We start from the raw sequence: 64,736 nt of genomic DNA on the forward strand, positions 1-64,736 counted from the left end.
ATGTGTTGTGGGGAGGAGAGGGCTCAGTACTCCTCACGGAAACCTGATTTCAATTTAAAGCCAATTGACTTGCCCTCCTTCCAAATATCTAGAATTTAGTCTAGCGGATAGAGGCTCTAGCTGTATCAATTTGCACCTTGGCCCCCAAATGGTTCTCTCCTATTGACCAGAAGTCGAGGACTTGTGCTGTTTTTGCCTGCCCACCTTACCCTCCTACTTCTGGAAATAAAGCCACTCTTTTCTCCATTACACATATTTCAGGCGCCACTGCCCTCACCTCCCCCAGCACAGGGAGGTACCTGTCCTCAGTCTGGCCAATGAGAATAAACCTCTCACCCTTGACACCAATGGTTGGCACAGGGTTGGGCACATGATTGAAACACAGGTAATCAGTATCTGTTTTAGTCATTGTTATGGAAGCCAGAGGAGAGAGGCTCTGCCTTCCTTTTGGATAATAAGCCTTGTTCTGAAGCTCCTTTTCAGCCATCTCCACCAGTGTTGAGGGGTATAGGAAACCACACCATCTGGAGGAAATAAAGCCAATGAGCAAAGAAACAGCTGTGAGATGTAAAGGTAAAGGTGAACCTTAAAGTCAAAATTTGAGCCCCTGAATCTACCTCTTCCCAGGAGCCAGTCAATCTCCTATTCTGCTTATCCTCCTTTGAAGTGGATTTCTGCTACTTGTCATGGAAAGAAAATCCTGACTGTTGTAACAGGGTTGTACCAAGGCTTGTACCAGGCCTCCGTGGAAATAGTCCGATTTTCTCATGCTCGGCCTATCATGTTTCCCCCTGGCTGGAACCCTGATTATTATAAAACTAATTACGGGCAGTGTATGGGGGCCAAAATCACTCAGGGATTGTCTCACCAGTGATGATAACAGTTTACATTTGGGTTTGGTTTGGGGCGGGGGCTTTTGTTTAGGCTTGCAAAATGCAAGCCCATTCTGACTCCAAGGTCTTACTGAAGCCTTTCAGACTCAATTTTCAGGAGTCACCCTCTGAACATTTGATCTGCAGTAACCGGTTCCAAATAGAAAAAGGAGTACATCAAGGCTGTATATTGTCACCCTGCTTATTTAACTTATATGCAGAGTACATCATGAGGAATGCTGGGCTGGAAGAAGCACAAGCTGGAATCAAGATTGCTGGGAGATATATCAATAACCTCAGATATGCAGATGACACCACCCTTATGGCAGAAAGTGAAGAGGAACTCAAAAGCCTCTTGATGAAAGTGAAAGAGGAGAGTGAAAAGGCTGGCTTGAAGCTCAACATTCAGAAAACAAAGATCATGGCATCTGGTCCCATCACTTCATGGGAAATAGATAGTAAACAGTGGAAACAGTGTCAGACTTTATTTTTTGGGCTCCAAAATCACTGCAGATGCTGATTGCAGCCATGAAATTAAAAGACGCTTACTCTTTGGAAGGAAAGTTATGACCAACCTAGATAGTATATTAAAAAGCAGAGACATTACTTTGCCAACCAAGGTCTGTCTAGTCAAGGCTATGGTTTTTCCCGTGGTCATGTATGGATGTGAGAGTTGGACTGTGAAGAAAGCTGATCAACGAAGAATTGATGCTTTTGAACTGTGGTGTTGGAGAAGACTCTTGAGAGTCCCTTGGACTGCAAGGAGATCCAACCAGTCCATTCTAAAGGAGATCAATGCTGGGTGTTCACTGGAAGGACTGATGCTAAAGCTGAAACTGCAATACTTTGGCCACCTCATGCGACGAGTTGACTCACTGGAAAAGACTCTGATGCTGGGAGGGATTGGGGGTGGGAGGAGAAGGGGACGACAGAGAATGAGATGGCTGGATGGCATCACTGACTTGATGGACGTGAATTTGAGTGACCTCCGGGCGTTGGTGATGGACAGGGAAGCCTGGTGTGCTGTGATTCATGGGGTTGCGGAGAGTTGGACACGACTGAGCGACTGAACTGAACTGAACTGAACCTCTGTTTCCTTCTGCACAAAGTATTTAAATTGTCTCTCCTCTCATAGGTAAGCCTGACAGCCTGGGTTTCTCTCCCTGCTGTGTGATGGTGTGAGGGTTTGGACGGTGATTCTTTGTTTTTGTTGCTGTCAAGTTATACCTTCTTAAAGGTTGCCTCTTGTCCTTTGAAGCAGATTTTTTTTTAAGTGGCTATGTGTCTTATGCCCTATATGTATAAAGAGCCTTTTATTATTGATGAAGATATATTATTCCAGGAGACTCTCCAGCTTATCCAGGTCAAGAGCTAGGCACCTTTCTCCAGACCGTGTTCAGCCTCTAGTCCCACAGTGATGTGAATACAAAGCAGTGTTCATTGCAATTGTTCAGCACACAGGCCTAAACCCAGGCATGGTGTATGGCATGCAAAAAGAGGACCACTTTCTGGAATGGATGCATGTACATGTATGGATTAGTCCCTTTGCGTTCACCTGAAATTATCACAACATTGTTAGTCAGCTATACCACAATAGAAAATTTAAAAAGTCCTTTTTTTTTTTTAAAAAAAAGAGGTCCACTTTCTGCTTTAGCTTCTGGGACGCTAGTTAACCCAGAGAAGGAAGACCAGGGAGAGAAACTTGACTAGTACCTCTACATTCTATCCCTTTATTTCTCTGAAGATTGATGATGATTATACTTTGTTGAGGATCTGCTAATGTGCCAGGTACTTTAAGTAAGTGCTTGGCATGTTATCTCAAAAAAAAAAAAACACAAAACCTCAGAATTGTTGTATGGGGTAGAGAGTATTATTCTCATTTTATAAGTTAACAAAGTCAGAGATGTTGAGAGAATACCTGAAAGAAATGAAAGGGCTATTCTGAAGCTAGAGGTGGCCCTGGAGTCTTGAGGGTTGGCAGGTGGCCGGCACACAGGTGGGAGCTGCTGGGTGGTCTGCAGGCCCCCAGAAGATACAACACAGAGATCCTGGACAGGCTCCAGGATGGTGGACCCAGTGTGACCCCCCCAACCTCCAGCTCCCACCCACAAAACCAGACACATCCCCCAGTGGGGTGGCAGGTGTGTGACTGTATCATCTTCCTGAAACATTTGCTGACTTAATGTTAGATTTTGTCATTTTGTTGATTACATTTGTTAATATAATCTTGTGTGAATGGGTCTTATAAGATGTGGACCTGAGGTAAACCATCATTTGGTTTATTGTAATAGTTTTCCCCACGCATTACACATACTAAGCAAAGCAAAATGTTTATAAAATTATTAATCTGAGACCCTCGGGCCAGTAAGCAGAGGTTATAGTTCTTTCTTGGTCCCGCTGGTGAGTTAAATTCCTGAGTAGCTCTGAGTTATCAGTGTGTCAGTAAAACGTGGGTCAGGCAAAATGAGAAACATGTTTGCAGTATTGACTCTCAGATGCTAAAGCCAAAGCCCTTTTAAATTGTTTTGCCAAAGGTAGCAAAGCCAGCAAGTAGGATTAGGCATGGGAGGGCCAGGGATCACCCCTGATCTTTATTTTTCAGATTTGAGAGTCTTGTAGCCTTTACAGAATCCATTCCCCATTCTTTCTACCCACAGAATTCACATCAGAATTGTGCAAACGGAAATATCCAAGAAAACAACTATAGTCCCAGGTTACCCGGTTGGTAGCTGGTACAGTGGGGCCAGAGCCCACGCGCAAGCATTTCCTAGGTAAGTGTATTCTTGTGAACTAGTGATGCTGATTCTTCAATGTGAGAGAAGGCGAGGCTGCTGCATTTCCCTTCATAAGCATTTGCCTTACCTGATCAGACTCTGATGTGTCTAGAAATGAGGCCAGTGAAACAACCAGAGTGCAAGGCAGTGTGACACATGTTCTTCAAAATCCTTCTCGTCTTTCCCTGTGGAGCAGCAGTGGTTACCCTTTCTCTTCGTTTTAGCCCCTGGATGTGTCTTGGACATGTTTATGGCTCTCTTTTTCGTAAGGGACACACTTGGGCAAGGATTTGAACAGATGTCTGCCCCTGGGGGCTTTCATAGCTTTTCTGGCTGTCCTTTGTCTATTTCTCTCTTTCATCTTTCATTCTACTTTTAATTCTCACTGGCATGTGGAAGACTATGCACATTAGAGAAAGAAGCCATCTCTGGGCAGGTATAGCCTGAGCTGGGCTGCGTGGCTTGGGTGAGATGGACTGGATTTCAGCCCCCAACTTCCCCTTCAGTGGGTGCTTTTGTGCAGTGAACACCCTGTGCAACTGGATGTAGTGGCTCTACTGAATCTTGCTGTTTTACATCTTTGTGAGCTCCAGAGCAAGGCAAGGTGTAAAATGAATGAATGAGTGAGACGTACATGAGTAGGCTGGTTCCCCACTGCTAGGCTGAGAGGAGCAGATGCTCATAGAAGAGTGTCGTGTACATCTGGTGGAGGGAAGAATGAGCAATTATGGAGGAGGCTGCTTGGAAAATGCAGATTCTCTGAGCAGGGTCAGCGCCCAGAGTGAGGGTGAGCCTGGCCTCGACAGGCATTCAGACTGGAATTTGAGAAACCTGGATGTGATGATTTTGGAGCAGGGGCAGTGATGTGATTCGATGCCAAACAACAGCTGAAATATACAGCAAGAGCTGTCACTACCTGAGCAGAGCCAGTGCCTTAGGAAAGGCAGGAGGGAGAGGAGAGGCTAGGAGGATGATAATCATGGAATATTTACCGAGGTCTGGGGGAATCAATTCTACCTGTGCTAACTTTATTACAATTGCTTCCCTCCTCTGTTGGATAAACGTTTGCTGAGTTTCTCCTATGTGCCAGGCATTTTGATATAGAGCTCATAATGGAGAATACACACATGCAAAGCAACAATGGCTGTCAATCTAATATTAACAGGGGCTATTAGACAATAGTGAGTTCATAACAGGGAAAGGAGATGGATGACACTCTGTTTAAGTAATTATGTGCATAAGAGTGTTTTTTTCTAAGATATGGAACACAGGTACCACAAACTGAGAGGAACAATACAAAAGAAGTAAGTTTGCTGAATGTAAGAATAGGAGTTCAGCAGGTTGCATTTGAGGTGGGACCCACAAGAAATGGGCTGTGGACAGATATGTTCCAGGAAGCCGAGCCCCAGGAAGACAGGCCTTTCTGCCTACTTTGTCCAGCTCTGCAGCCCTCTGGCACATATCAGGTGCTCCATGAGTATCTGTGGGATGGGTGTATCACTCAGACGGGGGTATCCCTAGGGAAGACCTTCCCATTGCCCTACTTGCATCTTTATTTATTTATTTATGTCTGCACTGGGGCTTCCCTTATGACTCAGTTGGTAAAGAATCCATCTGCAATGGAGGAGACCTGGGTTTGATCCCTGGGTTGGGAAGATTCCCCTAGAGGAGGGCATGGCAACCCACTCCAGCATTCTTGCCTGGAGAATTCCCATGGACGGAGGAGCCTGGCGGGCTACAGTCCCTGAGGTCACAAAGAGTCGGACACGACTGAGCACAACACAGCATATGTCTGCTCTGGGTCTTCCTTGCTGCGTGGGCTTTCTCTAGTTGTGGCAGCAGAGGCTGCTGTCTGTTGCCATGCACAGGCCTCTCACTGCAGCGGCTTCTCTTGTTGCAGCTTGCGGGCTTTAGGGCGCAGGCTTCAGTGGTTGCAGCTCATGGGCTTAGTTGCTCCACAGCGCGTGGGATCTTCCTAAACTGGGGATCAAACCCGTGTCCCTTGTGTTAGCAAGCAGGTTCTTCATCACTGGACTACCAGGGAAGTCTCCCTACACCCATCTTGATGCTGCCCTCACTCTGCGACTCTCACCCTCAAATAGAGTCCACTTCACAGTGCGTTAACTGACTGCCTGTCACATAGGAGGTGCTCAGTAAGTAGTTCTTAATGATGAGTAGATATGATAATGCATTATTAAATCTAATAGATACTGTATTCATAAAAAATAGACATTATATATAGATTAACAGATAATATGCCAAAGATTTCAAGGGGAATTAGGTTAAAATAATGACATTGTCCACCAGACAGCAGAAACTTAGCTTCTTCATTCCTGCTTCCTCTTTCCCTTTCCTCATGAGCCCCCTAAACTCTCCCATTAACTGAGGTGTTCCTCTTTGGCTCCCAGCTTGCACCCCTCAGCGAGCATAACAAAAGCCTGGTCATCACCCAGCAGAGGTCTTCAGGGCTTCTTCTGTGGACCAGTTCAACCTGCCACAAATGGAGCTGGGGCCCAGATGTGTCTGGGCAGGAAATATAGACGCAGAGCCAAGGGGAGCGGAGGTGGATGCAGAGGGAGAGGGAGAGAGGGAGCTGAGTCGAGACCTTGTGATAACCCTGAAGGTACGGAGGGAGAAAGAGGAGCCTTATGTGTACCTGGGTTCCATCAGCTCACCTTCCCAGCCTCATGCACTGTGTGTGTTGGGCCCATCACTGCAGTGTTAGATAGCAGCATAGTATCAGGAGCAAAATAGGCAATAAATAGTTTTTGAATGAGGAAAATTCCTGCACTTCCCATCAAAATGGACCCCTTGCTCTAGTAATTCCAGAGTAAGTTCAGTTTCCAGACCATATCATGTTCTTTTTTTATCTGTTTTCATCCATCCACCTGTTTATTCACTCAACAGGTCCAATGCCAAAGCCATTCCCACATTTAAGTGTTTTGTTATGGCAGCAGTCCACTTCCAGGTACCAAGAATATGTGGGTATACTTTAAATTTCCTGCATACCCCACCAGACTGAAAGCCCCTTGAGCACAGTGAACTGAGTTCACCTCTGTCTTGCCCTGAAGGCCCCACCCTGACTGGAACCTGGCCTTGTCTGAGACACAACAATTATAGGCCTGCGTCAGTTCTTCAGGCATTGCCTTTATCCTGGTATCATGATACGGTTGCAGACAGCTTAACAGCCAAATGGGCGGCTAGAGAAGAAGTAATCCTCCAAAGAGGTGAAGATCAGAAACAAAGGGGAAAACAATGGCTCTCTGTAAACCCTGCTGGGAATTTAAAAGGCTACAGGAAATTGGTCCAGTGATCGATTACAGAACCAACTTCAGGATTCTCATCTAGACGGAGAATTTTTTAAATATTAATTTTTGTTGAAGTATGCTGCTGCTGCTAAGTTGCTTCAGTCGTGTCCGACTCTGTGTGACCCCATAGACGGCAGCCCACCAGGCTCCCCTGTCCCTGGGATTCTCCAGGCAAGAACACTGGAGTGGGTTGCCATTTCCTTCTCCAGTTGTTGAAGTATAGCTGCTATATAATATATAAATTACAGGTGTATACTATAGTGAGTCACAATTTTAAAGGTTATACACCATTTATAGTTATTATAAAATATTGCCTATATCCCCCATGCTGTACAATATATCCATATAGCTTAGTTTATACCTGATAGTTTGTACTTCTTAATCCCTCATCCCTATATTGCCTCCCTCTCACTGATAACCACATGAGTCTGCTTTTTTTAAGAAAAATTATGTTCATTAGTTTTTGTATTTTTTAGATTACACATATAAGTGATACCATACAGTATTTGTCTTTCCCTGTCTGATTTTTGCACTTGGGAACTGAACTGAACTGAACTGAACATGTATTGGGCTCAACTTTATAAGTCATTTAAAACTTCTGCATTTTAGTCATTTTATAGTCTCTATACTCCTAAATAGTCTGTTAAGCAATTTTTTGGTGAGGTAACTGCTTTTATACACTCATGGACTTTTTTATGAATGGAAGGAACTCTTGATTCTAAGAGTTTACAAATTTTCCCTGTCAGTGTATTTCTACCCTTCCTCTCTATTTAACCTTTAATAAAGAATGATCAATCCTGGGAAGGACTGATGCTAAAGCTGAAACTCCAATACTTTGGCCACCTCATGTGACGGACTGACTCACTGGAAGTGACTCTGATGCTGGGAGGGATTGGGGGCAGGAGGAGAGGGGGACGACAGAGAATGGGATGGCTGGATGGCATCACCAACTTGATGGACATGAGTTTGAGTGAACTCCGGGATTTGGTGATGGACAGGGAGGCCTGGCGTGCTGTGATTCATGGGGTCGCAAAGAGTCGGACACGACTGAGCGACTGAACTGAACTGAACTGATAATGCCCTCAAAGTCCATCTGTGTTGTTTCAAATGGCAAAATTTCATTCTTTTTATAGCTGAGTAGTGGTGTTCCCTTGTACATGTACCACATCCTATTTATCTGTTCATCTGCTGGTGAACACTTAGGTTGCTTCTGTACCTTGGCTATTGTAAACAATGCTGTTATGAACACTGGGGCACATGTATCTTTTCAAATTAGTACTTTCATTTCTTTTGGATATATACCCAGGGATGGAATTGATGGGTCCTTGGTAGGTCTATTTTTAGTTTTTTGATAAACCTTCTTAATGTTCTTCACAGTGGCCATACCAATTTACGTTCCCACCAACTGTGTAGGAGGGTTCCCTTTACTAGGTAGAGACTTTTAAAGGACTAACTTTACTTTTGGCAGCTGCCCCCTGAGTATAATTCAGGGCTCCACTGGGAGACATTCCTCTGCCTCTCCGTTCTCATAGTTTCTCTCTGCTTACCTCACCCATCTCCTCCAAAGACGTCACAGTTATAAAGCCATTCCTGACCTGTAAGGTTGTCTGGCTCTTGGAAAATATAATATCTCTGGGAGCAGTATATACTAGGCCCTATCAGAGTCAGAGGGAATTCACCTACCAAGTCCTTTGCTAGGGCAGGTTTGCAGAAGAAGAGGAAACCACTGTGAGGATGTTCAGAGCAAGAGTAGGAAAGATGCTAGCTGGAAGGGACACCAGGGGAGTCCCTTCCAGGAATTTGGGAGAAGACAGCCAGGAATTTGGGGATTTCAGAAAAGCCAATATTCTGTTTTTGTGAATGTGGCAGAGTCTGGCTGAGTGCTGCCACCTGCTCTGGGGCTTCTTGGCAATAACTTTGCCTGTTGCTCAGTTTACGGTTAGTAAAAACGTGGCTGTTTCACCCATCCAGCAAGGACTGTGGCTAGGTCAGGCAGCACCAGGGGCCACGGACACTCAGACAGACCCAGATGAAAGGACCAAACATCTGTCACTCCAGAGATCCAGGTCAAGCTCGAAGCTGCCCTCGCCCTAGGCCACTGGACCGATTTGGGAAGTGCGCAGGCTTTGTGGTGGGACAAAGCTGAGACAAACCCAGCCCTGCTTCTCACTAGTTGTGTGGGGCTGGTGCTTATTGCCCTCTCTGAACCCTGGCTTTCCCCCCTTGCAAAGTGAGGATCAGCGTATTGTAACCTGCCTGAAATAGGGTCTGGGAGGCAGTAGATGCTCCAAGACAGCTGTGCTCCTCCCCTCCCCAATCAACTTTGTCTTCTTGCATTTCATTAGTCTGATCCCTGTTGTTTTCTTAGACCATCCCTGACTGTGAAGCAATCACTGAAAACCCAGAAGGAGGGGTAAAATGTGTAATGAGGAATTTCTAGGGACATAAAAGTGATATCATTTCTGTATGCTCATGTAGCTATCAATCAGCTTTAGTGACAACCGGGCTTGCATAGCTGAATGGACACCACCAGCTTTCTGCTGCTTCTCCAGACTGAATTTTATTTTTATTAAGAGCAGAACAATGAGTCTGATTTTTCTGCTTGGATACTAAAGAAGACAAATTAGCCAAAGGGAAATTCTGCTGAAACTGTATTTCATACTTGGGATCCTGGGCCCTCAGATGGAGCCTTCGGTGTGACCTTGAGAAGCTGCAGACATGCTCACAGCTGGATTCCAGTCTTCTGTTTGTCACAGCTGGGTCAGCAGTGTGGGAGCCTCAAGGCCGTGCTGGAGCCTGGTCAGCAGGGCAGCCAAGCAGCACATGTAAAATGAGAGTGACCCTGGTCCTTGGTAAGAGACAGAGCTGCTTGAGCTGCTTGGGGACGCACTGCCACAACATGTTGTGAGAACTGTCACCCACACTGGCCCAGTTTAAATCAACAAGCAGGCACTGAGAGCCTACTGTGTGCTGGGCATTGTTGGATGGGGAGGGCATGGGCTACACAGTCTAGACCAAGGCTGCTTCACTTTCTGGTGTCTTAGATAATCGGGGAAGGTATGGCCCTCTTCCTGGAATAATGTTTTTAAAATGTGTAAAACGGGGACTTCCCTGGTGGTCCAGTGGCTAAGACTCCCTGCTCTCAATGCAGGGGGCCCAGATTTGATCCCTGGTCAGGGAAGTGGATTCCATGTGCCCCAATTAAGACCTAGCACGTCAAGTAAATTAATTAAAAAAACAAAGGGGAAGACATTAAAAATGTGTTAAATGAAATAAGATAAATCAATTTGACCAAAACATATGCAATCTCAGGCACGCACAGAGGAATGTCCTGTTGCTAATACAGATGGGTGAGCCAATCATAATGGTGGGTGTCTGGGAACTTGTAGAGGGGATGTTATAGACTTCCAAGGACAGAGATGGGGAAGAGCATTCCGTGGGGTGGGAATGGCATGAGCAAAGGCTTGGCAACAAAGGTATGCAGGCATATTGAAAGTGAAAAGTGAAAGTGAAAGTTGCTCCATGGTGTCCGACTCTTTGTGACTCCGTGGACTATACAGCCCGTGGAATTCTCCAGGCCAGAATACTGGAGTAGGTAGCTGTTTCCTTCTCCAGGGGCCCTTCCCAACCCAGGATCGAACCCAGGCCTCCCGCATTGCTGATGGATTCTTTACCAGCGGAGCTACAAGGGAAGCTCATGCAGGAGCGTTAAGGAAACAAAATTATCAGGTGGGGAGGGTAGCGCTGATGGGAAGCACTGACCCCTTGTAACTGGGTCCTCTCTCTGAGTCTTAGCCTGTAACAGTGTTGGGCAAAGTTTGCAGTGAATTACCCGTCCTTCTCTTAGGCCATTAATAATGGGGAAGTGAGCCTTTGGCATCTATCCTGTAGCAACAATCTGCTAAGGAAGTTCAGAAAATGAGACAGAGGTGAGGCAGGCAAGGAAGAGCTGGGAAGAGAGTGCTAGGCAGCGTCTCCATTTCGCCCCAGAAGGATCTCTGTGCAGGGTTAGAGGTAGCCCTGTAGCAGCAGCTGAAGGTCCCCCAGATGACGCTCATTCACAAGCTAGCCACTGTCACTCTGTTGAAACAAGTTTCTGGCAGAACTGTCAGAAGGAAAAGGTTCAATTCAACGTTAATTCCATGAGCATATCAGCCCTATGTTATTTTAGGTTCTAAGGGAGACTGGAGTCTGTCCACAGATGAGGCTTGTGTCTAATTTGGAGACTTCCTAGAATCCAGGCGAGCCCAGAATGACCACAGGCCTGCTGAGAAGGAAGGCCAGCCAGGGCTTATGCAGCTGCCTCGGGGAAAGTATTTCCCAAATGCAGGGCTGAGGACCCAAGTGTGGTTTAGACCCAAAGGCCTGGCCAGCAAGGGAGGGTGATCTTGAGTTCTGCCATTAGATACGCCTCAGAGACCAGACTGAGGGACTGTAGCAGCTCATGTTGTATAACACTTGGGCAGCACCAGGCACGGGTTTCCATTGTTAAAGCCAAACCACAGTCAGGTGTGCAAGAAAGATCTCCCGTTTCAGGTAAGGAAACAGGCTTAGAGAATCAGGCCACTTGCACAAGAGAACACAGCTGGAAACTGGTAGAGCCAGGCAGGGCCTGGGGTTTCTCTGCCAGACTCTTCCTCTGGACATTAGATATGAGTACTGGCAAGTAAAACAGAAGAAACCAGAACACAAAACAGTGTCACTGAGGCCAGCTGCTGCTAGTGGTCAGTTTGTGCAGTGAGGCAAGCCAGACTCCAGTGGGCTCGGCTGCGTCCAGGACCGGGGACTAGAAAAAAGGGGAAGGATAGGAAGGGTTAAGGATAAGAAAGAGAGAGGGCAGGGGAGAGAGGTCAATAAAGTCTCTTTTTCCTTACCTGGTCGGGGCACTCTGGCCAGTTGTCTGCATCAGGAAGAGACCAGGGACAAAAGGGTCCCAGTTGCGGCTGCTGGGTCTGGTCCATTGGCAGGCAAGCTGGCCCCTGAGAACCCCGAGTGGTCAGGATATCAGTCACAGTGAGGATGAGTCCCCGCCAGAATTGCCATTTGTTGCAGGAAGGGGGACCCTTCCAGGGCCTGAAACCAGGCTCTTGTGTAACACTTGGAAATGAATTGTCCGAGGAGACACATGTGCTGACAAAGCAAGAGATTTTATTGGGAAAGGGCACCCGGGCAGAGAGTAGCAGGGATCCCAGGAGAATAGCTCTGTCACATGGCTTGCAGTCTCGGGTTTTATGGTGATGGGATTAGTTTCCGGGTTTTCTTTAGCCAATCGTTCTGACTCAGAGTCCTTCCTGGTGGTGCACGCCTTGTTCAACCAAGATGGATGCCAGAGAGAAGGATTCTGGGAGGTGGTCAGACATGTGGTGTCTCCTTTTGACCTTTCCTGAACTCTTCGGGTTGGTGGAGGCTTATTAGTTCTGTGTTCCTTACCAGGACGTCCTGTCATAAAACAGCTCATGCAAATGGTTACTATGGTGCCTGGCCAGGGTGGGCAGTTTCAATCAGTGTGCTTCCCCTAACATCCACCCTGGGCTCTGAGAGTGGGCACCCGTGGCTGGATGCTCCCTGTGGTGAGCATGGGGAGCGCACGTGGATGCCTCAGTGCTGCTGGGGGGAAGCATCTCTAGTTTTCAGATCATTCCAGACACCAGCAAAGGACTTCAGGACCACGTAGGGAACTGAGGCTGTGCAAGTTCTCTTACATCATAGAAGTTGTTCATGGGTACAGGAGAAAGATCATGCATAGGTGCTTGAATCAGGTGGGTGTCATATCCAGTAAATCATTTAACTGCAAAGAGCCTGTTCTCTCATCCATGAAATGAGGATGGTAATTCTAACTTCCCCTCTTGGCTCTGAGGATTAAGTGAGATGATATTCCTAAAGAAGCTCAAGAGAGGTCTTGACAAACTCTATGTGCTCAATAGATATTTTCCTCCCTTTTCTCCTTCAGAAGAAGTTTTGGAGACTGTGTAGATTTTTACAGCTTTATGTAAATTTATGTGAGGTGACATTCAATGAAATCGCTCATCTGTATGATCCCTTTAATTCTACCTACAGCTTCAGTAAAATTGAGTTTTAAATCATACATTTAACTTAATGGTACAACTTAGATGTCAGGGGGAAAAAAAACCACTCTGTATTAAGAAGAAAAGACCTTAGCACTAAAAATAACTATTTGAGGGGCGAAAGAGCTTTTGTTCAATGGACTCTTATCCATAAAAAAAGAAAAGGCCAAATTTTAATCCAAAGATTTAGATTCAAATCAGGTTTTGAAAGAATAAATGGCCTCAGTGTGGGGGGTCTCCCATTTCATATTAAAATTCCTTTGTCTTATTTCCACTATTTCTCATGTATCTTATTTTTCTCAGTTGGTCTTATTTTACTGTATGTATATATTAAAGGCCAAGTGTAATGATTAATATTACAAAGCAGAACCGTCGGACCATTCTGAAAAAATTATTTTGGACTTTTAAGTATTAAGAAAAATGATGTCCATCTATATCTTTTAACTATTTTTTTCCCCAAACTAACAGATTTAATGCATTAAAATACTTACTGTAAAAAAAAAATTAGAAGTACAGAAGACTATATAGAAGAAAGTAGAAACTATCCCTAATCTCACTATCTTGACAGTAAGATTGAGAAGCAAATTTTATTGATTTAAAAAAGCATTTTGTACTTTGAGGATATTAACCTTATATGGGTAATATTGTAATTTCATAATTTGTTCTTTATCACTTAAGCTTTTATTTTTTCAATTAATAAATTTTTTTTTACTCAGTAAAACTTGAAACAGTATAAAATTATATCAAAGATACAATAAACAGATGAATATCAGAAAAAATAAAACTATTCCAATATAATACTGATGGTGGTAGTAGTTTAGTCGTTAAGTCATGTCTGACTCTTGTGACCTCATGGACTGTAACTCACTAGGTTTCTCTGTCAATGGGATTTCCCAGGCAAGAATATTGAAATGGGTTGCCATTTGCTTCACCACACTCAACCTTTTAAGTGTACATTTCTTTTTAGCAAGAAGATTTAAATTTTATATTGAAAATCTACCAATACTTCCTATTCTGAATTTTTTAGTGTTATAAAAGTCTCTTCATCTCTTCTGTAAGGCAATTATCCTTCAATAAAAAATAAATTTAAAAAAGTCTCTTCATCTCCAAGTTATGAAAAATTTTATAATTTTTCTGCTATTTTATGGTTTGTTTTTAATATGAACTGTTGATGATGTTTCTGGATTTTATTTTTATATAAAAAAATGAGATTTTGATCCATGAATACTTTTCCCAAATGGCTAGCCAGTGTTTTTTACCACCATTTATTGAATAATCCATCTTCTGTCTATTGATTTGAAAAATATTACTTTATAATATACTTATTCCCATATATATTTGGAACTGTATGCCAGTTTTATAGTCTTTATGTCCATGATCAAGTCCATCTAATCTTATTGCTTTAACAACTGGGACTTTAAAAATACCTGGTTAAGTCAGTTTTGTGTATTCTCTCTCTCTCTCTATATATATATATATGATATCTATATGTATATGTATGCATATATATAGGCTTCCCTGATGGCTCCGACGGTAAAGTGTCTGCCTGCAATTAGGGAGACCTGGGTTCGATCCCTGGGTCGGGAAGATCCCCTGGAGAAGGAAATGATAACCCACTCCAGTACTCTTGCTTGTAAAATCCCATGGACAGAGGAGCCTGGTATGTTACAGTCCATGGGATTGCAAAGAGTCAGACATGACTGAGCTACTTCACATGGTCATGTGTGTATATATATCAGTTCAGTTCAGTTCAGTCGCTCAGTCGTGTCCGACTCTCCGCGACCCCATGAATCACAGCACGCCAGGCCTCCCTGTCCATCACCAAATCACTCAAACTCATGTCCACAGAGTCGGTGATGCCATCCAGCCATCTCATTCTCCGAAGTCCCCTTCTCCTCCCGCCCCCAACCTTTCCCAGCATCAGAGTCTTTTCCAGTGAGTCAACTCTTCGCATGAGGTGGCCAAAGTATTGCAGTTTCAGCTTTAGCATCAGTCCCTCCAATGAACATCCAGGATTGATCTCCTTTAGAATGGACTGGTTGGATCTCCTTGCAGTATAAGGGACTCTCAAGAGTCTTCTCCAGCACCACAGTTCAAAAGCATCGATTCTTCGGCGATCAGCTTTCTTCACAGTCCAACTCTCACATCCATACATGACCATGGGAAAAACCATTGCCTTGACTAGACGGACCTTGGTTGGCAAAGTAATGTCTCTGCTTTTTAATATACTATCAAGGTTGGTCATAACTTTCCTTCCAAGGAGTAAGCGTCTTTTAATTTCCTGGCTGCAATCACCATCTGCAGTGATTTTGGAGCCCCAAAAAATAAAATAAATGTCTTTTATAAACAAAGAACTTTACAAAACAAGGCTTTTAAAAAAATAAAAACTGTTGCCTATAGGAGGGAAGAAAGGAAGAGCAGGAGGGAGGGAAAGAAGAAGAGGAAGGGAGGAGAGAGAAGAAAAAGAGTAAGAAAGGGAAGGATTCTTTTTCTGTGATTAAGGCAATGAGTGTGGAAAGCACTGCTTTTAGCTAGTCTATATCAGAATTACTAACTAAAACTGACTTAAAGCAAAATGAAAACAAGGGAAGGAAGACAAATGTCCTTTAAGTTGCAATATAATGTTGAGGAATTGGCACAATTCTTCCCTGAAGAAAATTGTCCCTTCTGAAAATAAAGGAGCTAAAGTTCTATGTAAGAGTGTAGAAGGAAACAAAGGATTATACCACAAAAGAGAGTCATTTGGGAGGTCAAGCCTCTTCGCAGGAGCCAGATGCTCTGGACCACTGGCAATTCCATTAATTTTTGACCAGCCCTGAAGTGTTTGGACGGAAATGTCATTCTGCAGACAAGTGGCTGTGTAGAGCCTTGCTGCACTGTGGGGCACACATCTAGAGTCTCACCTCCAGTGAATGCCATGGAGACCCAAGCTTGCCCAAGCTCCTGGAGGCTAATTGTGTGTGGCCAGGAGCCCAGGGGTGTGGGAGCAAGCCAAGAGTGGACAGGGGCCCACAGTTCTGTTAGCACAGCCAAACAGAACTGAACTCCATGTTTGAATAATTTGCTCAGCAAGCAACCTCACAACTCATTCCCTGAACACTGTTTTATCTTCTGAAATAATGAACGGTAATCTTTCCTCTCTGGCTTATTTACTTCTAACTCAAAAATGTCAAAACTGAATGCATTTCATAAGCAACAAGTCCCTGCTGTGTAGGACAGGGAACTATATTCAAAATCCTGTGACAATTCATAACGGAAAAGAATATATATATAAAAGTCTCTTTCTGGTAAAGTAGAAATTAACACAACATTGTAAACCAACTACATTTCCAAAAAATAACCCCTCCAAACAATGCATTTCCCCTCTGTGTGAAATGGAGACTTCTTGGGGTAAGTTGGACACAGTTAAGACTCTGATTAGGAACATGGGCATGATTCTCTGACAGTTTGTTATTAAGGGGAAGATATACTTTGAAGGTGGAGAAGGCAATGGCATCCCACTCCAGTACTCTTGCCTGGAAACTCCCATGGACAAAGGAGCCTGGTAGGCTGCAGGCCATGGGGTCGCGAAGAGTCGGACATGACTGAGCGACTTCACTTTCACGCATTGGAGAAGGAAGTGGCAACCCACTCCAGTGTTCTTGCCTGGAGAATCCCAGGGACGGTGGAGCCTGGTGGGCTGCCGTCTATGGGGTCGCACAGAGTCGGACACGACTGAAGTGACTTAGCAGCAGTAGCGTACTTAGAGGGAAAGTCTTTTTGATGTGGAATCAGAAGATCTGGATTGAGATTCAACTTTACTATTTAATAGTTGTGACTGTGGACAACTCATGAATTGAGTCTGTTTCCTCATCAACAAAAAGGCATTACAGAGTCTGCTCTACCTGCTTCCCATGGCCAGAGTGAAAGCATTCACTTAGCAAATTTATGTTGAGTGCCAACTGTGTGCCAGGTACAGTGGTTAGACACTGGGGCTACCACAGCTAAATAAGACAGACAGGGTGTAGGTCCTTATGGAGCTTATAGTCTGGAGGAAAGTCGTATTAAACAGGTGCTGTGATGTGCTCAGTCATATCCTACTTTTTGCGACCCCATAGACTGTAGCCCACCAGGCTCCTCTGTCCATGAAAATGTTTAGGCAAGAATACTGGAGTGGGTTGCCATTTCTTACTCCAGGGGATCTTCCTGACCCAGGGATTGAACCCACGTCTCTTGAGTCTTCTGCACTTACCACTGTGCCCCCTGGGAAGTCCCATGTTAAGTGGGTAGCCAGAGGTAAAAGAGGAGAGTAATTACTGTGGGGAGCACAGAGTATGCTAAAGTGTGGAGTTTCACAGAACTGAAGAAACATGAATGGTGAAAAATTCTGTTAACAGTTTTCTATGAGCTAGGATAAGAAAGGACTAACTTTCTAAGTTATGTATTTATATATTATTTAAGTATTTTACTTTTATACTTATAAAAATAGACATTAAAATTAAAATTGGAAAAAAGAACAGTATTTAAATATTCTCAAGAGTATCAAAATACTTGGTTTTGGGTGTGAGTTTTCATGCTGCAATTTATTTTTTGCTCCATGACTTGAGGAAGATAAAGGATGAAGTATTTCAACAGAAATCAGGAGTAGGCAGCCCCTTAGCTTAAGATCTGCCAGCAACAGCAAATGTAAGGGTACCCCATGGACTGAAGGAAGTGTTTTCTGAAGACCTCACAGCATCCTTCCATAATAGTCCTACATCAAGACTGGCAAGGTCTGACACAACAGGAGTGACCATGAGTGAAATGAAATCAGCAGAAGGGATGGCAATGATGATAGGGGCTGCTGCTGCTGCTAAGTCACTTCAGTCATGGCCGACTCCATAGACGGCAGCCCACCAGGCTCCCCCGTCCCTGGGATTCTCCAGGCAAGAACACTGGAGTGGGTTGCCATTTCCTTCTCCAATGCATGAAAGTGAAAAGTGAAAGTGAAGTCGCTCAGTCATGTCGGACCCTCAGCGGCCCCATGGACTGCTGCCTTCCAGTCTCCTCCATCCATGGGATTTTCCAGGCAAGAGTACTGGAGTGGGGTGCCATTGCCTTCTCCTATGATAGGGGCAGCGGGCAGCAGACCACAAATCCAATGGCCATTTTTCATAGAGAACTTGTGGGGACTCTGAGGGCTGGACTTGGAGCCTTCTTCCCTGTTCATTAAGTGTCTTCTTCATTAGTAGCAAAGTTCCACAAGGTCAGCGTGCTCAATGCAGAACTCCTCACACCCTGTATTCCTGGTCGGCGCACGCTGCTCTGTGGTCAGCCTTTGTCAGAAGCGTGGAGCTCACGAGCCAAAGCTCTTTGTTTTAAAATGAGAAAGCCGGGGCTTTCCCCCTCCTTTATTTTCTTTTTCTGGCTCTGAATAGGTCTGTGCGTCCACAGCAGATGGCTTTCTGACGAGGCTCAAATTCATCTCGTCTTTGGGGAAAAAAAAAACTACAGCAAGAAGGACTGCTATTCCAATCTGATAAGATTTTCTATTTTCAGCTAGAAAAATGAGTGTCTGTAAGTAGAAAAGGAAAAAAATTAATAGGAGTGTGAAAGGAACAAAAGCAGTCAGTACTTAACCCGAGACATGGATTTAGGGAGTTCTCAGTTGTGTAGCTCCTTTCCACAGCCACACGGTTCTCACTGGTAGCTTGGAAGCCACTTGGAAGATAGTTTCAAATAGGAAATATATGCCCAAAGGTGGGTGTGCATCAGCTTCAGGACAGTGGGTACATCTGAGGAAGGCTGGAAGGGACCAGAGCCAGAAAGAGTTTAAAAAGGGGCTTCTACTTTCTGTAAGTTTTTTCCCTTAAGATATTTTTTCCTTCAAAAAATAAATGTGTTCTTTCCTCACTCCTTCTCCCCACTAGTAACCACTAGTTCTCTATTTATCTGTGGTTCTGCTTCTTTTTTGTTATAATCACTAGTTTGTTGTATTTTTTAGATTTCAGATATAAGTGATATGATACAGTACTTGTCTTTGTCTGACTTAATGCCCTCCAAGTCCATGTATGTTGCTGCAAATGACAAAATTTTGTTCTTTTTAATGGGTAAGTAGTATTATAGTATGTGTGTGTATCACATATATATACTACATATACCTGTATATGTGTAAATACCACATATATAGATAGATACACACCATATTTTCTCTATCCATTTATCTGCTGATGGACACTTAGGTTGCTTCCATGTCTTGGCTGTTGTAAGTGAAGTTGTAGTGCTGCTGTGAACACTGAGGTGCAGGTATCTATTTGAATTGGTGCTTTTTTTTTTTTTATATATACCCAGATTGGAATTGCAGGGTCATGTGGTAGTTCTGAGATTTTTGAGAAGTCTCTGTACTGTTTTCCATAGTGACTGCACCTATTTACATCCCCACTTGCCAGCATTTGTTATTTGTGTTCCCTTTGATGATTGTCATTCAGACGGGGCTCAGGAGACATAAGAGACGGAGATTCAATCCCTGGGTCAGGCAGATCCCCTGAGGGAGTGCATGGCAAACCACTCCAGTGGGTCAGGGAAGTCTAGTGGGCTACAGTCTATAGGGTCTCAAAGAGTTGGGTACAACTGAAGCAGCTTAGCACACACACATTCTTACGGGTGTGAGGTAATATCCCTTTGTGGTTTTAATTTGCATTTTTCTGATGATTAACAACGTTGAGCACCTTTTCATGTGCATGTTGGCAATCTGTATGTTTTCTCTGGAAAAATGTCTACTCTAGTTTTCTGCCCTGCCCTGCCCTAAAAAATAGGAGTAGGGGATTAAGAGGTATAAACTATTATGTATAAAACAAATAAGCTACAAGGTTACATTGTACAACACAGGGAATATAGCCAATATATTATAATAACTATAAATTGAGTATAACCTTTAAAAATTGTGAATCACTATGTTGTATACCTGAAGCTTATATAATGTTGTACATCAACTATACCTCAATGAAACAAAACAAAAACATACCAAAAAAAGTGATGTTCACTCTAAAACAAAGAATAAAAATAAATGTGGATTCTGGGCGCCTGAGCATCATTCGTTGTTAAGAACAAGGTCTATGGAGCTTTCCTGGTGGCTCAGTAGTAAAGAATCTGCCTGCTAATGCAGGAGACACAGGTTATATCCCTGGTCCAGGATGATCCCACATGCCTAGGAACACCTAAGCCCTATGCCACACTACTGAGCCTATGCTCTGGAGCCCAGGAACCACAACATTGTGCTCACATGCAGCAGTTACTGCAGCTCTTACACCTAGAGGCTGTACTTGGCAACAAGAGAAGCCACTGCAATGAGAAGCCCAAGCACCGCAACTAGAGAGTAGCCCCGATTTGGCACAACTAGAGAAAAGCCCATGCAGCAACTAAGACCTGTCACAGCCAAAAATAAATAAAATTTTATATATATATATAAAGAACAAGATCTATGGAACCTGCTGGGATTAGGATACCAGCTCTTCCACTTTAAAGTGATGTCAACTTAGCTAGTTACCTAACTGCTCTGTGTCTCAGTTTTCTCTTTAAAATGAGAACAGTAATAGCAAATATCTTGTGGGGTGTGGTGAAGATTAAATGAGTTCATTTACTCATTCAGCAAGTATTTATTGAGGCCCCACTACCTACCAAGTAGTGTTCTAGGTACTGAGATACATAGGAATGATCAAAGCCCACAGAAACCAGAGTCCTCAGGGAGCATATATTCTGGAGAGAGAGATTTAAGAAGCTAGATAAAGAAAAATAAAGGATATTAGATAGGGATGAATACTAAGCAGGAGAGACTTGGAAAAGTCAGGGGATTTTCCTCTTAGAAAAAGTGGCCAGAGAAAACCTTGCTGAAGGGGACATTTGAACAAAGTTCAAACGAGCAGATTACTGTAAAATCCCTAGAGGAGTACCTGATAATGTTAATAAATGTCAGCTTTTAAAGAAATCTGTATTTGAAATATACCCTATTTTGATGTTAATAATAAGACATTTAAATGGCCAAGAATAAGGATACATGGCCATATTGAAATGACTGGAATAAATAGCAAAACCTTCATAACATTTAAGAATCATTGATCAAGGAATGCTTAGTTGTATCTAGAAGCCTTGTCACTAGGTGATACTGACCCACAGAGGGAAAAAAGACAGCCAAGAAACAAAAGATTCAAAAGTAATTTATGTTTTAAAAAGGAAGACATAATAAGACTTCAGTCATCTTCTTTGAAACTTGAGAACAGAAAACTACTGCATGTGTATAGAACTGGAAATGGACAACTATTCAGTATCACAGAGGAAAAATGTTGATGCTCGAAGAATTCGATTATAACCTGTTAAAGAGGGAAAGAAGGGTAGAAAAAACTAATGGGAGAGAAAAAATCAGGACATTGAAACTGGTACATAGAATGAATGATAGAAATCGACAAGCTGACACCTACCCAAAAATAGACAGAGAAGGGAAAGAGGAAATGGCAGAAACACTATCAAAAAGATCAAGAAAAAGGCGGAGAATTTCATGGAGCCTAATCCCCATCTTAGATGTTATCATTAAAAACTAAAATTAGTGCTGTCTTTCTGTGACTTCAGATATTAAGTGGTGCCCAGTATTGGTGGCACTTTCTTTACTGGAAGAATAAATGGAATTAAGAGCACAGGGGGCCCCCACCCATGAGAAAGCAATCAGGCTTGTTCAGAATTAGGCTTTAAATGTGGTAGAATATTCTTAGATTCCACCTGTGTCTGGAACTAGAGAGGGTGAGCCCAGGTACCCGAAGACCTCTTTCTTTCCTCCCCCAAACGACTCAAATGAATAAGCTCACTCAAATAGACAGTGAAAAATGTAGCAGCCTGAGCATTTTCCTCTGCAAATTTTTGGTAGACAGATTATATTTATATACAGAACTCATCGAGTTTTTAAGCAAGCTCTCTTTTAACTGAGGGTACACCAACAAAATCATAGGCAGATTTAGTCATGCAATTGCCTAAGAGATTCTGAGACAGACTAATAAGACTAAAGCACAGATATTCATCCCCCAACAAGTAGACAAACAGAAAGAATATCACAGCATGAGCTGCAGAGGTAACAAGGCTGAGAAGAAAAGGACCAGAATCCTGATGAAGCTTCCTATACAGAAGAGCCAAAATGGAAATTCAGGCTAAATGCAAAACGCAAAACGTTATTGGAAGGGAGCCCTGTAATAGTGTTTCAGAAGTACATTCTGATCCCGGTTGCATGAGTTCAGAGCAAGAAGCTGATTCCCCGAGGCCCAGAGGAGCTATGTGTGGGAAACAGCAGCCAAATAGAAGGAAAATCAAACAGAACTGAGGACCACTCTTCAAGGAGAAGCGATGTAAGAGAAAGTGGAGCATCCAGAGAGGGTGGCTCATGGCGACAGAGCAGAGAGCACTTCCATGAGCCTCTGCTAGAATGTAAATCACATGTGAGGAAGTCCATGCAAAGCTTCTTCACATTGCTCATATTCCTAGGTCCAGCAGGTCCTCATGTAGTGTTTCATTTTAAGGAAATGAATAATGTAGGCAAAAATGTACCTGTAAGGTAAGGTTAGGTAAATTATGGTACATCTACATACAGGAGTTATTATGCAATCATTAAAAATACTTATTTTTAAAAGTATTTTAAACAGAATATGGGCACTCCTAGTTAAAGGTGACAAACTGAACATCTACACCCTTGGAAAACCCTATAAAGTTACATTAAAAGTCTCAAAAAGGCAAAAGCCCAGAAAGGTGAGGAATAGGAGACAACAGCACATTGGAGATATTGGCAAAATTTTTGAAGCTTGAAAGCAAACAGAAGAGCAGTGACTGACTTGATGCACCAAAAAGATGACCACTAGGTGCCCAGGGGTCAGGGGGCCATGGCAGCACTAGAAGCAAGCCAGTCTATTCCTTAGAAAGTGAGGCAGGTGGCAGCAGGTACCAACGCAGCTAAAAGTGTGGGGCTGATTGAAAGATTATAAAAACTATCTAGACCCTAAATTACCTTTTCCCAGTCATGGGTATATCCCTCCTCTTTATCCCAAGCCCCGAGGGTCCCTCCTGGGAGGTGCTGAGTGTGCCCACCAAAGATGATGGCTCACCAGGTACAGTCAAGGATGGGAGAGGCTTTGAGTTTTTGCTTTTCACTTTTGTCTATTTTGGGGCTTCCCAGGTGGCACAGTGGTAAAGAATCCACCTGCTAATGCAGGAGACAAGAGATGCAGGTTCAATCCCTGGGTTGGGAAGATCCCCTGGAGGAGGGCATGGCAACCCACTCCAGTATTCTTGCCTGGAGAATCCCATGGACAGAGAAGCCTGGTGGTCTACAGTACATGGGGTCACAAAGAGTTAGACACAATTGAGCAATGGAGCATATACATACACATTTCTCTATTTTACAAATTATCTACAATAAATATTCATTACTTGTAATCAGAAAATATATTTTAAAATTATAAAAGTAATATGAAAATGTTAGTCATCTCCAACTCTTTGTGACCTCATGGACTGTACCTCTCCAGGATCCTCTGTCCATGGGACTTTCCAGGCAAGAATACTGGAGTGGGTAGCCATTCCCTTCTCCAGGGGATCTTCTTGACTCAGGGATTGAACCTGGGTCTCCTGCTTTGCAGGCAGATTCTTTTACAATCTGAGCCACCAGGGAAGCTTAAAAGTAATATATTCCTATAGTAAAATAGAATTTTAAGAGTGCTGAAGGGAGCAAAGTTAAAAGTCCCCTCTTGCCCATGCTGTGTAGGGTCACCCAAGATGGACAGATCATGGTGAAGAGTTCTGACAAAATGTGGTCCACTGGAGAAGGGAATGGCAAACCACTTCAGTATTGTTGCCTTGAGAACCCCATGAGCGGTATGAAAAGGCAAAAAGATAGGACACTAAAAGATGAACTCCCCAGGTTGGAAGTCCAGTATGCTACTGGAGAGCAGTGGAAAGATAACTCCAGAAAGAATGAAGAGATGGAAACAAAACAAAACAATACCCAGTTGTGGATGTGACTGGTGATGGAAGTAAAGTCCGATGCTATGAAGAACAATATTGCATAGGAACCTGGAATGTTAGGTCCATGAATCAAGGCAAATTGAAAGCGGTCAAACAGCAGATGGCAAGAGTGAACATCGACATTTTAGGAATCAGAGTACTAAAATGGACTGGAATGGGTGAATTTAACTCAGAGGACCATTATATCTACTACTGTGGGCAAGAATCCCTTAGAAGAAATGGAGTAGCCCTCATAGTCAGCGAAAGAGTCTGAAATGCAGTACTTGAATGCAATCTCAAAAACAACAGAATGATCTCTGTTCATTTCCCATGCAAACCATTCAGTATCACAGTAATCCAAGTCTATGCTCCAACCAGTAATGCGGAAGAAGCTGAACGGTTCTTTGAAGCCCTATAAGACCTTCTAGAACTAACACCCAAAAAAGATGTCCTTTTCATTACAGGGGACTGGAATGAAAAAGTAGGAAGTCAAGAGATACATGGAGTAACAGGCAAATTTGGCCTTGGAGTACAAAGTGAAGCAGGGCAAAGGCTCACAGAGTTTTGCCAAGAGAACGCACAGGTCATAGAAAACACCCTCTTCCAACAACACAAGAGAAGACTCTACACATGGACATCACCAGATGGTCAATACTGAAATCAGAGTGGTTATATTCTTTGCAGCCAAAGATGTAGAAGTTCTATACAGTGAGCAAAAACAAGACCAGGAGCTGGCTGTGGCTCAGATCATGAACTCCTTATTGCCAAATTCAGACTTAAATTGAAGAAAGTAGGGCAAACCACTAGACTATTCAGGTATGACCTAAAGCAAATCCCTTACGATTGTACAGTGGAACTGACAAATAGTTTCAAGGGATTAGGTCTGATAAACACAGTGCCTGAAGAACTATGGACAGAGGTTCGTGACATTGTACAGGAGGCAGTGATCAAGACCATCCCCAAGAAAAATGCAAAAAGGCAAAATGACTGTCTGAAGAGGCCTTACAAATAGCTGAGAAAAAAAGAGAAGTGAAAGGCAAAGGAGAAAAATAAAAATATATCCATTTGAATGCAGAGTTCCATAGAATAGCAAGGAGAGAATAAAAAGCTTTCCTCAGTGATCAATGCAAAGAAATAGAGGAAAATAATAGAATGGGAAAGACTAGAGATCTCTTCAAGAAAATTAGAGATACCAAGGGAACATTTCATGCAAAGATGGGCACAATAAAGGACAGAAATGGTATGGACCTAATAGAAGCAGAAGATACTAAGAAGAGGTGGTAAGAATACACAGAAGAACTACACAAAAAAGATCTTCATGGCCAAGATAACCACGATGGTGTGATCACTCACCTAGAGCCAGACATCCTGGAATGTGAAGTCAAGTGGGCTTTAGGAAGCATCACTTTGAACAAAGCTAGTGGAGGTGATGGAATTCCAGTTGAGCTGTTTCAAATCCTGAAAGATGATGCTGTGAAAGTGCTGCACTCCATGTGCCAGCAAATTTGGAAAACTCAGCAGTGGCCACAGGACTTTGAAAAAGGTCATTTCATTCCAATCCCAAAGAAAGGCAATGCCAAAAATGCTCAGACTACCGCACAATTGCATTCATCTCATTTGCTAACAAAGTAATGCTCAAAATTCTCCAATCCAGGCTTCAACAGTACATGTACCATGAACTTCCAGATGTTCAAGGTGGATTGGGAAAAGGCAGAGGAACCAGAGATCAAATTGCCAACATTTGTTCGATCATCGAAAAAGCAAGAGAATTTCAGAAAAACATCTACTTCTGCTTTATTGACTTTGCCAAAGCCTTTGACTGTGTGGATCACAAGAAACTGGAAAATTCTTTAAGAGATGGGACTACCAGGCCACCTGACTTGCCTCCTGAGAAATCTGTATGCAGGTCAGGAAGCAACAGTTGTAACTGGACATGGAATAACAGACTGGTTCCAGATCGGGAAAGGAGTACATCAAGGCTGTATAGAGTCAACCTGCTTATTTAACTTATATGCAGAGTACATCATGCAAAATGCCAGGCTGGATGAAGCACAAGCTGGAATCTTGATTGCTGGGGATATTGCTGGGAGAAATATCAATAACCTCAGATATGCAGATGACACCACCCTTATGGCAGAAAGTGAAGAAGAACTAAAGAGGCTCTTGATGAAAGTGAAAGAGGAGAGTGAAAAAGTTGGCTTAAAGCTCAACTTTCAGAAAACTGAGATCATGGCATCCGGTCCCATCACTTCATGGGAAATAGATGGGGAAACATGGAAACAGTGGCTGACTTTATTTTGGGGCTCCAAAATCACTGCAGATGGTGACTGCAGCCATGAAATTAAAAGACGCTTACTCCTTAGAAGGGAAAATTATGACCAACCTAGACAGCATATTAAAAAGCAGAGACGTTACTTTGCCAACAAAGGTCCGTCTAGTCAAGGCTATGGTTTTTCCAGTGGTCATATATGGATGTGAGAGTTGGACTATAAAGAAAGATGAGCACCAAAGAATTGATGCTTTTGAACTGTGGTGTTGGAGAAGACTCTTGAGACTTGGACTGCAAGGAGATCCAACCAGTCCATCCTAAAGGAGATCAGTCCTGGGTGTTCATTGGAAGGACTGATGCTGAAACTGAAACTCCAATACTGTGGCCACCTGGTGTGAAGAATTGACTCAATGAAAAAACTCTGATGCTCGGAAAGATTGAAGGTGGGAGGAGAAGGGGTTGACAGAGGATGAGATGGTAGGTTGGCATCACTGACTCAATAGACATGAGTTTGGACAAGCTCTGGGAGTCAGTAATGGACAGGAAAGCCTGGCATGCTGCAGTCCATGGAGTCACAAAGAGTCGGACATGACTGAGCAACTGAACTGAACTGCCCATGCCTTCTTCCACAGAGATAATCTCATTTTATAGCTGCTTTAAATATATGCACAGAAAAAAAATGTTTAAAAAAAATTAAATGGAAGCAAGGCAGAAAACAAGACGGGATGAAGACCAGCAGATTTCAGTTTTATAAAATCAGAAAAGGGGCAGAGATTAAGACTTCTTAGAGATTCTAAGAAGAGGCTCCAGAGCAAGGAAGGGGTATGGGTGTGGGGGTGGGGGTGAAGGAGACAGGAAATGAATTCTGTCTTGTCTTCAAAGATGTTGGCGGAGGTAAGGGGGCCCTCATTTTTCCATCATTAAAGAAACAACCGTTGCTACAAAAATAAAATTAAAGAAATGATGAATTGCTCATCTCTTCCCTGTGGTTCATACATTTGTCCATAAGATTCTGACTTCCTTGGGTTTTTAATGAAAACTCTTTCTGCAGAACCATTTTTGTTGCTGTTAACAATTTTTTTACACAAGTGGCTAAATGTTATAGCAAAAGAGAGAGGGAAAGAGAAAAAAAGGAGAGAGAAGATCCTAAAGCAGAGACTGTTTACAAACTGCAGTGTGTGGTGAAAAGATTGCTCTCTGGCTCTACTTGTAGTAATTAGATTTGGGGATTGCACCCAGCCCTCCTTCTGCCGCCAGAGTAAAATCACAGTTCTTCTTGCCTTATGCAAATACACAGATTTGGTTTCATCTGTCACTGCTGGCTATCTTGCCAAGGTGAATAATCTAGATTAAATTAAGAATTCCCAAGGTCTTTGTACACTTAAGAAAATACACCACCTATGAAGAGGAGGTGTGGAATGCCTTCTATATGGGCTAGCCAGGCTATCTCTTAAATCAAATTAGTGAGTTCAAAATGCTTTAATATGCCAAGGGGTTTCCCTGCGACTTTTGTACTTGAATCACGACATTTGTTAAAAGGAACGATGGAATGGACATAGAATAAATTCCTATTATACATGGAGCTGTACTTTAGATCATTTTTCTTATAATGTTCCTAAGAAATGTTTTTAATATACTCAAGAGCCTTGAGAGATTATAGAAGATAGGGAACGCAAGGTTAACCTGAAATATCACAGATGGCTTTGCTCTTGAATGTAGATCAAAGCCAGGGGAATTTGGGGGCCTGTTAAGCATATTTGTGTTTTACCAGAAGGCAGCAAATCCACTCAGAAAATCCACCACAGACCGTCACTAGATTGCTCCACGGTTTGTTTGGAGGGCTTTGCCTTAGAATTTCTGAGGCACAGAGGCTTATTTCCACCAGACACGTTGAACTTTAAAGTTCTTTTCTTTAGAATTTGTTGCACATTCTCATGTTTCTGGAGATTCCACAGGCTCCCACATGAACGTGTAGGGAGTGAGCTAGAGCCTTCTGTGGGGAACTTGCAGGGTGCGGTAGGCACAGCCCTTCACTGGTTTCTCTGGGCCTGAAGAGTACTCGCAGGCTCACACTTTATTTTGAGAGGAAGGTTGCAATGCCCAGTTCACCCTTCTTTGTCTGTGACTTGCTTGCTCTCTCCCACCTCAACCTTTTTTGCTTCCTTTTACTGAAGTCTGGTGAATTTCCTCTCCGCCTCTCTTGGCAGTACCTAAGAGAAGGTCACTTTTTGTAAAATAATCTAAATCTAGAACAAACTAAGAGACTCTTTGGTCTAATAAGATGTGAAGGAATCCGAATGAGGTTAAATTTAGCAATGAGATAGGTCTGCTGGTCTTTTAAACATTCCGTTCTGAGGCCAGACTGCTGCAAGTGTCTCTACCCTTCCTTCTCGCGGTTTCATGATCCGAAGCTCTTTACTTTCTTCCTCCCCCTTCCAGTCACAGGATTATAATGTACGAAGTGACCAGTAACTGGGGTAGAGCCTGCGTGGGGATTGGAGACAAAGGGACTGAAAATGGCTAAGGGAGTTGGAGAAGGGAACTGAGAGAGGGGAGGGATAAGAGAGTGTTGTCAGGGAATGAGGGGGTGCTTATGGCTGAGGGATGATGATCTTGTGGTACCCACCAGGAATCTGGGACTAGAGCCCCACCCTCATGCACCAAAAAAGAAGGGTCAAGATCTTAAGATACAGATGAGCCACTGTGAGTGCCCCAGTGACCACAGTGTGAGGACCGTATCTGTTGGAGAGGAGTACAGGCCTGACTGAATACCCCCAGGATTCCATGTGTGCGCTCACAAAGTTAAAATTAGGCCTTTTGTTTATTTGGTTTTTTGGACTGTATGCCCTCTTCCTTCCTTCTGTGATAAAGGGTATAAAGATGGTGTAACACAAGTAATATAAGTTATTAGGAGCAAAATCAGAAAATACAGATAAGTGGGAAAAAATTGTAACATATTCTGAAATCTCAGCATCCTGTCAGGTCCACAGTTTCAGACTCTGATATAGAGACAACTGGGCTTCACTGGTATCTCAGAGATAAAGAGTCTGCCTGTAATGCAGGAGACGTGGATTTGATCCCTGACAGATCCTCTGGAGAAGGAAATGGCAACCTACTCTAGTATTCTTGCCTGGTAAATCCAATGGATAGAGGAACCTGGTGGGCTGTAGTCCATGGGGTCACAAGAGTCAGACATGACTTAGCGACTAAACCACCACCATAGAAACAACTAGATATTTTCCCATGAAAATGGGTACAAAATCAGCCAAGAGCACAGCAGATTCATACTAGAGCTGGCAGAGAGTTCCAGGGGGGATGTCACCAGGGAAAAATTGAGCTGAGGTTTCCTAATGTGTTTGACCACATTGAGGGGGGTTTCACAGTTTTGACAGAATCTAGGAAGAACTGGTACTAGGTAAAAAGCAAATCAAAGCAAATAAAATATGAGGCAACTTTTAAATCTAGAGGAAAAAAGTGTCACACGGAAAGGAACTGTAGCCATCGTATGCTATGTGTTTCAGCTATGAGCTGTATTTAGACTTTATAATATAAATACCATGTATTATTATTTTTTAAGATTTATCTTATTTTTGGCTGTGGTGGGTCTTTATTGCAATACATGGGCTTCTCACTGTGGTGGCTTCTCTTGTTGCGGAGCATGGGCTCTGTGCATGCAGGCTCAGTAACTGTGGATCGCAGGCTTTAGAGCTTGGGCTCAGTAGTTGTGAGCAACAGTCTTAGATGCTCCCCGGGATGTGGGATCATCCTGGACCAGGGATCAAACCTATGTCCCTTGCATTGCAAGGTGGATTCTTAACCACTGGACCACCAGGGAAACCCTATGTATTATTTTTTAAGTGTCTATTTTATAATAATTATAGATACACAAGAAGCTACAAAGACAGTGCAGAGTTACCACTGATCATTCACCTGGTTTTCCCGGATGGTTATATATATGTAACTCCAATATCAAACAGGAAATTGACATTGGTGCAATGTGTATGTATTAACTGCATGCCATTTTATCACATGTAGATTCATGTGACCACCCCTGCAATCAAGATATAGAATCATTCCATCATCCGAAATTTCCCTTAAGTTGCTCCTTTATAGTCCGCTGTGTACCCCACTCCCTCCATCCCTAACATTATCCTGGCAACCAGGAAGCTATTCTATCTCTGTAATTTTATCATTTGAATGATATTGTATAAACAGAATTACACAATATATAACTCTGTAAGATTTGCTTTTTTCACTCAGCGTAATACCCATCTAGTTGTTGCATGTATCAAGCTGCTGCTGCTAAGTCACTTCAGCTGTGTCTAACCCTATGGTCAGCAGCCCTCCAGGCTCCTCTGTCCACAGGATTCTCCAGGCAAGAATACTGGAGTGGGTTGTCATTTCCTTCTCTGCATGTATCAAGAGTTTGTTGCTTTTTATTGTTGAGTAATATTCCAACTAAATGTATTTTTGATAATGAATTTTCTTTTTTAACTTTTTATGAGAATGTAAGGATGATAAATATGACCTTCATCAGGCAAAGTGCTCCAGAGATTAAAAAATTATAGAAATTAGATAATGTGTTTGAAATGAACTGTTCTCAGTAGATGTTGTTCTTAAAAGTGTTCAACAGCATGGAACGACGACAGAAGCAAGGAGATGTGACACGGAACACAGGTTTTCTGGTAGCAGCACTAAAAATGAGTAACCCAAGGAGGGAACCCCGGAGAAGGCGATGGCAGCCCACTCCAGTACTCTTGCCTGGAAAAGCCCATGGACGGAGGAGCCTGGTGGGCTGCAGTCCGTGGGGTCGCTAAGAGTCGGACACGACTGAGCGACTTCACTTTCACTTTTCACTTTCACACATTGGAGAAGGAAATGGCAACCCACTCCAGTGTTCTTGCCTGGAGAATCCCAGGGACGGGGGAGCCTGGTGGGCTGCCGTCTATGGGGCCGCACAGAGTCGGACACGACTGAAGCGACTTAGCAGCAGCATGTTATATTGGGGTATAGCTGATTAACAATGTTGTGATTCAAGTGAACGGTGAAGGAACTCAGCCATATATATACAGGTATACATTCTCCCCCAAACTCCCCTTCCATCCTGGCTGCCATATAACAGTGAGAGAGTTCCATGTGCCATACAGTAGGTCTTTGTTGGTTATCCATTTTAAATATAGCAGCATATACATGTCCATTTCAAACTTCCAAACTATCTCTTTGCCCTAGCAACCATAAATTCATTCTTAAGTGTGTCTCTATCTATTTTTTAAGTAAGTTCATTTGTATAATTTCTTCTTAGAGTCCACATATTAGGGTTGTCATACGATATTTCTCATTCTCTGACTTCACTCAGTATGACAGTCTCTAGGTTCATCCATTCCAACTAAATATTGTTTTAAACAAAAATTGTGATGTAATACCTGGCCATCCAGGACCAGTAATGATAATAGCTAGCAATTATTGAGTCCTGAAAATTTGCCAGACACTGTGCTCAGTGCTTCATCTGCATTATCTCATTTAATCCCTACAGTAGCAACAACAGCAGTGACTTTTGTTATCTCATCTTATAGACAGGAAACTGAGGATCAGAGAGGTCAGGTAGCTTTCTCAGAGTTAAACAGCTAATAAGCTTAGTCTGGCCCAGAGTCCAAGCTCTTCTCATGAACATATACTAAGGAAAGAGTACAGCATTTTATTCCTAGGCCTCAAAAGGAGAAAAGCCAAAGGCTGTAACTGCTGTATTATCTCCCTGCAGGAGACGTGCTAGCTGGCCCGGCCCTCCTCTAAGTAAAGGCTGGAAAGCACAGACTCTCAAAGCTTAGAAACTCAACTTTCGGTATTAAGCCACTAAAATTAGATTTACCTTTACAACAGAAGTAGACTGACTTATAGATGGCCTCTTAGCTTTATAACTTCACCAAAGACTCCAGGATCCTTCACTAAATGGAGGCCATTAAGAAAGTGTAAGTGGCAATATGAAGATTTAATATGTACGTAAATATAAAAATCAAACTCAGAGCCAATTTTGAGACAAATGCCTTTAGGCCCTAAATAAGCCTGAGTGGTTTTTTTAACAAAATCTTATAAAATGCTTATCATGATAAATGAGCAACCAACTGTTCTGACTATATAGGGTTAAATTATAATAATTTACTAACTTGCCAAAACCAGAGGAAGAATAAGCATGTTTCTAATAGAAGTTCCCAAAGAAAAGGCATCTTAGACTGGAGATGAACTGAAGGGGCACCATTTAACCCTCTCTGCCTCCTAGAACTCTTCCTGGGAGAAGCATGACTGCTCAGGTCCCCAGATGACCTGGGCACTTGCTTTGCTGATTCAATCAGCAGCTCCTGCGGTCTCCCACCAGCCCTTTCTGCAGACAGATTGATGATGACTGACATAAGCATCAGCAAGAAGTTCCAGGCAGAAGGATGGCTGTCCTTCTTGGGAACAACTCTATCCTGACAAAATTTCAGCATTCTTGTACTGCGTTCTCTGGATGCTGGTGATGAAAACCTTGCTCTAACAATGAAAATAAGGATAACACATCCCTGAAATGCTTGCATCTCAGGAACTTTACGTGTGTCATTTCCTTTAGCCTTTATGAAAATTCTGAGTTAGGCAATACGATCATTCTCATTTTATGAGTGGGAAAACGAAGTTGGAGACATGAGATGCCCATGGTCGCTCAGCTGACCTCAGTGATGCTGAGGTGAACCAAACAGGCTGATTTTCTTATATGAACCTCGGGGTCACCAGATAGCTGATGGTGATCCTCGGTGTTTTCTGACATTGTTAAAGACTCAGTCAAACATTACATACTTTCAACGCCACCTATGAAAGGTTGCCAAAGAAGGAGAGCTTGAATCTGATTAAGCCTCTAGGTGTGATGACCAAATTGTATGAAATAAAAAGAATAGAGTAACATGTTAAAGGAATGAGGGGATGTAATCAACAAAATATAGTTCGTGGGAAACTCCAAAGAATAAAAAATCCAATTTCTCCAACAGAAAAATTGTAAGAAAAAGAAAAATGGCTTGGAGGGAGATTCTATAAATTACAAGAAACTTAGGAGACATATTAAGCAGTAGGAATATATGAGCCTCATTTGGATATCCATTCCAACAAATAAGCCATTAAACAACAAGACTGTTCATTGGACAGTTGGGGAAATGTGAGAACTGACAGGGTATATGGCTCTCTTAAGGAGTTGTTAATTTTGTGGGGAGTGTGATTGATGGAACGGAAATTATTTTAAGAAAGAAGTCTATAGAGGCACACATTGTAATTGATGTGATGACTGGGATTCACGTCACAGTAATCTGTGAAACTAATTTACTTTATAACTGTCAGTTTGTACCTGTTAAATCCTCTTCACCTATTTTGCCCTCCTCCCACTTCTATCCCCAGTGGCAACCCCCAGCTTGTTCTGTGTATCTGTGAGTCCTTTTCTGCCTTGTTGTGTTTGTGCTTTTGTTTTTCTCATCCTACATGTAAGTGAAATCATAAGGTATTTGCCTTCCTCCTGACTTCTTTCGCTTAGCATAACACCCTGTAGGGCTGGTCTTGTTGTCATCAGTTCAGTTCAGTCGCTCAGTCGTGTCCGACTCTTTGCGACCCCCTGAACCGCAGCACGCCAGGCCTCCCTGTCCATCACCAACTGCCGGAGTTCACCCAAACCCATGTCCATTGAGTCAGTGATGCCATCCAACCATCTCATGCTCTGTCGTCCCCTTCTCCTCTTGCCCTCAATCTTTCCCAGCATCAGGGTCTTTTCCAATGATAAGATTTCTTTCTTTTTTTTTATAGCTGAATAATATTCTCATCTATGGATGAGTTACATCACATCTTTATCCAGGCATCGATGGACACTTAGTTTGCTTCCATTTCCTGGCTGTTGTAAATAATGCTGCAATGAACATTGGGGTGCATATATCTTTTCAAACTATTAAGTGTTTTCATTTTCTTTGGATAAATACCCAGAAGTAGAATTTCTGGGTTGTATGATAGTTCTATTTTTAATTTTTTGAGGAAATTCTATACTGTTTTCCGTAGTGGTTGTACCCATTTACATTCCCACCAACAGTACAAAAGCTGACAGATGTGAAATGTAATGTATGGCATACAGAATGTAGTCAATAATATTGTAATAACTTTGTATGGTGACAGATGGTAACTAGACTCATAGTGGTGATTATTTTGTAATGTATAAGAATATCAAATCACTATGTTGAATATCTGAAACTATTATAATATTATAAGTCAACTACACTTCAATAAAAATAAATAAGAGCAATATATGTATCACTTTATAAGAAAACCCACACCGCCCCCCCTCCCCCCAAATAATCTTGAGAGCTGAAGAGTGGGAGTCTAGGACAAACAAGAGGCCATGAGTCAATTGTTGTTGAAGCTTGGTGATGGACACATAGGGCTTTGTTGCACTATTTTCTCTCCTTGTATACATGATTGAAATTTTTTCATAACAAAAGTTAAAAAAAAGAACTCTCAGAAAGAGTAGCCATAAATGAAGGAAGAAGAAAAAAACAGGGGAAGTATAATATCCCAGCCAAGAGATGCTTCAGGAAGGAGAGAGTGTTGGGTGGGGCAAGATGCAACTGATGGGTCAGGAAGTTGAGCACTGAGGGTGATGCCAGGTCTCCTGTCACATCAGGCTGAGCTCCATACTACCCAGTACAGGGTTCTGAGGCAGGGGTTTCCTTAGTCTCCTCACTTGCTGACCTCATCCCTATTTACCCAGAACACTTAGAGATCCTCCTGCAAGTAGTACTCTCAGAATCCTTGAGGCAACTGTGTAGGTGACACTGTCTACCTCTCCAGTGTATGCCATGCCAGGGTTCATTTTTTTGTTTGCTTGTTTTATTTTGTTTCTCTTTCATTAAAATTATACTTTTCTTCCACTCCACCTCTCAGTAAATGATTGTTTTACTAAATAAAGGAGACTATTTAAGCAACTATCTCTTTACTCTTATCAGTGTATTTCTTTTCTAATTTCTTTTGGCCGTAACACGCCACATGCAGGACTTCCGTTCCCTAGCCAGGGATCGAATCTGTATCTCCTGCATTGTAAGCACAGACTTTTAACCACTGGACTGCCAGGGAAGTCCTCCAGGGGTCAGTTTTAAAAGATCTGTTGACAGGATGGTCAAGGGGGACTTAGTGAAGCCACCATGAGCATGCAATTTAGTTTCCAGAGTTAAGCCTGAAGGTTACTGACTTGTTAATTATAATCTTATAAAGAAGCTCGTATTTGTTTCAAGATTACCTCAATCATGTTTTAGGACTTGATAGTGATCTTATTCTGAGAAGGAAGAAAATTTGCCGGAGAAGATATTAGCTGCTGGGGCCACATTTTTCAATTCTATTATATAGCCCCCCCTCTCTCTGGCCATCTTTGTTGCCCCACCCAATATCCCTCTTTCTCCCTCTGTTAACTGTCTACTGTAGGCACTGAATGTGGTGTCTGGAAGTTTCTGGTTTTCAGCCCACCCCCACCCTGGTTCCTTAAAAAAAATTTTTTTTAAATTTTATATTAGAGTATAGTTGATTAGTTTCAGGTGTACAGCAAAGTGATTATTACACATATACAAATATTCAATTCTTTTTCAGATTCTTTATCCATATTGGTTATTACAGAATATTGAGTAGACTTCCTTGTGCTATACAATAGGTCCTTGTTGATTATCTTTTTTATATCTTTGTTTTGTTGTTCACTCGCTCAGTTGTGTCCAGTCCTCTGTGACTCCATGGATGGAAGCACGCCAGGCTTCCCTGTCCTTTCACTATTTCATTTAGCTCAAACTCATGTCCATTGAGTCAATGATGCCATCCAACCATCTTATTCTCTGTCACCCCCTTCTTCTCCTACTCTCCATCTTTCCCAGCATCAGGGTCTTTTCCAGTGAGTCGGCTCTTCACATCAGGTGGCTAAAGTATTGGAGCTTCAGTAGTAGTATATATCTGTTAATCCCAAACTCCTAATTTATCTGTCCCCCCACCTTTCCCCTTTGGTAGCCATGAATTTGTTTTCGAAGTCTGAGAGTCTGTTTATGTTTTGTAAATAATTTCATTTGTATCACTTGCATAGGTTCTACATCTAAGTGATATCATATAATGTTTGTCTTTGCCTGTCTGTCTTACTTCACTTAGTATACTAATCTCTAGGTCCATCCAAGTTGCTGATGGCATTATTTAATTCTTTTTTTATGGCTGAGATAAGAAAGCCTTCCTCAGCAATCAATGCAAAGAAATAGAGGAAAACAGTAGAATGGGAAAGATTAGAGATCTCTTCAAGAAAATTAGAGATACCAAGGGAACATTTCATGCAAAGAGAAGCTCAATAAAGGACAGAAATGGTAGGGACCTAACAGAAGCAGAAGATATTAAGAAGAGGTGGCAGGAATACACAGAAGAACTGCACAAAAAAGATCTTCATGACCCAGATAATCACGAGGATGTGATCACTCACCTAGAGCCAGACATCCTGGAATGTGAAGTCAAGCGGGCCTTAGGAAGCATCACTACGAACAAAGCTAGTGGAGGTGATGGAATTCCAGCTGAGCTATTTCAAATCCTGAAAGATGATGCTGTGAAAGTGCGGCACTCAAATATGTCAGCAAATTTGGAAAACTCAGCAGTGGCCACAGGAAAAGATCAGTTTTCATTCCAATCCCAAAGAAAGGCAATGCCACAGAATGCTCAAACTACCGCACAATTGCACTCATCTCACACACTAGTAAAGTCATGCTCAAAATTCTCCAAGCCAGGCTTCAGCAATACGTGAACCGTGAACTTCCAGATGTTCAAGCTGGTTTTAGAAAAGGCAGAGGAACCAGAGATCAAATTACCAACATCCGCTGGATCATCGAAAAAGCAAGAGAGTTCCAGAAAAACATCTATTTCTGCTTTATTGACTATGCCAAAGCCTTTGACTGTGTGTATCACAATAAACTGTGGAACATTCTGAAAGAGATGGGAATCCCAGACCACCTGACCTGCCTCTTGAGAAACCTGTATGCAGGTCAGGAAGGAACAGTTAGAACTGGACATGGAACAACAGACTGGTTCCAAATAGGAAAAGGAGTACATCAAGGCTCTATATTGTCACCCTGCTTATTTAACTTCTATGCAGAGTATATCATGAGAAACGCTGGGCTGGAGGAAGTACAAGCTGGAATCAAGACTGCTGGGAGAAATACCAATAACCTCAGATTTGCAGATGACACCACCCTTATGGCATAAAGTGAAGAAAAACTAAAGAGCCTCTTGATGAAAGTGAAAGAGGAGAGTGAAAAAGTTGGCTTGAAGCTCAACGTTCAGAAAACTAAGATCATGGCATCCAGTCCCATCACTTCATGGGAAATAGATGGGGAAACATAGAAACAGTGGCTGACTTTATTTTGGGGGGCTCCAAAATCACTACAGATGGTGACTGCAGCCATGAAATTAAAAGACAGTTACTCCTTGGAAGGAAAGTTATGACCAACCTAGACAGCATATTAAAAAGCAGAGACATTTCTTTGTCAACCAAGGTCCGTCTAGTCAAGGCTATGCTGTTTCCAGTGGTTATGTATGGATGTGAGAGTTGGACTATAAAGAAAGCTGAGCTCCAAAGAATTGATGCTTTTGAACTGTGGTGTTGGAGAAGACTCTTGAGAGTCCCTTGGACTGCGAGGAGATCCAGCCAGTCCATCCTGAAGGAAATCAGTCCTGGGTGTTCATTGGGAGGACTGATGAAGCTGAAACTCCAATACTTTGGCCACATGATGAGAAGAGCTGACTCATCTGAAAAGACCCTGATGCTGGGAAAGATTGAGGACAGGAGGAGAAGGAGATGACAGAGGATGAGATGGTTGGATGCCATCACCAACTCAATAGACATGGGTTTGAGTGGACTCTCAGGAGTTGGTGATGGACAGGGAGGCCTGGCATGCTGCGGTTCATGGGGTCACAAAGAGTCAGACTCAACAGCAACTGAACTGAATCTTCCATTGTACATATGTACTACATCTTTATTTATTCCTTTGTCAGTGGACACTTAGGTTGCTTCCATGTCTTAGCTATTGTAAATAATGCTGCACTGAACATTGGGGTACATGTATCTCTTTGAATTATGGTTTTCATGGGGTATATGTCCAGTAGTGGGATTACTAGGTCATATGGGTAGTTTTGGGTATTTCCCTGGTAGCTCAGCTGGTAAAGAATCCACCTGCAATGCAGGAGACCCTGGTTCAATTCCTGAGTCAGGAAGATCCATTGGAGAAGGGATAGGCTACCCACTCCAGTATTCTTGGGCTTCCCTGGTGACTCAACTATTAAAGAATCCACCTGCAATGTGGGAGATCTGGGTTCAAACTGGGAAGATTCCCCTGGAGAAGGGAACGGCTACCCCCTCCAGTGTTCTGGCCTGGAGAATTCCATGGATTGTAGAGTCCATGGGATCACAAAGAGTCAGACACGACTGAATGACTTTCACTTTCATGGTAGTTTTATTTCTAGTTTCTTAAGGAAACTCCATGTAGTTCTTCATAGTGGTTGTACCAGTTCGTAGTCCCACCAATCATGTAGAAGGGTTCCCTTTTCTCTGCACCCTTGCCAGTATTTATTTTTCGTAAACTTTCTGATGATGGACATTCTGACTGGTATGAGATGATACCTCATTGTAGTTTTGATTTTCATTTCTCTAGCAATTAGATGTAGAGAATCTTTTCATGTGCTTTTTAGCCATCTGTATGTCTTCTTTGGAGAAATGTCTGTTTTTGATTGGGCTGCTTGGTTTTTTTGATATTGAGCTGCATGAGATGTTTGTGTATTTTGGAGATTAAACCCTCGCTGGTCACATCATAGCAAATATTTTCTCCCATTCTATCAGTTGTCTTTTTGTTTATGGTTTCCTTTGCTGTGCAAAAGATTTCAAGTTTACTTAGGTCCCATTTGTTCATTTTTGTTTTTATTTCATTACTCTATTAGGTGAATTGAAAAAGATATTGCTTCAGTGTAAGAGTGTTCTGCCCATATTTTCCTCTAATAGTTTTATAGTATCTGGTCTTACATTTAGGTCTTTAATCCATATTGAGTTTGTTTTTGTGTATGGTATTAGAAAATGTTCTATTATCTTTTTTTTTTTTTACATGTAGCTGTCCAGTTTTCTCAGCACCACTTATTGAAGAGACTGTCTTTTCTCCATTTTATATTCTTGCCTCCTTCGTTGTAGATTAATTGACCATTAATTAATAGTTTTGGGCTTCCCAGCTGGCTCAGTGGTAAAGAATTTGCCTGCTAATGCAGGAGATATGGGTTCAATCCCTGGGTTGGGAAGATCCCCTGAAGAAGGAAATGGCAACCCACTCCAGTATTCTTGCCTGGAGAAGCCCATAGAAAAAGGAGCCTGGTAGGCTATAGTCCATGGGGTTGCAAAGAGTCAGACGTGACTGAGCAGCTAACACTGCCCCTTGTTAGAGCCCGGTTTTCTGGGTTTCCTGGCCATTCTGTGATCTCTCTCTCTGATCTCTTCAGTCATGGCCTGCTTTTGAGATGAAGACCTGATTAATTCGTCCCTGGATACTGAGCACTTGCGTGTGTTGTTCTCACCTACCTTAGTTATTCATTTTGCTGCTTAATGCTTATCATCTTTCCCAGTCCTTCTGATTTGATCCATTCCTTTGCATTCCTTGTGGCAACCTGGCTCCCTTTCAGGCTGGCCTCTGCTCTTCTATTCCTGCAGGACACTCTGGGAACAGTGGCATCACTTGGATGGATGGTGGCCCCACCTGCCTCTCCTCTGTCTGTGTGTGAGTCCACAATAATGTTTGCAAAATCCCTGGAGGCCAGTTTTGAGTCATTTGTGATGCACAGAGAAGATGTGTATCCACTGTTTTCAGACCTTACATTGACTGCCTCATGGTATAAGAACAATTCAGAGGACCTCCATCATGCCTTGCTAACCTCTGTGGAGGTAATAAAGGGCCAACTGAGTCACATTCTCTAGAGCCACCAAGAACAGGTGAGATGAATCTTGGCCTCAGGTTTGGCTCATTTCTGTAACCATCTGCTGCTAATCGCTTTCTTCCCTGTGGGGCTCCCATGGGAGCAACTGTCCAGCTGTGCCTTTTTACAAAGACTATTGTAGAGTCTCCTGGGAATGATCACACCCCTGCCCTCCCCCATATGGTACTCCCCTTACACACCCACATACACAAACCCACATAATCAGGACTTGTATGCAGGTTGTAATCACTTAATTAAAAAAAGAAACTTAGCAGGACTCAAGAGCTTTCTTCTGGTTGTTTTACATTTTCATCTTGTAAGCTTTGTTTCTGTGTTGATAGGTTGACTATTCAAGCTATATTAGGATGCTGGTCTTGTATTTTGCATAATTATCTTTTCTTCATACACACTTGTGTTTTGTGTTAATTCTGACTTTAAGTGTCTCCATTTCCAATGCTGTTATTTCTCTTGTGTGATTAAATTGTTTGTGCTTTTCTGTTTGTGCAGGATCTAGAATATATAGGAAGTTACACCAACAACTCAGCTCTCAAGAAATTGATTTCTGTAGTTAGCTTCTTTCAAGTGGAAGACACAGAGACTCACTCAAGTTGCCTCAAGAAAACTGGTGTTGGGAGTTAAGATACACATAGAATAGGACATTCTCTTTCTCCTGCAGAGCACCTCTGTCTCATTTCATCCATTTGCTTCTGTTTCCTCCTTCTTCTAACCTGCTTTCCTAGAGATTCTGCTGCTTCGTCATTTCAGATGGCTCATGATACATCACGGCCTCATGCACTACAGCGCAACCTCGTGAGCTTTTTGTTTCAGATAGCACCTCTCATTTACTTCCCTCAAAGGGTTGGATGGGCTAAGCTCAGCTTACCTTTTTATCATGGTTGTTGGCCAACCTGTGGTCTGGTTGCCCTTGGATCAGGGGCTCTGCCTATCAGTATCATGCAGTGTGTGTGACTGGGGAGAGACCATGATCAAACCGGCAAAGCATGACCCCCGAAGAAGTCATAGGCTGTGGCTGATGGACAATTTTCCTTTAAAGGAGATTGTTGGGGGGCTGTAATGATGAATATGGCTAGGATATTGCTTAACTAACAATCTCTTCAATTATTGACTCAGAGAATCAGAAAGTTAAAATAGTTATTTTAAGTTCTATTCATGAAAATTCATGTTTCCTACTCAATAGAAATCCTCTCAGCCATTAAATGAGTGTTTACATTTTTTCCCCAAACAAAACAGGCCTAAATATCTTGGTTTCATATCCACCACAGATGATTAGTAGGAAATCTAAGAGGGCAAAGAAAGACTAATGCAGACAGATACTAATAGCACCGAGAGTCAATAACCAAGAGGCTGACAGCATGGCAGAAAATCTATGAAAAGCAGACACAAGAACTCAAATAGCATGGTAGTCTGGGACTACTTGAAATGTAGGTTAAAAACAGCCGTATGTACTTGAACAGTCCCGAGGGCATAACTGTCTTAGAGCCTGGCTAACTGCAGCTAATGTTCACATTGGTGAACCTAGAGTATATAAGGAAAGGCTAAAGGCTAAATTATGTTTAGAATATCTAGCTTAAGAAGGCAAGACATTATGTAACACACTTAAGAAAAATTTCCACGCACATTTAAAAATGGGTGTTTAAATTAGTAAGCCCTCAGCTATTCGAAGCAAGCCATTTCCCAAGCGTTGTCGCATACCCACAATTGCAAACATGTGCCTTTTTAATACTGGCTCTCAGGAATAAGGATGGTAAAGTGCTCTTATTTCTTAAAGCTGCCCAGAAAAGACTATCCTATTATCTCTCAAAACCAAGATATGTAACAGGAGGCAGTGAGGTATGGCAGTTAAGAGCAAGTGCTTTGTAGTTCACTTAGTCTGGGTTTGAATTCTGGGAGCTCGACACAGTCTCTTGACAGACCTGAGCCTCCATTTCCACATCAAGAAAAATGGACACAACAATACATCTCTCAAAGAATCGTGAGAGTTTAATGTTTAATGTCCATAGACATTTTTACCTTCTTTGGAATTTTTGTGTAGTCTTCTTAATAGATAAAACAATGAAATTCATTTGCTTTTATCTGGTTCTCAATTATTTTTTCCCTATAGGATCAGCTCAGTTCAGTTCAGTTCAGTCACCCAGTCGTGTCCGACTCTCCGCAACCCCATGAATCACAGCACACCAGGCCTCCCTGTCCATCACCAACTCCCGGAGTTCACTCAAACTCATGTCCATCGAGTCGGTGATGCCATCCAGCCTTCTCATTCTCTGTCATCCCCTTCTCTTCCTGCCCCCAGTCCCTCCCAGCATCAGAGTCTTTTCCTGTGGCTCTTAATAGAAAAGGACTACAATAAACCTCAGCTCAAATCTGTTTATAAGATTAGATGAGGAATCACATATTTTTTCTAGGGGTTGGGACAGAGATGGGAAGCTCTAAAAGAGACAGGGGAGGGAAAAGCCAGCTTCAATGTCTAAGTGGAAGCACGAAGACACAGTTTGTTAGTTTGTTTGGAAAAGGGAGGGAAGGAAGGAAAGCTGGGGGGTGGTTTGAAGGTGAGAAGGGACACAGGAGAGCAGACGAGAGATGCAGAAGACAGTTCTTAAAGACCTCAGAAATATTCCTAGGGTTACTGCCTTGGCTAAATTGTGATTTTTTAAATGGTCTCAAAAGAATAATTAGAGAATTTTAGTCAATATAACTTTCCTTTTTGTCCCTACTCCTGTCCTCTTTAGTAGGTGACTTGATGCAGAGTTCAAAAACTCACCATGGAAGATTAAGTTGACTGTGATGTCTTTAGAATCCTTACAATCTTGAGTTAGAAAGTGCCTCCAACATATGGTTTGCCTGCCTGCCCAGGAATTCAATCACCTTGGTCATTTTCTTCAAATAACCATTATTACATTCCTTTTAAAAATAAACAACTTTTGGCTTCTCAGAATCCCTGATAGATGAGAGAGAGAAATTTAACTGTCAGTTGCAGGGTGAAGACATCAAATTTATAAACAGAAAATTGAAAAAGAGAGGGCATATTCACCTCATGCTCTTCCACAGACCTGGTGTAACAATGTGCATTGAACAAACTTCAAAACAATACATGTACTAACATCCCCTTTCACTGTCTTCTTGACTCATCCAACTAAAATTAAGAATTCCACCTCTGAACCATCCTATAAAGTTGACAATCTTCAGTCACAGACTGGACATATGGGTCCATCTCATCATAGTAGTCTTCTTTTTTTTTTAGGGATTCTTCCACTGTTTTCTTAAGGCAGTTTAACATTTTTCTGATGTTACTGGGAATTTGGGTTTGCTTGTTTTTGATAAAGGTGGCTTTTGGCACCAGTAGATTGCTATTGTTGTTTTATCGCCAATTTCTCAAAAGTCACAATAAAAAGATCCCAACCATATTCATCTACAGAGATAATAGAACAGAATTTTTGCAAATAGGTACTGCAAAGCCACACATTCTTTTGTATGCACCTGATTAAACAGTAGATGAGTCCTTCTGTCTGGGAATTAGCCAGTGAAAACCAGCCTCTCTTAGAAATAAAAAGACTGAGGATGGCAAAGAGGTTTCAAATGGTGTGCCAAGCCAAATCAGGTAATTGTCAGTGCATTTTGCTGAGTGCTTTGTTGAGAAGGGTTTTAAAGCTGGATCCCTGCTCATCAAGAAAGAGTTCTATGATGAATTAGTGATGTCTGCCTTAGGTACAAGTTAGGAAGGTTATTGCATGTTCGCTGATTATTTACCACTTTGGTAAATCTTTGACATTAGAAATTTAGTTGTCATTTTGGCCACTTAGCAACTTTCGTGAAGAATCTATGATGTATAGTTGTTTGCAGGTTTTATTGGAGGATAAAGTTTATATATATTTGAGCAAAAATTACTATTCCATTTATATTTTAACTCCATAGCAATTATTCTAAAACCTTGTGGCTTAAAATGGCAATTTCATTATACTTCTGTGTTCTGTAGTTCAGAAATTTGGAAAGGACACAAGAACACCTGTCTCTGTCATACAAAGTCTGTCTCCTTATTTGAAAGGACTGGAAGACTGAAGGCAACTCAATGGCTGAAAGCAGAAACCACCTCACTCACATGTCTGGTGGTTAATCCTGGCTTTCAGCTGAGATCTCAGTTCCTCAACTGGGCTGCTGGCCAGGATATTTACATATGTGGCTGCTTGTGCTTCCTCACAGCATGGTGGATAGGTTTCAAGTGAACCGAGAGGAAGCTATATTCCTTTTATGACCTAACCTCAGGAGTTACGTAATTTAATTTGTGCCATAGCCATAAACTCTCCCAGATTCAGCTAGAGGGAGCATAGACCCCACCTTTCAATGGGAGGAATGCCAAAATCACATTATAAGAGGAGCATATTGGATAGAGTATGTAGGATGCAGTCATTTATGGAGAATACAATCTGCTGTAGTCACCAGTTAGGTAAATAAGCTAGCCATTTTATCTCAATATGCTTTGCAGTTTTTGTTCTCTTCTCTCAATAAATTACTTGTTTTGAGTAATAAAAACATTATTTATTTGTGGAAAAAGGTTAACAGCAAGAGATCAAACATTAAGGACAGTTTAAAAAATTGTAAATCATGGTATAAAAACCTGTGCATTAAACCAATGATAAGGAAATAAAATTTAGAAGAAAGTCATTTGCCTTGATATACACTGTAATCTTTGCGAATACTAGGTTTGTTAATGATCTTTGGATGTTACCCTAGATAATATCATACTGTTGACAGACCACAGATATCTATCTAATTCAGGATTCTCATTCTTAGCACTACTGACATTTTAGGCTGGATCACTCCTTGTTGTGTGTGTGTGTAGGGGTGCTGTCCTGTGCACTGCAGGATGTTTAGCAGCATCTCTGGCCTCTGCCTCTTCCCTTCCAGTTATCAAAACCTAAAATGTCTCCAAAAATTGCCACATGTCTCCTGGGAGGCAAAACTGTCCTCCGCTGAGAACCATTGCAGCAGATTTGGAAAACTCAGCAGTGGCCACAGGACTGGAAGAGGTCAGTCTTCATTCCAATCCCAAAGAAAGGCAATGCCAAAGAATGCTCAAACTACCGCACAATTGCACTCATCTCACACGCTAGTAAAGTCATGCTCAAAATTCTCCAAGCCAGGCTTCAGCAGTATGTAAACCGTGAACTTCCAGATGTTCAAGCAGGTTTTAGAAAAGGCAGAGGCACCAGAGATCAAATTGCCAACATCCGCTGGATCATGGAGAAAGCAAGAGAGTTTCAGAAAAACATCTATTTCTGCTTCATTGACTATGCCAAAGCCTTTGACTGTGTGGATCACAATAAACTGTGGAACATTCTGAAAGAGATGGGAATCCCAGACCACCTGACCTGCCTCTTGAGAAACCTGTATGCAGGTCAGGAAGCAACAGTTAGAACTGGACATGGAACAACAGACTGGTTCTAAATAGGAAAAGGTGTACGTCAAGGTTGTATATTGTCACCTTGCTTATTTAACTTATATGCAGAGTACATCATGAGGAATGCTGGGCTGGAAGAAGCACAAGCTGGAATCAAGATTGCTGGGAGAAATATCAATAACCTCAGATATGCAGATGACACTACCCTTATGGCAGAAAGTGAAGAGGAACTCAAAAGCCTCTTGATGAAAGTGAAAGAGGAGAGTGACAAGGTTAGCTTGAAGCTCAACATTCAGAAAACAAAGATCATGGCATCTGGTCCCATCACTTCATGGGAAATAGATGGAAAAACAGTGGAGACAGTGTCAGACTTTATTTTTTTGGGCTCCAAAATCACTGCAGATACTGATTGCAGCCATGAAATTAAAAGACGCTTGCTCCTTGGAAGGAAAGTTATGACCAACCTTGATAGTATATTAAAAAGCAGAGACATTACTTTGCCAACCAAGGTCCGTCTAGTCAAGGCAATGGTTTTTCCCGTGGTCATGTATGGATGTGAGAGTTGGACTGTAAAGAAAGCTGATTGCCGAAGAATCGATGCTTTTGAACTGTGGTGTTGGAGAAGACTCTTGAGAGTCCCTTATACTGCAAGGAGATCCAACCAGTCCATTCTAAAGGAGATCAATCCTGGATGTTCATTGGAAGGACTGATGCTGAAGCTGAAACTGCAATACTTTGGCCACCTCATGCGACGAGTTGACTCACTGGAAAAGACTCTGATGCTGGGAAAGGTTGGGGGCGGGAGGAGTAGGGGACGACGGAGAATGAGATGGCTGGATGGCATCACCGACTCTGTGGACATGAGTTTGAGTGTACTCCGGGAGTTGGTGATGGACAGGGAGGCCTGGCGTGCTGTGATTCATGGGGTCACGGAGAGTCAGACACAACTGAGCGACTGAACTGAACTGAACTGAACTGAACTTCACTATATGGAGCTGCAAAAAATATTCTTCAGAATCCGTTTCCTAGGCTACTCTTCAAAGTTTGCATGGGCTTAGGCCATAGAAAGCACTACAGTTCACAATCATTTTGCATGTTTCTTTCATTCAAGACACTCAAATGTATGTTCAATAAAAGGAATCTTTTCCCCATTAATAGTATTCATTCTGAAAAGCAGAAATCCCTCCTTTACTGCTAAGATTGGAGAGTTGAATCAGGCCAACAAATTTCAGTGAAAGGAAGAAAGAGGCTTGCCATGTACTGGCTCCCCCTACTGGAGAATGAGTGGGCGCGCCGTGGGGTGGGGGCTGTGAGCACAGCTGTACATTCTCTTCCCCATCACCCACCCTTAACAACCTACCCCTCCCACATTCCAGGGAGAAGACCTGAGTGGGAAACAACTCTCCTAAGAAGTGGTGTGGTGACTACTCTGTTTCTTGCATTGACAATGTCCTGGGGGCTGACAGTGTGTGCTGAGAGGAAGGTGTGACATTAAGGAGCAGTTTCTGCCCTGAGGTGTTACAGCAGCAAGCTACAAGACGCAGGACGGAGTGCAAAATCACTGCGTGTACCACAGGAGGAGGGAGGTGATGGAATCAGTGAACCTGAACCCTTTCCCATATACTCACCAGTATATGGACATGCTGGGATGAGGGATTGGCTGACAATAGGGGCGATATGTACAGGCAGTTCTCAGCTTATGAGTAACTCTTCAGTAAATTAGTTAAAAATTGTAATATATGTCCCATAGGAAAACAGTGTTATAAATACTAGTTATGCTCACAGATTGGTTAGCAAAAGCCTACTTATCTCCTTCAGGGCCACACCATGGTCCTAAGCACATAATCACCATGTATTTATAACAGCACTTCTAGGAAAAGTTGCATTCAGATTTCCAACATGGGCAGTCAGAAACAAATCTTCCCCCACTGCCGACCAGTCAACTGGCTCTCTCTCCAACTCCTCTTCAATTTAGCAAAGTTTCACTGAGCATCTTATGTGCCAGGCAGGATGTAGGTGCTGGGGGTTCAAAGGAAAACAAGACCATGCTTTTAAGGAATTTAATTCCCAGCCCATGCCATTCACAGTTCCTGTACACACCTTGTAAGTAGGCAGAGCAAGGACTCCCTTTCTGACCTGGAGGTGACCTCTATGGTGGCTGGGATTGAGGCTCCTGCGGAGGAGGTAAGGAGAGGGATGGATCTGGGTTCTTCAGCTTGTATTTTCTGTTTTTGATCAGACTCCCTGACTAGTGTTCCTATTCTTCCTAATAACCAACTACTACAGAACAGATACAGCATGTGCACTTAGTTGTGTCCAGTGCTTTGTGATCCCATGGACTGTAGCTCACTATGCTCCTCTGTCCATGGAATGTCTGTCCATGAAACTCTCTGGAGAGAGTTTCTCTCCAGACATCCAGTCCTTGAAAAACACAGTCAAATATTTTTGGAAAGTTTTATAAGTAGAAGAATAAAACTCATTAACCCAGTGATGGGGTGGAGCATTTTAATCCCCATTACTCCTGTTCCCATGCCCATTGCCCACAGAGAATAAGAAAGGATATGGTCTAAAGTATAGAAAAATGTCATTACAAAGCTGATGCTAGATGTTTGGACATTGCAGTGTGAGAAATTGCCTTATGCAATGGTACCCTCCAAGTCCAATAACTGATAAGCTATCTCAGGTCAAGGAAAAAAAGGCTCACATATCTGATTAAGATACTCCAATAATACAGTTTATTAAATCCATTTAAAACATAAGAAGGGGAAACAAGGCAGGTTAGCACACTTGTGGTAGGATGCAAGTGGAGTGGAAGGACCCTCTATCTGGCTCCTGGTTGTGCAATGCTCACACTTCTGTCTCTTTCTCAGCTACATCAGCCTTGCCCAGTGATGGAGAAGTTACAAGAATCAAAGCTGAAGTTTGTGATAGTTAATTGTATGGGTCAACTTGTCTAGGCTACAGTATCTAGATATTTGGTCAAACACTGTTGAAGATATTTCTGTGAAGGTATGTTTTGGAGGAGACTAACATTAACATCAGTAAACTTTGAGGAAAGTAGATTGTACTCCATAATGTGGGTAAGCCTCATCCAGTCATTGAAAGCCTTAACAAAGACTCACCTTCCCAGAAAGAGAGGGAATTCTGCCAGAAGACGGTCTTCAGACTCAAACTGCAACTTCTTCTGGATCTCCAGCCTATTAGCCTACTCTGAAGACTTTGGACTTGCCAGCCACTGTAGTCACACGAGCCAGTTCTTTAAAATACGTCTCTCCTTCTACCCACGTGGTGGTTTAGTTACTAAGTTGTGTACGACTCTTGCAACACCATGGACTGCAGCCTGCCAGGCTCCTCTGTTTATGGGATTCTCCAGGCAAGAATACTGGAGTGGGTTGCCATTTTCTTCTCCAGGTGATCTTCCCGACACAGGAATCGAACCCGGGTCTCCTGCATTGCAGGCAGATTCTTTACCGACTGAGCTGTTAGTGCTACCCATATATACACATCTGTGTATCTACTGCATATACACATGCATATACACACACACGCATTTGATTGGTTTTGTTTCTCTGGAGAACCCTGACTAATTCGAAGTTCAACATGGGGCCTCAGCCTGGAGCCAACTCACACCAGGTGTCACAGGTCCAAGGACACCTGGCCAGTAGATACAGCTCACTGATCAACCTGCTCTGTGGCCAAGGGTTTTGTCTTCATTTCTAGAGCAGAGCACACATGAGGCTGAAGTGGGACCAATATAGGAGCCTTCGGATTGGCCAATCGGGAGATGATTTAGCTATCAGCCTGGCATGCTTTGTGCCATATGACCTGGTCTCTCCATTCCTTTCTATTTATAAGGAACACTCTACTTTAGTCTATGTTTATGGATTCCTTACTGGTTTTAACACACCTCATGCATTTTGCTCATAGTTCAAAAGCGATTTGCTTTTTATCTCTACTTAAGACTTCTTATGAGTAGTAACCATCCTGTTTGTTTCTTATCTTCTAGAGCAGAATTGAATATTATCACATCATACTGCAAAGTGTATTTTTATTTCCGTCAGCCCAGAGGCACTGCCTGGACGCCAGGTTCAGGGTGGGGGAGCTGCACCAGAGAGGAACACTGCTCTGTTTACTAACTGCTGGATCCGTTGTGGGCAGGGATCTATGCAGATCACGTGACACTTACAACAATGATTGCCTCCCTTGATGTGGATCTAGATGGTACCATTTCTTACAATTAAAGCTTTTCTTTAGGAGATGTATTTGTATTTGAATGACAATTACCCTACTGATAGACAGGAAGAGCCCCCGTTCTGAACACAGGCTCTCAGATTCAGCTGTTGGGGTCACCTGTTATTCCTTCCTACAGCCATACCCCCTTCCCAGTTCTAGTATTAACATAGGGAAACCAAACACATAGGTTCAGTTTAGTTCAGTTCAGTCGCTCTGTTGTGTCTGACTCTTTGTGACCCCATGGACCGCAGCACACCAGGCCTCCCTGTCCGTCACTAACTCCTGGAGTTTACTCAAACTCATGTCCATTGAGTCGGTGATGCCATCCAACCATCTCATTCTCTGTTGTCCCCTTCTCCTCCTGCCGTCAATCTTTCCCAGCATCAGGATCTTTTCCAATGAGTCAGTTCTTCGCATCAGGTGGCCAAAGTATTGGAGTCTCAGCTTCAACATCAGTCCTTCCAATGAATATTCAGGACTGATTTCCTTTGGGACGGACTGGTTGGGTCTCCTTGTAGTCCAAAGGACTCTCGAGAGTCTTCTCCAACACCACAGTTCAAAAACATCAATTCTTCGGTGCTCAGCTTTCTTTATAGTCCAACTCTCACAACCATATGTGACCTCTGGAAAAACCATAGCTTTGACTAGATGGACCATTGTTGACAAAGTAATGTCTCTGCTTTTTAATATGCTGTCTAGGTTGGTCATAACTTTCCCTTCAAGGAGTGAGTGTCTTTTAATTTCATGGCTGCAGTCACCATCTGCAGTGATTTTGGAGCCCCCCAAAATAAAGTCAGCCACTGTTTCCACTGTTTCCCCATCTATTTGCCAACCAGGCACATCAGACTTTGGCAAAAGACGATAAGGAATTTACCATGTCCATCTGGAGAGAGGAGGAGGACACATTCTAGGGTGAAACCCTCTGTGTGGATCAGAAAGGGGACTCCCTAAAGAGGAGAGGGCTTCCCTGGTGGTTCGGAGGTAAAGCCTCTGCCTGCAATGCGGGACACCTGGGTTTGATCCCTGGGTCAGGAATTCCCCTGGAGAAGGAAACGGCAACCCACTCCAGTACTCTTGCCTGGAAAATTCTGTGGGCTAAAATCCATGGGTTCACAAAAGAGTCAGACATGACTGAGCGACTTCACTTTCACTAAAGAGGAGAGTGGATATTTGCCCTGCGGCCTGAAAGAAGGGAGAGCTGAGGGTAGCAGAGCAAAATGAGAAATTCGACAGTCCCAGTGAGGCTTCCTTATGCAAGGTTGCACTTGTGTGATGCCTTATTCTTGGATCAGGAGGAGAATCATATGAAATGGACAAATTTTCCCCTGTGATGTAGTAATTCTCCTTGTTTATACCCAGCCATTCAGCTAAGTCTGACACATCAAGGACCACTGGTGCAGTCATGTTATGGGGAGTGAGGTGGAGCATCAAGCGGCAGGATGGAAAGGGAAGGGCAGTCTGCCTCACCATCATCCCATGGGACTGCCCCGGGGAGGACAGGTGTTCTATCAAGGGACTGCTGCCTGGGAGCCCCACGCACAGATGTCAGCAGAAATGTGGGTGGAAGAAAAGGCATCTGCCAGCTGGACATCCCTGGGACAAAGGGAGACAAATGTCCTCATTCTTGAAAGCAGTGAACTTGACCACAACACATTTTGAGTTTCTCCGCAGGCCAACTTCTTTATCCCTGTGCTTCCCAGAACCTGTAAAGAAAAAGAGAAAACAAAACATGCAAAAGCCAATTGCAGTTGGTCTTAGATTATACAGAGGGCTGAAGTGGAATTCCTCTGTATAGCTGAGGAATGTCAAGCTCAATGGGATTGCTAGGCATTTTGGCATACAAAGAAGATGAGGCCTCATGTTGGTGGCCTTCCCCTCTGCCCTGCTGTCATCAGTCCTTCCACAGATGGCCCAGGCCTGCTTGTTCTCCTCCCCTCATACTGGAGTAGAAACGCACATTTATTCCCTTCATCTCAGACTGCAATTACCTGATTCCCATCCATCTCCCTGACTGCCTTGTGGTTTACTTGAGGTCAAGGAGCAAGACTTCTTCACCACTCGGTGCAATGCTTAGCACATGGTCAGCACTCAAGAAAGGTTTGTTGAATGAACAAATAAATGACCCAGCAGTGGACCAGCCAGGCTTGTGGCTGGGATCCTGTGGGGTCAGGAGCAAAGAGAAGAATCTCCCTGCTTTCCTTTTCTTTAAAGAATCTTTCTTTTCTTTAAAGAATCTCCCAACAAGGCCTCTGCAAATATAACAGGCATGTAGATCACTTTGGGGGCTACCTCTATCAGAAAATAAAAATTCTAACACTTATGTGAAGAGGCAGGCAAACTTATTAAGCAACCAAATGTCAGATCTCAAATATTTACACACGGTCTTGCCATGAAACATGTTTTTCCACCAGGGAACCTAGGGAAACTCCATTCTCCCAAGCACACCGTTGCCAGAGAGATAGTCCTTAAGCCTGCTCAGAAGTCCTAAACACAGAGTTTGTTTACTGCTTGTGGTCACAACATTTTTGAGGATCTGATGAAAGCTATGGGTTTTTTTTCCCTAGAAAAACATAGCAATTTGTATGCAATTTTGTAAAAATTTGCAATTATAGAGGTGGTGGTTGTAGCCCACCTTCCCCTCTGGTGGTCTCCCATGGCCTTGGACAAGACCTGTCCCCTGAGTTGGCCTTCCAAGACATGGCCCCCACCCCACCCCACCCTGGCCCCTCTGCCTCTTCCTTCCCGTTTGCTCACTGCTCCAGCCACTCTCTGTTCTCATTCCCACACCCGAAACACAACTTGTACTTTCCCACCTTTGAACTTGGAGTCAGAGGTCCTGAGGTTCCTAAGGCGCCCAGGGGACAGGAGCTGGGCCCCCACGGCCCCCGCACAGCCCAGGCCATCAAAGGCGGAGGAGCCGCCACAGCCTGCTCTGCAGCACCCGCCCGCCCCACCCACCTGGCTGGACAGCGCCAGCCTCTCACTTGGTGTGGTCTGTTGGCCTCTCTGACTCACCTCTGTCCTTGGACTAGCATTTCCTGCTCTCCCCAACCCCTCATTGCTCAGATTCCTGGAAATTCCCGCCATCAGAGCAAATAGCATTTGACCCCTCAGCCTTTTCTCCTGGGCCTAGTCGTTTAATGAAGGATGAGTCCGGCGTGGCTGGGTGTCCCTGTGCTCCAGGGAGGCAGGAATGCAGCTGTGAGGCAGACCTGGGTCCTGCCTCGGAGCTCAGTCTTGGAGCGGTGACAGGCACCCACACCCCAGCAGTCACGCCAGAGGCCCAACCACCTGTGCTGGGCGGGTAGGAGGTGACTTCTGAGACGAGGCCTGAAGGACAAGGCCCGGAGAATGTTCCAAAGAGAAGAAAGTCAGTGGGAAACATCTGAGGCCAGAAGAAAGAGGGCAGTGTGAAGGTTGAGAGAAGGAATTCAGAACATCCAGCTTCCAGAGAACCAGGGAGGGTGACTGTGATTCTGGAGAGGATTGAGGGTGGGATGAAGGGCTCTGTTCCCACTGGACCCTGAGGGTAGGAGGAGCCACAGAGGCAGAGGTGTGAGGTGGATCAGACGCCTCCACTCAGGCCAGCTGCTCTCGCTGCAGTTGCTGGGGTGTTGTTAACAGCCCCCCACGCCTCCCACTCTGTCCCTTTAGCTTCGGGCCCTGCAGCACCAGTTACAGACCTCCCATCTCCTTGCTGCTCCTGCAGACAAACACAGAAGTCCGCATTGTTTAAGAGCCTGATGTATTTTTTTTTAAAACTGCTAATCCCTAAACAGAGCCAGAAAAGGATAAAATAATAACCTGTGGGGTGGGTGGGGCCTGTGGTGGAGTGACAGATTCCAGCACCTTCCACACCCAGGCCCTACCCCTTGTCCAGATTCTCTTGGTCCTAAAAACTCTCCCTTCTCTTTTGTTCCTTGCCTGTTGTCATTTCAGTCCTGCCAGATGCCTTGCGACCCTATGGACTGTACCCCACCAGACTCCTCTGTCCATGGGATTCTCCAGGCAAGAATACTGGAGTGTGTTGCCATTTCCTTCTCCAGGGGACACACACACACACACTTAAGCAAAATAAATTTCCTGAAACAGCATTATGCTTTCTAAAGATGATGCCTTCTGATCTATTCTAGTTCAGTTTATTTCTTTTGAGGGGGGAGAGAGGGTCGGTCATGACCTGCTCAATTAATTTCAATACCCACTAAGGGGGTGCAGCCTGAAGCTTGAAAAGCATCGCCTAGCCAAAGGACATGCTGAGAGCTTCCCTAAGAGACCCTCTCTCTAGCCAAGGCAATACAGGTACAGCCCCAAATGCCCCCTGTCTTCAACAGTTATTTTGAGTTATGAGCTGCTTCCTGAGCCTCTGCTAGCTGAGGAATGTTCCTCTTTGGTCATTGCCTTGGATGGTACAGATCCTAGAAAAGTGTTAGTTTTGATTCCACCCATGGTCTGCTGGTAGGTGAGGATGGTACAGGGGAAAAGGAGCAGGCTGTGTTGTTCCTGCCTGCTAGCAACAACAACAGCAGGGACAACAGCAATAATAACAGCATCCGCTGAGGTTGACCAGACACTGTGCTGGGCTTTGTCTCACTCAGTCCTCACCACAGTCTCTAAGTTGGACTTGTTTTCTTTCTAAGTTGGATATTATCTCCATTTTATAGGATGTGAAGGGGAACACAGAGGACTCAGCAAGGTGATAGCACTAGTAGGAGGATTACCCTAGATCCACTGGACACTGGAGCCCGGGATTTGACAAACCTGAGTATTCTACAGCATCCGCTCATCTTAAGGTATAGGGGAGAACTGTCACCTCTAATTTCATTTAGAATGTTGTGTTAGTCTGTTCAAGCTAAAGTGACAAAGCACCATAGACCAAGTGTTTATAAAAAGCAGAAGTTTATTTCTCACAGTTCTGAAGGGGTGAGATCAGGTGCCACCATGGTTGGGTTCTGGAGAGGGCTTTGAGCTTTCTTCTGAGTTGCAGGCTGCCCCTTGTTGTCTTCTTAACATTGGCAGAGAAAGGGCCTGACAGCACTAATCCCATTTGTGAGGGCTCTACCCTTATGACCTGATCACCTCCCCAAAACTCCACCCCCAAATGCCATCACATGGCAGGGCAGGGGGTAGTGGGGAAGTGTTAGAACTTCCACATATGAGTTTTAGGAAGACAAAACATTTGATCCATAGTTATGTGTATATGTTTCATATGTTGCCCTGTCTCGGGGATTCCAAATGTTTTATTCTCAGAGGGTTGTGGGCCCCTGAGATCATGGGACAAGACCTTATGTGTGTGTTTTTCTAGCTAACTTCTCAAAGTGGTCCTTGACCCACTGACCTGTCTTGCTGAACTGAAGGATCTGAGTAAAAATATATTTGCTCAGCAATGATAGATTCAAGTGTGTGTATGGTGGGGAAGGGTTTCCCTGGTGGCTCAGACAGTAAAGAATCTTCTTACCATTCAGGAGACCCAGGTTCAGTCCCTGGGTGGGGAAGATCCCCTAGAGAAGGGAATACTTACCCACTCCAGTATCCTTGCCTGGAGAATTCCATGGAGAAACGGGCCTGGCAGACTACTGTCCATGGGGGTCCGAAAGAGTTGGACATGGCTGAGTGGCTAACACAGTCACTTGAGGAGAAGATCAGAACAATAAGAGATTGTGCGTAGATCCCTGTGGGACAGGAAATTCACATGGGAGGGGGATGTACACAACTGCAGTGAGGGGGTGAACAGGGAAGACCCTGCCCAGAGAGGGGTTGTGGGGCTGGGCAGAGCTGCTTCCTGGTCTATAAAGGAGGGATTGTTCTTGACTGGGCTTCCTGCAGTTTCCTGAGGCTCTCCCGCCATCACTTCGGGCTCTTACCAGCAGGTGCTCTCTCCTTGCGCTTTGGGGGAAAGGAGACAGCTTTTACTACTACAAAAAAGTCGGTGGGGAGGAAGGAAAACATTAGGCCAATCCAAACTGAAGGACATTCTACAAAAACATGACCAGCACTCCTCAAAATCATCAACATCAGCCATAACAAGGAAAGGCTGAGAAATTGTCATGTCAGGAGGACACTAAGGGGACGTGGTGACTCAGTGTGATGGGAGATCCTGGACAGGATCCTGGAACAGGAAAAGGACAGCAGGTAGAAGCTAGGGAAATCTGGGTAAAGCGTGGATTTTACTTAGTAAGAATGTATTGGCTTTGGTTAATTAATTTTTCATGAGGGGCACCACCTTTATCCAGTCACCTGTGCCAGACGGTCATCCCAAAGCCTTCCCCTTCTTCACCTCCCACACTCAATCAATCATAGCACCCCGAGGGTCCCTCACCCTGGATCATTGGCACCCACCTGCGCTGTCCACCTTGCCTCTCCAACTGCACTCTTGTAGTAATAACCAGTAGTGTCCAGTTGCCAAGTCTTCTAACCCAATCTTTTAAAAATATTGTGATGTAGAGTCACAGGCGTCGAAAAAGACTTATGGTTGCTAAAAGCGGAAAAGGGTAGGAGGGAAAAATTGGGAATTTTGGATTAACAGATACACACTACTATATATAAAATAGGTAAGCAATAAGGACCTACTGTATAGCACATGGAACTATATCCAATATTATGTAATAATCTATAATGGAAAAGAATCAGAAAAAGTGTGTGTTTGTATATATATATATATATATATATATATAATTGAATCACTTTGCTATACATGAGAAATGCTGTAAATCAACTACATTTCAATAAATTTTTTAAAAAATTCATGCTTACAAAGATGGGACGTTAAAAAGAAAACAATTAAGAAAACAATGATGATGAAATATATCAGGCAAACCAAAAAGTACAGATAATAATGTGACAAACCCACGTCCTAGCACAAGACACAAAACCTTACTGATAAAATGAAGCTCTCTGTGCACCCATGTCTGACTCACTCCCAGCCTCCAACTTCTTGCTTTCCTGTTCTCATATCTCTTATCTTTTTCTTTCTCAGCGTGGCCTTCTCTGACCACCAGACGTAATACTGCAATCCATAACCCTTCTTTCCAGTATCCTTGACCTCCTTTAATTCTGCTCTTTTTGTTTCATAGCGTTTTGTCACTTTCTAATATACAATTAATTTATTTATTGTACCTATATAAGTCTGCAGGGACTGCCACAACAAAATACAATAGACTGGGTGTCTTCAACATCAGAAGTTTGTTTTTTCACAGTTCTGTAGGCTGAGATAGTCCGAGATCAAGATGTCAGCAGGTTTGGTGTCTCCTGAGGCCTCTCTCCTTGACTTACATGTAGTACCTCTCTGTGTCCTCTTGTGATTTTTCCTTTGTGTCCATCTACTCCTGGTGGCTCTCTCTTTTTTTTTGGCGGCGGGGGGGAAGTGTTGCACTGTTCGGCTTGCAGAACTTCCCTGCGCAGAGATCAACCTGTGCCCCCAGCAGTGGAAGCATGGATTCTTAACCACAGAAAGTTCTCTATATCTCTTGTGTGTCCAGATTTCCTTTTCTGGTAATGACACCAGTCAGATTGGATTAGGACGAATTGGACTGTGAAGAAAGCTGATTGCTGAAGAATTGATGCTTTTGAACTGTGGTGCTGGAGAAGACTCTTGAGAGTCCCTTGGACTGCAAGGAGATCCAACCAGTCCATCCTAAACGAGATCAGTCCTGGGTGTTCATTGGAAGGACTGATGCTAAAGCTGAAACTCCAGTACTTTGGCCACCTCATGCGAAGAGTTGACTCACTGGAAAAGACTCTGATGCTGGGAGGGATTGGGGGCAGGAGGAGGAGGGGATGACAGAGAATGAGATGGCTGGATGGCATCACTGACTCGATGGACGTGGGTTTGAGTGAACTCCGGGAGTTGGAAATGGACAGGGAGGCCTGGCGTGCTGTGATTCCTGGGGTCGCGAAGAGTCGGACACGACTGAGCGACTGAACTGAACTGAACCCTCATGTGAGAGTTGGACCATAAAGAAGGCTGAGCACCGAAAAACTGATGCTTTCAAACTGTGGTACTGGAGAGGACTCCTGAGAGTCCCTCGGACAGCAAGGAGATCAAACCAGTCAATAGTAAAGGAAATCAACCCTGAATATTCATTGGAAGGACTGAAGCTGAAACTAATGCTTCAATACTCTGGTCACATATTGCAAAGAACTGACTCATTGGAAAAGACTCTGAAGGCAAAAGGAGAAGGAGGGTGGCAGAGAGATGGTTAGATAGCATCGCTGACTCAATGGATATGAATTTGAGCAAACTCTGGGAAATAGAGGAGAGAGGAGCCTGATGTGTTGCAGTCCATGGGGTCGCATAGAGTTGGATATGAGTTTGTGACTGAACAACAACAAAACCCTCATTTTAACATAATTACCTCTTTAAAGATTTTATTGCCAAATATAGTCATACTCTAAAGTATTGAGGGTTAGGGCTTCAACATATGCATTTGGAGAGGAACATAATTCAGCCCATAATAATATCTATTGTTTATTTTCTGCCTTTCATTACTAGAACATATGCCCAGTGTTGTCTCATAGTAGGCACTTGATAAATTTTTGCTGAACAGAACTTTCACCTTGACCCTGACTTTCAAAACAAGGTTAACTTGAAACAATTATATTAATGGAAGTTACCTTTATTTTCTTTCTGGCTCCAGTGGAAATGGTTTTAGAGTTTGACCATTAAGTATGATTATGTTTGTTTCAGGCTTCCTGGGTGGCTCTGATAGTAAAGAATCTGCCTGCAATGCAGGAGTCCTGGGTTTGATCTCTGGGTTGGGAAGATTCCCTGGAGGAAGGAATGGCTACCTACTCCAGTATTCTTGCCTGGAGAGTCCTATGGACAGAGGAGCCTGGCGTGCTGCAATCCATGGGGTTACAAAGAGTTGGACATGACTGAGCAACTTTCACTGTGTTTGCTTCAGTATTTCAATAGATATACCTTTTATCAGATTAAGGAAGTTCACTTCTATTTCTAGTTTGATTTGAATTTTATTGAATGCTTTCTCTGCGTCAGCTGAGATGATCTTGTAGTCCCCCCCTCCCCCCGCCTTTAATCTGTTAATATGGTGTTTTACAGAACCAGATATCCTTGCATTCCTGGGATAACATTGCAGGGTTTTAATCAGGCGATTAACATGATCTGATTTACATTTTGCAAAGTTCGCTCTGGCTGCTGTGTGGAGCAGGCGTTGTAGGGAGTGAGAGTGAAAGCAGGAAGATCAGCCAGAAGGCTATTAGAGTAATCTGGGCCAGAGAGGATGGTGAAAGTGGACATGGAGATAAGGGGGAGGATTAGGAATATATTTTAGAGGTAAACCCAGCGGAACTCAGCGATTAGAGGGAAGGAGGGAAAAGGGGAAAGGAGCAAGGATGACTGCTGGATTTTGATGCGTGTCACTGGGTGGTCCCATTTTACTTAGTGGAGAACTCAGTGAGGGTAGGAATCCAGGATTCAGATTTCTATTGGACACCCCTTTGTGGATATTGAGCAGATGGTTGAATGTGCAGCTCAAAGGCAAGTCTGAGCTGAAGACAGAGATGAAGGAGGGATCACATAGAGGTGGCCCTTTAAGCCATGGCCACAGATGCCTGTCACCAAGGGGGATGGTGGCGGAGAAAACGACCAGGCTCAGGGCTTTCCTAGCTAGTCAGGCACTGAGCCAAGGGCCAGCAGGGGAGCCTCCCACTGTAAGGTGGGAGGAGAAGCCCAGAGAGAACGAGGGCTAAGGCAGGACTGGCCCGCTCTGCGAGTGCTGTTGTGAGGTGGCCAGACAGTAGGGGCAGACAAGAGCCCAGCAGTCACCAGTGGATTTTATTACATCAGTATTTCCAAATGTTGTTATTTTGTGTACTCAGGTATGTGAAGGAAAAACCAAGGACTGTTTGCACAAGGTACTGAATAAGCCACACGTGTTCTCAGCCTCACAGAAGGAAATGGCAACCCACTCCAGTATTCTTGCCTGGAGAATCCCACGGACAGAGGAGCCTGGCAGGCCATGGTCCATAGGGTCACAGAGAGTCAGACACGGCTGAAACGACTAAGCATGCATGCACACACGCACATCCTCAGCCTCAGGAAGGCTGTTTTTTCTAAGTTCCTCCTCCTGGAAAGAGCATCTCTGCTTCATTCCAGGTCAGCGATTCTCAGTGCTTCTGTAGCTGTGACACAGCGCGTCGAGTTTGATTTTGTTTGACTCACAGTGCTGTGAGTGCAAGTTTCTACACACACTGGACTCATCCTCACAGTCAAGCACCCTGCAGGGCAGTGGAGTTCACAGAAGGGAGCACCATCTCACCTCTGCCCTGAAGGTTTGTTTTAAAAATTTCAACCAAATTTAAATTACCTTCGTAGAGGCAGTTTCATGACACACCCTTTGAGATAACATTTACAAATAACATTGGGAATCCTTGTTGGAAGATGCCAAAACAATCTCTGGCACGGGTTCCCTGAAGGCACACAGGTTGCAGAGTCCAGAAAGACAGGATGTTATGCCTTAACTGGGTGCCATTGGAGCTTCAAATTTCTGCCTTTGAGATTCATGTTTGGCCTCCTCTCAGCCACTCTCATTTTGTTTGCAATAAGCCCTCCCATTGCAACAAGCCCTCCCTTTCTTAAACAACCAAGATGCTTCTCAACAAAGGTAATTTTCTGCTTCTCTGGTTCAATTTAATTTATCTTTTTAAAATCAATTAATATCCCTTTAGAATTATTTTAAGCCTGACTAATTGTGCCTTAGTTCAAGAGTTAAAGCTTCTTTCTATTCGTTTGGGCAACTACAGTAATATCTAATTAAAGTCCAGACCAGACAAAAATGCATATTTTGGATAACATACTATCCTTAGCTTTTTAAGTATTTAAATTTCCCCCAGTTGGGGAGTAGGCAATCTTTATTTTAAGGCATTCTTGAGAAGGGTGTATTTCCATTAACTGAATATCAGAGTAATTGGAAGCTAGCACAGCTAGAGAACTTAAAGTAAGCCTTAGGAAGCATTACCATGAACAAAGCTAGTGGATGTGATGGAATTCCAGCTGAGCTATTTAAAATCTTGAAAAATGATAGTGTTAAAGTGCTGCACTCAATATACCAGTAAATTTGGAAAACTCAGCAGTGGCCACAGGACTGGAAAAGGTCAGTTTTCATCCCAATCCCAAAGAAAGACAATGCCAAAGAATGCTCAAACTACCGCACAATTGTGCTCATTTCACATGCTAGCAGAGTAATGCTCAAAATCCTTCAAGCCAGGCTTCAGCGGTACGTGAACCAAGAACTTACAGATGTTCAAGCTGGATTTAGAAAAGGCAGAGGAGCCAGAGATCAAATTGTCAACATCCACTGGATCATAGAAAAAGCAAGAGAATTCCAGAAAAACATCTGCTTCATTGACTATGCTGAAGCCCTTTGACTGGGTGGATCGCAACAAACTGTGGAAAATTCTTCAAGAGATGGGAACACCAGACCAATCTACCTGCCTCCTGAGAAACCTGTATACAGGTCAAAAAGCAACAGTTTGAACTGGACATGGAACAATGGGCTGATTCCAGATTGGGAAAGGAGTATGTCAAGGCTGTATATTGTCACCCTTCTTATTTAACTTCTCTGCAGAGTAAATCATGTGAAATGCCAGGCTGGATGAATCACAGGCTGGAATCAGGATTGCCGGGAGAAATAGCAACAACCTCAGATGTGCAGATAATACCACTCTAATGGCAGAAAGCGAAGAGGAACCAAAGAGCCTCTTGATGAGGGTGAAAGAGGAGAGTGAAAAGCCTGGCTTAAAACTCAACATTCAGAAAACTAAGATCATGGCATGTGGTCCCATCACTTCACGGCAAATAGATGGGAAACGGTGGAAACAGTGACCTTTTGTTTTCTTGGGCTCCAAAATCACTGCAGATAACGATTGCAGCCATGAAATTAAAAGACGCTTGCTCCTTGGAAGAAAAGCTATGACAAACCTAGACAACATATTACAAAGCAGAGACATCACTTTGCTGACAAAGGTCTGCATAGTCAAAGCTTTGTTTTTTTCACTAGTCATGTACATGTGAGAGTTGGATCATAAAGAAGGCTGGGCCACAACCAAGAACTGATGCCTTTGAATGTGTGCTGTAGAAGACTCTTGAGAGTCCTTTTGAGAGCAGGAGATCAAGTCAGTCAATGTTAAAGGAGATCAACCCCGAATGTTCATTGGAAGGACTGATGCTGAAGCTCCAATCCTTTGACTTCCTGATATGAAGAGCTGACTCATTGAAAAAGACCCTGATGCTGGGAAAGATTGAAGAGAAAAAGAGAAGGGGGTGGCAGAGGATGAGATTGTTGAATGGCATCACCAACTCAACGTGCATGAATTTGAGCAAGCTCCAGGAGATAGTGAAGGACAGGGAACCTGGTGTGCTGCAGTCTGTCACTCACAGAGACAGACATGATTTAGCAACTGAACAACAAGAGAACTTAAATATGCATTAAGAAAAATTCCACGACTCATTTAAAACTAGTTGGTAGGCCCCAAGGTATTAGAAACACCACGTAGCTTGTATTTTTCCTTTGTAATCCACACTACTTATTTACCTAAGCCTGGTAAGGCAATCTGGACTCACCAACACACTGACCCTGTTACACCAGCCTTTTGACACTGTAGACAGCTTTACAGACATCCCAGGTGTTGTGGAAAAACAGCTGGCCCTTGGACACTTTTTGTTTCCAAAGAGAGACCAGTTGAAAGAGAATTATATAATAGAATAATCTTTACAGCTCAAATAATCTTAGGACAAAGTCACCTGTATAATTTTATAGGCCAACAAATTCATTAGTGGCAAAGGCAGGATTTGAAAAGTTATTATTTGGGGCCTTCCCTGGTGGTCCAGTGGCTAAGACTCTGTTCTTCCAGTGCAAGGGGCCTGGGTTCAATCCCCTGGTCAAAGAACTAGATCCCGCATATCACAACTGAAAGACCCTAAAGCTGGGAAAGATTGAGGGCAGGAGAAGAAGGGGATGATAGAGGATGAGATGGTTGGATGGCATCACCAACTCAATGGACACGAGTTTGAGCAAGCTCTGGGAGATACTGAAGAACAGGGAAGCCTGGCATGCTGCAGTCCATGGGGTCGCAAAGAGTTGGACACGACTGAGCAACTGAAAAACAACAGCCGCAACTAAAGATCCCGTGTGCCACAACTGAGACCTGGTACAGATTAGTACATAAATAAATATCAATATTTTTTTGAAAGTTGATCATTTTATTCCCAGCCCATTGGTCTTTTCTCTAGAGTGGTGGTTCTGAACCCTGCAACGCTTTGGAGTCACCTGGGGAGTTAAAGCAAAAACAAAAACAAAAGCTTCCCCAGAGGTAGAGATTTAATTGGTCCAGGGAGCAGTCTGGGCACTGGGACTTTTAAATACCCCTTTCCCCCACGCTGGGTAGTGGAGAAAGAAGAAAAAAGCTACTGAGTAGCAGGGCACATACTACATGTTTGCACAGTATCTGCTGTGATCCAGTTGACCTCCCCTATCACTGGGATGAATTCCGGAGTCAAAAGAGGCTTTTACTGAAATTCAACCCCCAGACTTCCTTTTCAATTTACAACATATAGCAGTCTTTTCTTCTCTAAGTTAGAGAAGGCCTGGAACAGATTTCTTCTTGGCTCCTGGGCTGGAGTGTTCATTTGGTAAACAGAGAATGGTTTGCAGAAATCTAGAGGTTGTGGGAGCCAAAAGAATCATCTCATCTCCTAGGAACCAATTAGGATTCCTGAATGGCAAAACTCCCATTAAAAAAAAAAAAAAAATCACAAAACACTGTGAAGAGGCACACTCAGAATTACTCTGGAACTTTCCACCATAGAAGTGAGGGAGAGAGGCTCTGGGCCAGTTTAGCAGAGAGTTGGGAAGCAGCCTAGCACTCAGTGATGAGAAAAGATGGGGTGACCACCAAAATCCAATCCCATGACGTAACCCGTGGCAGCGGAGGCACAAACACACACAATGGATTGATTTTGGCAGTGGTTCCCCATTACTCCTTTTATGTCAGAAGCCACTTGAAAAACTATTGGCTGCCCAGGTCTCACGTTGAACTGATCCCTGGTGGGCCCCCCTAGACCACTCTCTCAATTCTGTCACCCTGCCTCTGTTGGGGAATCCAGCCCCTTGACAAAAGGATGAAGAGCCATGGAAGCTAAGCCCCAACTTCTAAGCTTTCCCAACAATTCCAGGTAAACCATTCACCTGATGAAGTTGAAAGTTTCCTCTGTGAGAAATAAAAAGAAACTCAACCTGCCCAACTGGTTTGAGACCTGCAACTTGTCCAGCTCCTTTATGTAATGTATAACCCAGGATGCCAGTCCCAACCCCACTCCACTCCCTGTTCACAGCAACACCTCAACTCCCACAACACACACCTTCTCCCCAGAGAGACGTGCCTCTCTTTAACAAACCCTAAAGACGTTAGTGTTGCTCGTTTTTCTTCAGGATCCATAGGAAAGCAAACAATTTTCAAAGAAGCCTTTTGTAGTAACAAAGAACAGGGAAGTGTGCCTAAGTGAATGACAATCGTAGGAACAGCCAATTAACTGGTAAATCCCTGTAGTCTGAAAGCTGAACCAGGAATGAGTGCAGGAGGAGGAAAAGCAGCTGCAGCCCAATTACTCAGTAGCTCAGGTGCCTCGGGGGATTCTCGCGTCTGGTTTACCTAAACAGATCTGCTTTCTTAGATCTTGGGGGACCACTGTACAGGAGCACAGGCTCTGATAATTTCCTTCTTTATTGCTGTTGGTACATGAACTAAACTATGCATCTAAGCAAAATGGAGGTTACAAGCCTCAAAAAGC

General features: G+C 43.3%; 1 long non-coding RNA gene across 3 annotated transcripts; it reads left to right on the forward strand.

Annotated features, from left to right (window-relative positions):
- The first annotated feature begins 1,808 nt into the window (after positions 1-1,808).
- On the forward strand, positions 1,809-54,817 carry LOC129540509 (uncharacterized). Of its 3 annotated transcripts, none has more exons than XR_008682668.2 (3): positions 1,809-2,007; positions 3,530-3,643; positions 54,595-54,817. It is a non-coding gene; the product is annotated as an uncharacterized LOC129540509 (long non-coding RNA). The 3 variants fall into 3 exon arrangements; XR_016037256.1 differs by lacking the exon at positions 54,595-54,817 and adding an exon at positions 47,077-52,363; XR_008682669.2 differs by lacking the exon at positions 54,595-54,817 and adding an exon at positions 40,025-40,652.
- The last annotated feature ends 9,919 nt before the right edge of the window (positions 54,818-64,736 follow it).

Source organism: Moschus berezovskii, chromosome 4 (genome assembly GCF_049115385.1).
Source record: "Moschus berezovskii isolate FMDL1 chromosome 4, NW_MosBer_1.0, whole genome shotgun sequence".
NCBI classification, from domain to species: Eukaryota; Metazoa; Chordata; class Mammalia; order Artiodactyla; family Moschidae; genus Moschus; species Moschus berezovskii.